Here is a 72,089-nt window from a genome sequence, read left to right as displayed (position 1 = left end):
GGTGCCGGAGGCAGCAATAGACACATGGAGACAAGTCGGCTGGAGGACGATAAATTGAATCGGGACAAAATTTGAGTGTTCCATCGTCATTAGGAGGCCCTGACCGTTACAATTAACTATCAGTTTTGCGTCCGATTCGATAATCTAGACTCACAGGAGAACGACCATAAGGTGCCCGAGGCAGCAATAGCCCCTTGGAGAGAAGTCGGCTGGAGGACGATGTATTGAATCTCGACGCAATTTGAGTGTTCCATCGTCATTAGGAGGCCCTGAGCGTTACAATTAACTATCAGTTTTGCGTCCGATTCGATAATCTAGACTCACAGGATAACGACCATAAGGTGCCCGAGGCAGCAATAGACCCTTGGAGAGAAGTCGGCTGGAGGACGATGTATTGAGTCTCGACGCAATTTGAGTGTTCCATCGTCATTAGGAGGCCCTGAAAGTTACAATTAACTATCAGTTTTGCGTCCGATTCGATAATCTAGACTCACAGGATAACGACCATAAGGTGCCCGAGGAAGCAATAGACCCATGGAGACAAGTCGGCTGGAGGACGATGTATTGAATCGAGACGCATTTTGAGTGTTCCATCGTCATTAGGAGGCCCTGAAAGTTACAATTAACTATCAGTTTTGCGTCCGATTCGATAATCTAGACTCACAGGAGAACGACCATAAGGTGCCCGGGGCAGCAATAGACCCTTGGAGAGAAGTCGGCTGGAGGACGATGTATTGAATCTCGACGCAATTTGAGTGTTCCATCGTCATTAGGAGGCCCTGAACGTTACAATTAACTATCAGTTTTGCGTCCGATTCGATAATCTAGACTCACAGGATAACGACCATAAGGTGCCCGAGGCAGCAATAGACCCATGGAGACAAGTCGGCTGGAGGACGATGTATTGAATCGGGACGCAATTTGAGTGTTCCATCGTCATTAGGAGGCCCTGAACGTTACAATTAACTATCAGTTTTGCGTGCGATTCGATAATCTAGACTCACAGGAGAACGACCATAAGGTACCCGAGGCAGCAATAGACCCTTGGAGAGAAGTCGGCTGGAGGACGGTGTATTGAATCTCGACGCAATTTGAGTGTTCCATCGTCATTTGGGGGCCCTGAACGTTACAATTTACTATCAGTTTTGCGTCCGATTCGATAATCTAGACTCACAGGATAACGACCATAAGGTGCCCGAGGCAGCAAAAGACCCATGGAGACAAGTCGGCTGGAGGACGATGTATTGAATCGGGACGCAATTTGAGTGTTCCATCGTCATTAGGAGGCCCTGAACGTTACAATTAACTATCAGTTTTGCGCTCGATTCGATAATGTAGACTCACAGGAGAACGACCATAAGGTGCCCGAGGCAGCAATAGACCCTTGGAGAGAAGTCGGCTGGAGGACGATGTATTGAGTCTCGACGCATTTTGAGTGTTCCATCGTCATTAGGAGGCCCTGAAAGTTACAATTAACTATCAGATTTGCGTCCCATTCGATAATCTAGACTCACAGGAGAACGACCATAAGATGCCCGAGGCAGCAATAGACCCTTGGAGAGAAGTCGGCTGGAGGACGATGTATTGAGTCTCGACGCAATTTGAGTGTTCCAACGTCATTAGGAGGCCCTGAAAGTTACAATTAACAATCAGTTTTGCGTCCGATTCGATAATCTAGACTCACAGGAGAACGACCATAAGGTGCCCGAGGCAGCAATAGACCCATGGAGACAAGTCGGCTGGAGGACGATGTATTGAACCGGGACGCAATTTGAGTGTTCCATCGTCATTAGGAGGCCCTGAAAGTTACAATTGACTATCTGTTTTGCGTCCGATTCGATAATCTAGACTCACAGGAGGACGACCATAAGGTGCCCGAGGCAGCAATAGACCCTTGGAGACAAGTCGGCTGGAGGACGATGTATTGAGTCTCGACGCAATTTGAGTGTTCCATCGTCATTAGGAGGCCCTGAACGTTACAATTAACTATCAGTTTTGCGTCCGGTTTCGATAATCTAGACTCACAGGATAACGACCATAAGGTGCCCAAGGCAGCAATAGACCCATGGAGACAAGTCGGCTGGAGGACGATGTATTGAATCGGGACGCAATTTGAGTGTTCCATCGTCATTAGGAGGCCCTGAACGTTACAATTAACTATCAGTTTTGCGTCAGATTCGATAATCTAGACTCACAGGATAACGACCATAAGGTGCCCGAGGCAGCAATAGACCCATGGAGACAAGTCGGCTGGAGGACGATGTATTGAATCGGGACGCAATTTGAGTGTTCCATCGTCATTAGGAGGCCCTGAGAGTTACAATTAACTATCAGTTTTGCGTCCGATTCGATAATCTAGACTCACAGGAGAACGACCATAAGGTGCCCGAGGCAGCAATAGACCCTTGGAGAGAAGTCGGCTGGAGGACGATGTATTGAATCTCGACGCAATTTGAGTGTTCCATCGTCATTAGGAGGCCCTGAACGTTACAATTTACTATCAGTTTTGCGTCCGATTCGATAATCTAGACTCACAGGATAACGACCATAAGGTGCCCGAGGCAGCAATAGACCCATGGAGACAAGTCGGCTGGAGGACGATGTATTGAATCGGGACGCAATTTGAGTGTTCCATCGTCATTAGGAGGCCCTGAACGTTACAATTAACTATCAGTTTTGCGCTCGATTCGATAATGTAGACTCACAGGAGAACGACCATAAGGTGCCCGAGGCAGCAATAGACCCATGGAGACAAGTCGGCTGGAGGACGATGTATTGAATCGGGACGCAATTTGAGTGTTCCATCGTCATTAGGAGGCCCTGAAAGTTACAATTGACTATCTGTTTTGCGTCCGATTCGATAATCTAGACTCACAGGAGAACGACCATAAGGTGCCCGAGGCAGCAATAGACACTTGGAGAGAAGTCGGCTGGAGGACGATGTATTGAGTCTCGACGCAATTTGAGTGTTCCATCGTCATTAGGAGGCCCTGAACGTTACAATTAACTATCAGTTTTGCGTCCGATTCGATAATCTAGACTCACAGGATAACGACCATAAGGTGCCCAAGGCAGCAATAGACCCATGGAGACAAGTCGGCTGGAGGACGATGTATTGAATCGGGACGCAATTTGAGTGTTCCATCGTCATTAGGAGGCCCTGAACGTTACAATTAACTATCAGTTTTGCGTCCGATTCGATAATCTAGACTCACAGGATAACGACCATAAGGTGCCCGAGGCAGCAATAGACCCATGGAGAGAAGTCGGCTGGAGGACGATGTCTTGAATCGGGACGCAATTTGAGTGTTCCATCGTCATTAGGAGGCCCTGAGAGTTACAATTAACTATCAGTTTTGCGTACGATTCGATAATCTAGACTCACAGGAGAACGACCATAAGGTGCCCGAGGCAGCAATAGACCCTTGGAGAGAAGTCGGCTGGAGGACGATGTATTGAATCGGGACGCAATTTGAGTGTTCCATCGTCATTAGGAGGCCCTGAACGTTACAATTTACTATCAGTTTTGCGTCCGATTCGATAATCTAGACTCACAGGATAACGACCATAAGGTGCCCGAGGCAGCAATAGACCCATGGAGACAAGTCGGCTGGAGGACGATGTATTGAATCGGGACGCAATTTGAGTGTTCCATCGTCATTAGGAGGCCCTGATCGTTACAATTAACTATCAGTTTTGCGCTCGATTCGATAATGTAGACTCACAGGAGAACGACCATAAGGTGCCCGAGGCAGCAATAGACCCATGGAGACAAGTCGGCTGGAGGACGATGTATTGAATCGGGACGCAATTTGAGTGTTCCATCGTCATTAGGAGGCCCTGAAAGTTACAATTGACTATCTGTTTTGCGTCCGATTCGATAATCTAGACTCACAGGAGAACGACCATAAGGTGCCCGAGGCAGCAATAGACCCTTGGAGAGAAGTCGGCTGGAGGACGATGTATTGAGTCTCGACGCAATTTGAGTGTTCCATCGTCATTAGGAGCCCCTGAACGTTACAATTAACTATCAGTTTTGCGTCCGATTCGATAATCTAGACTCACAGGATAACGACCATAAGGTGCCCAAGGCAGCAATAGACCCATGGAGACAAGTCGGCTGGAGGACGATGTATTGAATCGGGACGCAATTTGAGTGTTCCATCGTCATTAGGAGGCCCTTAAAGTTACAATTAACTATCAGTTTTGCGTCCGATTCGATAATCTAGACTCACAGGAGAACGACCATAAGGTGCCCGAGGCAGCAATAGACCCTTGGAGAGAAGTCGGCTGGAGGACGATGTATTGAGTCTCGACGCATTTTGAGTGTTCCATCGTCATTAGGAGGCCCTGGACGTTACAATTAACTATCAGATTTGCGTACCATTCGATAATCTAGACTCACAGGAGAACGACCATAAGATGCCCGAGGCAGCAATAGACCCTTGGAGAGAAATCGGCTGGAGGACGATGTATTGAGTCTCGACGCAATTTGAGTGTTCCAACGTCATTAGGAGGCCCTGAAAGTTACAATTAACAATCAGTTTTGCGTCCGATTCGATAATCTAGACTCACAGGATAACGACCATAAGGTGCCCGAGGCAGCAATAGACCCTTGGAGAGAAGTCGGCTGGAGGACGATGTATTGAATCGGGACGCAATTTGAGTGTTCCATCGTCATTAGGAGGCCCTGAACGTTACAATTTACTATCAGTTTTGCGTCCGATTCGATAATCTAGACTCACAGGATAACGACCATAAGGTGTCCGAGGCAGCAATAGACCCATGGAGACAAGTCGGCTGGAGGACGATGTATTGAATCGGGACGCAATTTGAGTGTTCCATCGTCATTAGGAGGCCCTGAACGTTACAATTAACTATCAGTTTTGCGCTCGATTCGATAATGTAGACTCACAGGAGAACGACCATAAGGTGCCCGAGGCAGCAATAGACCCATGGAGACAAGTCGGCTGGAGGACGATGTATTGAATCGGGACGCAATTTGAGTGTTCCATCGTCATTAGGAGGCCCTGAAAGTTACAATTAACTATCAGTTTTGCGTCCGATTCGATAATCTAGACTCACTGGAGAACGACCATAAGGTTCCCGAGGCAGCAATGGACCCTTGGAGAGAAGTCGGCTGGAGGACGATGTATTGAGTCTCGACGCAATTTGAGTGTTCCATCGTCATTAGGAGGCCCTGAACGTTACAATTAACTATCAGTTTTGCGTCCGATTCGATAATCTAGACTCACAGGATAACGACCATAAGGTGCCCGAGGCAGCAATAGACCCATGGAGACAAGTCGGCTGGATGACGATGTATTGAATCGGGACGCAATTTGAGTGTTCCATCGTCATTAGGAGGCCCTGAGAGTTACAATTAACTATCAGTTTTGCGTCCGATTCGATAATCTAGACTCACAGGAGAACGACCATAAGGTGCCCGAGGCAGCAATAGACCCTTGGAGAGAAGTCGGCTGGAGGACGATGTATTGAATCTCGACGCAATTTGAGTGTTCCATCGTCATTAGGAGGCCCTGAACGTTACAATTTACTATCAGTTTTGCGTCCGATTCGATAATCTAGACTCACAGGATAACGACCATAAGGTGCCCGAGGCAGCAATAGACCCATGGAGACAAGTCGGCTGGAGGACGATGTATTGAATCGGGACGCAATTTGAGTGTTCCATCGTCATTAGGAGGCCCTGAACGTTACAATTAACTATCAGTTTTGCGCTGGATTCGATAATGTAGACTCACAGGAGAACGACCATAAGGTGCCCGAGGCAGCAATAGACCCATGGAGACAAGTCGGCTGGAGGACGATGTATTGAATCGGGACGCAATTTGAGTGTTCCATCGTCATTAGGAGGCCCTGAACGTTACAATTAACTATCTGTTTTGCGTCCGATTCGATAATCTAGACTCACAGGAGAACGACCATAAGGTGCCCGAGGCAGCAATAGACCCTTGGAGAGAAGTCGGCTGGAGGACGATGTATTGAGTCTCGACGCAATTTGAGTGTTCCATCGTCATTAGGAGGCCCTGAACGTTACAATTAACTATCAGTTTTGCGTCCGATTCGATAATCTAGACTCACAGGATAACGACCATAAGGTGCCCAAGGCAGCAATAGACCCATGGAGACAAGTCGGCTGGAGGACGATGTATTGAATCGGGACGCAATTTGAGTGTTCCATCGTCATTAGGAGGCCCTGAACGTTACAATTAACTATCAGTTTTGCGTTCGATTCGATAATCTAGACTCACAGGATAACGACCATAAGGTGCCCGAGGCAGCAATAGACCCATGGAGACAAGTCGGCTGGAGGACGATGTATTGAGTCTCGACGCAATTTCAGTGTTCCATCGTCATTAGGAGGCCCTGAACGTTACAATTAACTATCAGGTTTGCGTCCGATTCGATAATCTAGACTCGCTGGAGAACGACAATAAGGTGCCGGAGGCACCAATAGACACATGGAGACAAGTCGGCTGGAGGACGATAAATTGAATCGGGACAAAATTTGAGTGTTCCATCGTCATTAGGAGGCCCTGAAAGTTACAATTAACTATCAGTTTTGCGTCCGATTCGATAATCTAGACTCACAGGAGAACGACCATAAGGCGCCCGAGGCAGCAATAGACCCTTGGAGAGAAGTCGGCTGGAGGACGATGTATTGAGTCTCGAAGCAATTTGAGTGTTCCATCGTCATTAGGAGGCCCTGGACGTTACAATTAACTATCAGATTTGCGTACCATTCGATAATCTAGACTCACAGGAGAACGACCATAAGATGCCCGAGGCAGCAATAGACCCTTGGAGAGAAATCGGCTGGAGGACGATGTATTGAGTCTCGACGCAATTTGAGTGTTCCAACGTCATTAGGAGGCCCTGAAAGTTACAATTAACAATCAGTTTTGCGTCCGATTCGATAATCTAGACTCACAGGATAACGACCATAAGGTGCCCGAGGCAGCAATAGACCCTTGGAGAGAAGTCGGCTGGAGGACGATGTATTGAATCTCGACGCAATTTGAGTGTTCCATCGTCATTAGGAGGCCCTGAACGTTACAATTTACTATCAGTTTTGCGTCCGATTCGATAATCTAGACTCACAGGATAACGACCATAAGGTGTCCGAGGCAGCAATAGACCCATGGAGACAAGTCGGCTGGAGGACGATGTATTGAAACGGGACGCAACTTGAGTGTTCCATCGTCATTAGGAGGCCCTGAACGTTACAATTAACTATCAGTTTTGCGCTCGATTCGATAATGTAGACTCACAGGAGAACGACCATAAGGTGCCCGAGGCAGCAATAGACCCATGGAGACAAGTCGGCTGGAGGACGATGTATTGAATCGGGACGCAATTTGAGTGTTCCATCGTCATTAGGAGGCCCTGAAAGTTACAATTAACTATCAGTTTTGCGTCCGATTCGATAATCTAGACTCACTGGAGAACGACCATAAGGTGCCCGAGGCAGCAATAGACCCATGGAGACAAGTCGGCTGGATGACGATGTATTGAATCGGGACGCAATTTGAGTGTTCCATCGTCATTAGGAGGCCCTGAGAGTTACAATTAACTATCAGTTTTGCGTCCGATTCGATAATCTAGACTCACAGGAGAACGACCATAAGGTGCCCGAGGCAGCAATAGATTCTTGGAGAGAAGTCGGCTGGAGGACGATTTATTGAGTCTCGACGCAATTTCAGTGTTCCATCGTCATTAGGAGGCCCTGAACGTTACAATTAACTATCAGGTTTGCGTCCGATTCGATAATCTAGACTCGCTGGAGAACGACAATAAGGTGCCGGAGGCACCAATAGACACATGGAGACAAGTCGGCTGGAGGACGATAAATTGAATCGGGACAAAATTTGAGTGTTCCATCGTCATTAGGAGGCCCTGAAAGTTACAATTAACTATCAGTTTTGCGTCCGATTCGATAATCTAGACTCACAGGAGAACGACCATAAGGCGCCCGAGGCAGCAATAGACCCTTGGAGAGAAGTCGGGTGGAGGACGATGTATTGAGTCTCGAAGCAATTTGAGTGTTCCATCGTCATTAGGAGGCCCTGAAAGTTAAAATTAACTATCAGTTTTGCGTCCGATTCGATAATCTAGACTCACAGGAGAACGACCATAAAGTGCCCGAGGCAGCAATAGACCCATGGAGACAAGACGGCTGGAGAACGATTTATTGAATCGGGACGCAATTTGAGCTTTCCATCGTCATTAGGAGGCCCTGAACGTTACAATTAACTATCAGTTTTGCGTCCGATTCGATAATCTAGACTCACAGGAGAACGATCATAAGGTGCCCGAGGCAGCAATAGACCAATGGAGACAAGTCGGCTGGAGGACGATGTATTGAATCGGGACGCAATTTGAGTGTTCCATCGTCATTAGGAGGCCCTGAACGTTACAATTAACTATCAGTTTGGCGTCCGATTCGATAATCTAGACTCACAGGATAACGACCATAAGGTGCCCGAGGCAGCAATAGACCCATGGAGACAAGTCGGCTGGATGGCGATGTATTGAATCGGGACGCAATTTGAGTGTTCCATCGTCATTAGGAGGCCCTGAAAGTTACAATTAACTATCAGTTTTGCGTCCGATTCGATAATCTAGACTCACAGGAGAACGACCATAAGGTGCCCGAGGCAGCAATAGACCCATGGAGACAAGTCGGCTGGAGGACGATGTATTGAATCGGTACGCAATTTGAGTAATCCATCGTCATTAGGAGGCCCTGAACGTTACAATTAACTATCAGTTTTGCGTCCGATTCGATAATCTAGACTCACAGGAGAACGACCATAAGGTGCCCGAGGCAGAATTTGACCCACGGAGACAAGTCTCCTGGAGGACGATGCATTGAATCGGGACGCAATTTTAGTGTTCCATCGTCTTTAGGAGTCCCTGAACGTTACAATTAACTATCAGGTTTGCGCCCGATTCGATAATCTAGACTCACAGGAGAACGACAATAAGGTGCCCGAGGCAGCAATACACCCATGGAGACAAGTCGGCTGGAGGACGATAAATTGAATCGGGACAAAATTTGAGTGTCCCATCGTCATTAGGAGGCCCTGAACGTTACAATTAACTATCATTTTTGCGTCCGATTCGATAATATAGACACACAGGAGATCGACCATAAGGTGCCCGAGGCAGCAATAGACCCATGGAGGCAATTCGGCTGGAGGACGATGTATTGAATCGGGACGCAATTTGAGTGTTCCATCGTCATTAGGAGGCCCTGAATGTTTCAATTAACTATCAGTTTTGCGTCCGATTCGATACCCTAGACTCACAGGAGAACGACAATAAGGTGCCCGAGGCAGCAATAGACCCATGGAGACAAGTCGGCTGGAGGACGATGTATTGAATCGGGACGCAATTTGAGTGTTCCATCGTCATTAGTAGGCCCTGAACGTTACAATTAACTATCAGTTTTTCTACCGATTCGATACTCTAAACTCACAGGAGAACGACCATAAGGTGCCCCAGGCAGCAATAGACCCATGGAGACAAGTCGGCTTGAGGACGATGTATTGAATCGGGACGCAATTTGAGTGTTCCATCGTCATTAGGAGGCCCTGAACGTTACAATTAACTATCAGTTTTGCGTCCGATTCGATACCCTAGACTCACAGGAGAACGACAATAAGGTGCCCGAGGCAGCAATAGACCCATGGAGACAAGTCGGCTGGAGGACGATGTATTGAATCGGGACGCAATTTGAGCTTTCCATCGTCATTAGTAGGCTCTGAACGTTACAATTAACTATCAGTTTTGCTACCGATTCGATAATCTAAACTCACAGGAGAACGACCATAAGGTGCCCGAGGCAGCAATAGACCCATGGAGACAAGTCGGCTGGAGGACGATGTATTGAATCGGGACGCAATTTGAGTGTTCCATCGTCATTAGGAGGCCCTGAACGTTACAATTAACTATCAGTTTTGCGTCCGATTCGATACCCTAGACTCACAGGAGAACGACAATAAGGTGCCCGAGGCAGCAATAGACCCTTGGAGAGAAGTCGGCTGGAGGACGATGTATTGAATCTCGACGCAATTTGAGTGTTCCATCGTCATTAGGAGGCCCTGAAAGTTACAATTAACTATCAGTTTTGCGTCCGATTCGATAATCTAGACTCACAGGAGAACGACCATAAGGTGCCCGAGGCAGCAATAGACCCATGGAGACAAGTCGGCTGGAGGACGATGTATTGAATCGGTACGCAATTTGAGTAATCCATCGTCATTAGGAGGCCCTGAACGTTACAATTAACTATCAGTTTTGCGTCCGATTCGATAATCTAGACTCACAGGAGAACGACCATAAGGTGCCCGAGGCAGAATTTGACCCACGGAGACAAGTCGGCTGGAGGACGATGCATTGAATCGGGACGCAATTTTAGTGTTCCATCGTCTTTAGGAGTCCCTGAACGTTACAATTAACTATCAGGTTTGCGCCCGATTCGATAATCTAGACTCACAGGAGAACGACAATAAGGTGCCCGAGGCAGCAATACACCCATGGAGACAAGTCGGCTGGAGGACGATAAATTGAATCGGGACAAAATTTGAGTGTCCCATCGTCATTAGGAGGCCCTGAACGTTACAATTAACTATCATTTTTGCGTCCGATTCGATAATATAGACACACAGGAGATCGACCATAAGGTGCCCGAGGCAACAATAGACCCATGGAGACAATTCGGCTGGAGGACGATGTATTGAATCGGGACGCAATTTGAGTGTTCCATCGTCATTAGGAGGCCCTGAATGTTACAATTAACCATCAGTTTTGCGTCCGATTCGAAACCCTAGACTCACAGGAGAACGACAATAAGGTGCCCGAGGCAGCAATAGACCCATGGAGACAAGTCGGCTGGAGGACGATGTATTGAATCGGGGCGCAATTTGAGTGTTCCATCGTCATTAGTAGGCCCTGAACGTTACAATTAACTATCAGTTTTGCGACCGATTCGATAATCTAGACTCACAGGAGAACGACCATAAGGTGCCCGAGGCAGCAATAGACCCATGGAGACAAGTCGGCTGGAGGACGATGTATTGAATCGGGATGCAATTTGAGTGTTCCATCGTCATTAGGAGGCCCTGAACGTTACAATTAACTATCAGTTTTGCGTCCGATTCGATACCCTAGACTCACAGGAGAACGACCATAAGGTGCCCGAGGCAGCAATAGACCCATGGAGACAAGTCGGCTGGAGGACGATGTATTGAATCGGGACGCAATTTGAGTGTTCCATCGTCATTAGTAGGCCCTGAACGTTACAGTTAACTATCAGTTTTGCTACCGATTCGATAATCTAAACTCACAGGAGAACGACCATAAGGTGCCCCAGGCAGCAATAGACCCATGGAGACAAGTCGGCTTGAGGACGATGTATTGAATCGGGACGCAATTTGAGTGTTCCATCGTCATTAGGAGGCCCTGAACGTTACAATTAACTATCAGTTTTGCGTCCGATTCGATACCCTAGACTCACAGGAGAACGACAATAAGGTGCCCGAGGCAGCAATAGACCCATGGAGACAAGTCGGCTGGAGGACGATGTATTGAATCGGGACGCAATTTGAGTGTTCCATCGTCATTAGTAGGCTCTGAACGTTACAATTAACTATCAGTTTTGCTACCGATTCGATAATCTAAACTCACAGGAGAACGACCATAAGGTGCCCGAGGCAGCAATAGACCCATGGAGACAAGTCGGCTGGAGGACGATGTATTGAATCGGGACGCAATTTGAGTGTTCCATCGTCATTAGGAGGCCCTGAACGTTACAATTAACTATCAGTTTTGCGTCCGATTCGATACCCTAGACTCACAGGAGAACGACAATAAGGTGCCCGAGGCAGCAATAGACCCTTGGAGAGAAGTCGGCTGGAGGACGATGTATTGAATCTCGACGCAATTTGAGTGTTCCATCGTCATTAGGAGGCCCTGAAAGTTACAATTAACTATCAGTTTTGCGTCCGATTCGATAATCTAGACTCACAGGAGAACGACCATAAGGTGCCCGAGGCAGCAATAGACCCATGGAGACAAGTCGGCTGGAGGACGATGTATTGAATCGGGACGCAATTTGAGTGTTCCATCGTCATTAGGAGGCCCTGAACGTTACAATTAACTATCAGTTTTGCGCTGGATTCGATAATGTAGACTCACAGGAGAACGACCATAAGGTGCCCGAGGCAGCAATAGACCCATGGAGACAAGTCGGCTGGAGGACGATGTATTGAATCTCGACGCAATTTGAGTGTTCCATCGTCATTAGGAGGCCCTGAAAGTTACAATTAACTATCTGTTTTGCGTCCGATTCGATAATCTAGACTCACAGGAGAACGACCATAAGGTGCCCGAGGCAGCAATAGACCCTTGGAGAGAAGTCGGCTGGAGGACGATGTATTGAGTCTCGACGCAATTTGAGTGTTCCATCGTCATTAGGAGGCCCTGAACGTTACAATTAACTATCAGTTTTGCGTCCGATTCGATAATCTAGACTCACAGGATAACGACCATAAGGTGCCCAAGGCAGCAATAGACCCATGGAGACAAGTCGGCTGGAGGACGATGTATTGAATCGGGACGCAATTTGAGTGTTCCATCGTCATTAGGAGGCCCTGAACGTTACAATTAACTATCAGTTTTGCTACCGATTCGATAATCTAAACTCACAGGAGAATGACCATAAGGTGCCCCAGGCAGCAATAGACCCATGGAGACAAGTCGGCTGGAGGACGATGTATTGACTCGGGACGCAATTTGAGTATTCCATCGTTATTAGGAGGCCCTGAACGTTACAATTAACTATCAGTTTTGCGTCCGATTCGATAATCTAGACTCACAGGAGAACTACCATCAAGTGCCCGAGGCAGCAATAGACCCATGGAGACAAGTCGGCTGGAGAACGATGTATTGAATCGGGACGCAATTTGAGCTTTCCATCGTCATTAGGAGGCCCTGAACGTTACAATTAACTATCAGTTTTGCGTTCGATTCGATAATCTAGACTCACAGGATAACGACCATAAGGTGCCCGAGGCAGCAATAGACCCATGGAGACAAGTCGGCTGGAGGACGATTTATTGAGTCTCGACGCAATTTGAGTGTTCCATCCTCATTAGGAGGCCCTGAACGTTACAATTAACTATCAGGTTTGCGTCCGATTCGATAATCTAGACTCGCAGGAGAACGACAATAAGGTGCCGGAGGCAGCAATAGACACATGGAGACAAGTCGGCTGGAGGACGATAAATTGAATCGGGACAAAAGTTGAGTGTTCCATCGTCATTAGGAGGCCCTGAAAGTTACAATTAACTATCAGTTTTCCGTCCGATTCGATAATCTAGACTCACAGGAGAACGACCATAAGGCGCCCGAGGCAGCAATAGACCCTTGGAGAGAAGTCGGCTGGAGGACGATGTATTGAGTCTCGAAGCAATTTGAGTGTTCCATCGTCATTAGGAGGCCCTGAAAGTTAAATTAACTATCAGTTTTGCGTCCGATTCGATAATCTAGACTCACAGGAGAACGACCATAAAGTGCCCGAGGCAGCAATATACCCATGGAGACAAGTCGGCTGGAGAACGATTTATTGAATCGGGACGCAATTTGAGCTTTCCATCGTCATTAGGAGGCCCTGAACGTTACAATTAACTATCAGTTTTGCGTCCGATTCGATAATCTAGACTCACAGGAGAACGATCATAAGGTGCCGAGGCAGCAATAGACCCATGGAGACAAGTCGGCTGGAGAACGATTTATTGAATCTCGACGCAATTTGAGTGTTCCATCGTCATTAGGAGGCCCTGAAAGTTACAATTAACTATCAGTTTTGCGTCCGATTCGATAATCTAGACTCACAGGAGAACGACCATAAGGTGCCCGAGGCAGCAATAGACCCATGGAGACAAGTCGGCTGGAGGACGATGTATTGAATCGGGACGCAATTTGAGTGTTCCATCGTCATTAGGAGGCCCTGAACGTTACAATTAACTATCAGTTTTGCGCTCGATTCGATAATCTAGACTCACAGGAGAACGACCATAAGGTGCCCGAGGCAGCAATAGACCCATGGAGACAAGTCGGCTGGAGGACGATGTATTGAATCGGGACGCAATTTGAGTGTTCCATCGTCATTAGGAGGCCCTGAAAGTTACAATTAACTATCAGTTTTGCGTCCGATTCGATAATCTAGACTCACTGGAGAACGACCATAAGGTTCCCGAGGCAGCAATGGACCCTTGGAGAGAAGTCGGCTGGAGGACGATGTATTGAGTCTCGACGCAATTTGAGTGTTCCATCGTCATTAGGAGGCCCCGAACGTTACAATTAACTATCAGTTTTGCGTCCGATTCGATAATCTAGACTCACAGGATAACGACCATAAGGTGCCCGAGGCAGCAATAGACCCATGGAGACAAGTCGGCTGGATGACGATGTATTGAATCGGGACGCAATTTGAGTGTTCCATCGTCATTAGGAGGCCCTGAGAGTTACAATTAACTATCAGTTTTGCGTCCGATTCGATAATCTAGACTCACAGGAGAACGACCATAAGGTGCCCGAGGCAGCAATAGACCCTTGGAGAGAAGTCGGCTGGAGGACGATGTATTGAATCTCGACGCAATTTGAGTGTTCCATCGTCATTAGGAGGCCCTGAACGTTACAATTTACTATCAGTTTTGCGTCCGATTCGATAATCTAGACTCACAGGATAACGACCATAAGGTGCCCGAGGCAGCAATAGACCCATGGAGACAAGTCGGCTGGAGGACGATGTATTGAATCGGGACTCAATTTGAGTGTTCCATCGTCATTAGGAGGCCCTGAACGTTACAATTAACTATCAGTTTTGCGCTGGATTCGATAATGTAGACTCACAGGAGAACGACCATAAGGTGCCCGAGGCAGCAATAGACCCATGCAGACAAGTCGGCTGGAGGACGATGTATTGAATCGGGACGCAATTTGAGTGTTCCATCGTCATTAGGAGGCCCTGAACGTTACAATTAACTATCAGTTTTGCGTTCGATTCGATAATCTAGACTCACAGGATAACGACCATAAGGTGCCCGAGGCAGCAATAGACCCATGGAGACAAGTCGGCTGGAGGCCGATTTATTGAGTCTCGACGCAATTTCAGTGTTCCATCGTCATTAGGAGGCCCTGAACGTTACAATTAACTATCAGGTTTGCGTCCGATTCGATAATCTAGACTCGCTGGAGAACGACAATAAGGTGCCGGAGGCACCAATAGACACATGGAGACAAGTCGGCTGGAGGACGATAAATTGAATCGGGACAAAATTTGAGTGTTCCATCGTCATTAGGAGGCCCTGAAAGTTACAATTAACTATCAGTTTTGCGTCCGAGTCGATAATCTAGACTCACAGGAGAACGACCATAAGGCGCCCGAGGCAGCAATAGACCCTTGGAGAGAAGTCGGCTGGAGGACGATGTATTGAGTCTCGAAGCAATTTGAGTGTTCCATCGTCATTAGGAGGCCCTGAAAGTTAAAATTAACTATCAGTTTTGCGTCCGATTCGATAATCTAGACTCACAGGAGAACGACCATCAAGTGCCCGAGGCAGCAATAGACCCATGGAGACAAGACGGCTGGAGAACGATTTATTGAATCGGGACGCAATTTGAGCTTTCCATCGTCATTAGGAGGCCCTGAACGTTACAATTAACTATCAGTTTTGCGTCCGATTCGATAATCTAGACTCACAGGAGAACGATCATAAGGTGCCCGAGGCAGCAATAGACCCATGGAGACAAGTCGGCTGGAGGACGATGTATTGAATCGGGACGCAATTTGAGTGTTCCATCGTCATTAGGAGGCCCTGAACGTTACAATTAACTATCAGTTTTGCGTCCGATTCGATAATCTAGACTCACAGGATAACGACCATAAGGTGCCCGAGGCAGCAATAGACCCATGGAGACAAGTCGGCTGGATGACGATGTATTGAATCGGGACGCAATTTGAGTGTTGCATCGTCATTAGGAGGCCCTGAAAGTTACAATTAACTATCAGTTTTGCGTCCGATTCGATAATCTAGACTCACAGGAGAACGATCATAAGGTGCCCGAGGCAGCAATAGACCCATGGAGACAAGTCGGCTGGAGGACGATGTATTGAATCGGTACGCAATTTGAGTAATCCATCGTCATTAGGAGGCCCTGAACGTTACAATTAACTATCAGTTTTGCGTCCGATTCGATAATCTAGACTCACAGGAGAACGACCATAAGGTGCCCGAGGCAGAATTTGACCCACGGAGACAAGTCTCCTGGAGGACGATGCATTGAATCGGGACGCAATTTTAGTGTTCCATCGTCTTTAGGAGTCCCTGAACGTTACAATTAACTATCAGTTTTGCTACCGATTCGATACTCTAAACTCACAGGAGAACGACCATAAGGTGCCCCAGGCAGCAATAGACCCATGGAGACAAGTCGGCTTGAGGACGATGTATTGAATCGGGACGCAATTTGAGTGTTCCATCGTCATTAGGAGGCCCTGAACGTTACAATTAACTATCAGTTTTGCGTCCGATTCGATACCCTAGACTCACAGGAGAACGACAATAAGGTGCCCGAGGCAGCAATAGACCCATGGAGACAAGTCGGCTGGAGGACGATGTATTGAATCGGGACGCAATTTGAGTGTTCCATCGTCATTAGTAGGCTCTGAACGTTACAATTAACTATCAGTTTTGCTACCGATTCGATAATCTAAACTCACAGGAGAACGACCATAAGGTGCCCGAGGCAGCAATAGACCCATGGAGACAAGTCGGCTGGAGGACGATGTATTGAATCGGGACGCAATTTGAGTGTTCCATCGTCATTAGGAGGCCCTGAACGTTACAATTAACTATCAGTTTTGCGTCCGATTCGATACCCTAGACTCACAGGAGAACGACAATAAGGTGCCCGAGGCAGCAATAGACCCTTGGAGAGAAGTCGGCTGGAGGACGATGTATTGAATCTCGACGCAATTTGAGTGTTCCATCGTCATTAGGAGGCCCTGAAAGTTACAATTAACTATCAGTTTTGCGTCCGATTCGATAATCTAGACTCACAGGAGAACGACCATAAGGTGCCCGAGGCAGCAATAGACCCATGGAGACAAGTCGGCTGGAGGACGATGTATTGAATCGGTACGCAATTTGAGTAATCCATCGTCATTAGGAGGCCCTGAACGTTACAATTAACTATCAGTTTTGCGTCCGATTCGATAATCTAGACTCACAGGAGAACGACCATAAGGTGCCCGAGGCAGAATTTGACCCACGGAGACAAGTCGGCTGGAGGACGATGCATTGAATCGGGACGCAATTTTAGTGTTCCATCGTCTTTAGGAGTCCCTGAACGTTACAATTAACTATCAGGTTTGCGCCCGATTCGATAATCTAGACTCACAGGAGAACGACAATAAGGTGCCCGAGGCAGCAATACACCCATGGAGACAAGTCGGCTGGTGGACGATAAATTGAATCGGGACAAAATTTGAGTGTCCCATCGTCATTAGGAGGCCCTGAACGTTACAATTAACTATCATTTTTGCGTCCGATTCGATAATATAGACACACAGGAGATCGACCATAAGGTGCCCGAGGCAACAATAGACCCATGGAGACAATTCGGCTGGAGGACGATGTATTGAATCGGGACGCAATTTGAGTGTTCCATCGTCATTAGGAGGCCCTGAATGTTACAATTAACTATCAGTTTTGCGTCCGATTCGATACCCTAGACTCACAGGAGAACGACAATAAGGTGCCCGAGGCAGCAATAGACCCATGGAGACAAGTCGGCTGGAGGACGATGTATTGAATCGGGGCGAAATTTGAGTGTTCCATCGTCATTAGTAGGCCCTGAACGTTACAATTAACTATCAGTTTTGCGACCGATTCGATAATCTAGACTCACAGGAGAACGACCATAAGGTGCCCGAGGCAGCAATAGACCCATGGAGACAAGTCGGCTGGAGGACGATGTATTGAATCGGGATGCAATTTGAGTGTTCCATCGTCATTAGGAGGCCCTGAACGTTACAATTAACTATCAGTTTTGCGTCCGATTCGATACCCTAGACTCACAGGAGAACGACCATAAGGTGCCCGAGGCAGCAATAGACCCATGGAGACAAGTCGGCTGGAGGACGATGTATTGAATCGGGACGCAATTTGAGTGTTCCATCGTCATTAGTAGGCCCTGAACGTTACAATTAACTATCAGTTTATCTACCGATTCGATAATCTAAACTCACAGGAGAACGACCATAAGGTGCCCGAGGCAGCAATAGACCCATGGAGACAAGTCGGCTGGAGGACGATGTATTGAATCGGGACGCAATTTGAGTGTTCCATCGTCATTAGGAGGCCCTGAACGTTACAATTAACTATCAGTTTTGCGTCCGATTCGATACCCTAGACTCACAGGAGAACGACAATAAGGTGCCCGAGGCAGCAATAGACCCTTGGAGAGAAGTCGGCTGGAGGACGATGTATTGAATCTCGACGCAATTTGAGTGTTCCATCGTCATTAGGAGGCCCTGAAAGTTACAATTAACTATCAGTTTTGCGTCCGATTCGATAATCTAGACTCACAGGAGAACGACCATAAGGTGCCCGAGGCAGCAATAGACCCATGGAGACAAGTCGGCTGGAGGACGATGTATTGAATCGGGACGCAATTTGAGTGTTCCATCGTCATTAGGAGGCCCTGAACGTTACAATTAACTATCAGTTTTGCGCTGGATTCGATAATGTAGACTCACAGGAGAACGACCATAAGGTGCCCGAGGCAGCAATAGACCCATGGAGACAAGTCGGCTGGAGGACGATGTATTGAATCTCGACGCAATTTGAGTGTTCCATCGACATTAGGAGGCCCTGAAAGTTACAATTAACTATCTGTTTTGCGTCCGATTCGATAATCTAGACTCACAGGAGAACGACCATAAGGTGCCCGAGGCAGCAATAGACCCTTGGAGAGAAGTCGGCTGGAGGACGATGTATTGAGTCTCGACGCAATTTGAGTGTTCCATCGTCATTAGGAGGCCCTGAACGTTACAATTAACTATCAGTTTTGCGTCCGATTCGATAATCTAGACTCACAGGATAACGACCATAAGGTGCCCAAGGCAGCAATAGACCCATGGAGACAAGTCGGCTGGAGGACGATGTATTGAATCGGGACGCAATTTGAGTGTTCCATCGTCATTAGGAGGCCCTGAACGTTACAATTAACTATCAGTTTTGCTACCGATTCGATAATCTAAACTCACAGGAGAACGACCATAAGGTGCCCCAGGCAGCAATAGACCCATGGAGACAAGTCGGCTGGAGGACGATGTATTGACTCGGGACGCAATTTGAGTATTCCATCGTTATTAGGAGGCCCTGAACGTTACGATTAACTATCAGTTTTGCGTCCGATTCGATAATCTAGACTCACAGGAGAACTACCATCAAGTGCCCGAGGCAGCAATAGACCCATGGAGACAAGTCGGCTGGAGAACGATGTATTGAATCGGGACGCAATTTGAGCTTTCCATCGTCATTAGGAGGCCCTGAACGTTACAATTAACTATCAGTTTTGCGTTCGATTCGATAATCTAGACTCACAGGATAACGACCATAAGGTGCCCGAGGCAGCAATAGACCCATGGAGACAAGTCGGCTGGAGGACGATTTATTGAGTCTCGACGCAATTTGAGTGTTCCATCCTCATTAGGAGGCCCTGAACGTTACAATTAACAATCAGGTTTGCGTCCGATTCGATAATCTAGACTCGCAGGAGAACGACAATAAGGTGCCGGAGGCAGCAATAGACACATGGAGACAAGTCGGCTGGAGGACGATAAATTGAATCGGGACAAAAGTTGAGTGTTCCATCGTCATTAGGAGGCCCTGAAATATACAATTAACTATCAGTTTTGCGTCCGATTCGATAATCTAGACTCACAGGAGAACGACCATAAGGCGCCCGAGGCAGCAATAGACCCTTGGAGAGAAGTCGGCTGGAGGACGATGTATTGAGTCTCGAAGCAATTTGAGTGTTCCATCGTCATTAGGAGGCCCTGAAAGTTAAAATTAACTATCAGTTTTGCGTCCGATTCGATAATCTAGACTCACAGGAGAACGACCATAAGGTGCCCGAGGCAGCAATAGACCCATGGAGACAAGTCGGCTGGAGGACGATGTATTGAATCGGTACGCAATTTGAGTAATCCATCGTCATTAGGAGGCCCTGAACGTTACAATTAACTATCAGTTTTGCGTCCGATTCGATAATCTAGACTGACAGGAGAACGACCATAAGGTGCCCGAGGCAGAATTTGACCCACGGAGACAAGTCGGCTGGAGGACGATGCATTGAATCGGGACGCAATTTTAGTGTTCCATCGTCTTTAGGAGTCCCTGAACGTTACAATTAACTATCAGGTTTGCGCCCGATTCGATAATCTAGACTCACAGGAGAACGACCATAAGGTGCCCGAGGCAGAATTTTACCCACGGAGACAAGTCCGCTGGAGGACGATGCATTGAATCGGGACGCAATTTTAGTGTTCCATCGTCTTTAGGAGTCCCTGAACGTTACAATTAACTATCAGGTTTGCGCCCGATTCGATAATCTAGACTCACAGGAGAACGACAATAAGGTGCCCGAGGCAGCAATACACCCATGGAGACAAGTCGGCTGGAGGACGATAAATTGAATCGGGACAAAATTTGAGTGTCCCATCGTCATTAGGAGGCCCTGAACGTTACAATTAACTATCATTTTTGCGTCCGATTCGATAATATAGACACACAGGAGATCGACCATAAGGTGCCCGAGGCAACAATAGACCCATGGAGACAATTCGGCTGGAGGACGATGTATTGAATCGGGACGCAATTTGAGTGTTCCATCGTCATTAGGAGGCCCTGAATGTTACAATTAACTATCAGTTTTGCGTCCGATTCGATACCCTAGACTCACAGGAGAACGACAATAAGGTGCCCGAGGCAGCAATAGACCCATGGAGACAAGTCGGCTGGAGGACGATGTATTGAATCGGGGCGCAATTTGAGTGTTCCATCGTCATTAGTAGGCCCTGAACGTTACAATTAACTATCAGTTTTGCGACCGATTCGATAATCTAGACTCACAGGAGAACGACCATAAGGTGCCCGAGGCAGCAATAGACCCATGGAGACAAGTCGGCTGGAGGACGATGTATTGAATCGGGACGCAATTTGAGTGTTCCATCGTCATTAGGAGGCCCTGAACGTTACAATTAACTATCAGTTTTGCGTCCGATTCAAAACCCTAGACTCACAGGAGAACGACCATAAGGTGCCCGAGGCAGCAATAGACCCATGGAGACAAGTCGGCTGGAGGACGATGTATTGAATCGGGACGCAATTTGAGTGTTCCATCGTCATTAGTAGGCTCTGAACGTTACAATTAACTATCAGTTTTGCTACCGATTCGATAATCTAAACTCACAGGAGAACGACCATAAGGTGCCCGAGGCAGCAATAGACCCATGGAGACAAGTCGGCTGGAGGACGATGTATTGAATCGGGACGCAATTTGAGTGTTCCATCGTCATTAGGAGGCCCTGAACGTTACAATTAACTATCAGTTTTGCGTCCGATTCGATACCCTAGACTCACAGGAGAACGATAATAAGGTGCCCGAGGCAGCAATAGACCCTTGGAGAGAAGTCGGCTGGAGGACGATGTATTGATTCTCGACGCAATTTGAGTGTTCCATCGTCATTAGGAGGCCCTGAAAGTTACAATTAACTATCAGTTTTGCGTCCGATTCGATAATCTAGACTCACAGGAGAACGACCATAAGGTGCCCGAGGCAGCAATAGACCCATGGAGACAAGTCGGCTGGAGGACGATGTATTGAATCGGGACGCAATTTGAGTGTTCCATCGTCATTAGGAGGCCCTGAAAGTTACAATTAACTATCAGTTTTGCGTCCGATTCGATAATCTAGACTCACTGGAGAACGACCATAAGGTGCCCGAGGCAGCAATAGACCCATGGAGACAAGTCGGCTGGAGGACGATGTATTGAATCTCGACGCAATTTGAGTGTTCCATCGTCATTAGGAGGCCCTGAAAGTTACAATTAACTATCTGTTTTGCGTCCGATTCGAAAATCTAGACTCACAGGAGAAGGACCATAAGGTGCCCGAGGCAGCAATAGACCCTTGGAGAGAAGTCGGCTGGAGGACGATGTATTGAGTCTCGACGCAATTTGAGTGTTCCATCGTCATTAGGAGGCCCTGAACGTTACAATTAACTATCAGTTTTGCGTCCGATTCGATAATCTAGACTCACAGGATAACGACCATAAGGTGCCCAAGGCAGCAATAGACCCATGGAGACAAGTCGGCTGGAGGACGATGTATTGAATCGGGACGCAATTTGAGTGTTCCATCGTCATTAGGAGGCCCTGAACGTTACAATTAACTATCAGTTTTGCTACCGATTCGATAATCTAAACTCACAGGAGAACGACCATAAGGTGCCCCAGGCAGCAATAGACCCATGGAGACAAGTCGGCTGGAGGACGATGTATTGACTCGGGACGCAATTTGAGTATTCCATCGTTATTAGGAGGCCCTGAACGTTACAATTAACTATCAGTTTTGCGTCCGATTCGATAATCTAGACTCACAGGAGAACTACCATCAAGTGCCCGAGGCAGCAATAGACCCATGGAGACAAGTCGGCTGGAGAACGATGTATTGACTCGGGACGCAATTTGAGTATTCCATCGTTATTAGGAGGCCCTGAACGTTACGATTAACTATCAGTTTTGCGTCCGATTCGATAATCTAGACTCACAGGAGAACTACCATCAAGTGCCCGAGGCAGCAATAGACCCATGGAGACAAGTCGGCTGGAGAACGATGTATTGAATCGGGACGCAATTTGAGCTTTCCATCGTCATTAGGAGGCCCTGAACGTTACAATTAACTATCAGGTTTGCGTCCGATTCGATAATCTAGACTCGCAGGAGAACGACAATAAGGTGCCGGAGGCAGCAATAGACACATGGAGACAAGTCGGCTGGAGGACGATAAATTGAATCGGGACAAAAGTTGAGTGTTCCATCGTCATTAGGAGGCCCTGGAAGTTACAATTAACTATCAGTTTTGCGTCCGATTCGATAATCTAGACTCACAGGAGAACGACCATAAGGCGCCCGAGGCAGCAATAGACCCTTGGAGAGAAGTCGGCTGGAGGACGATGTATTGAGTCTCGAAGCAATTTGAGTGTTCCATCGTCATTAGGAGGCCCTGAAAGTTAAAATTAACTATCAGTTTTGCGTCCGATTCGATAATCTAGACTAACAGGAGAACGACCATAAAGTGCCCGAGGCAGCAATAGACCCATGGAGACAAGTAGGCTGGAGAACGATTTATTGAATCGGGACGCAATTTGAGCTTTCCATCGTCATTAGGAGGCCCTGAACGTTACAATTAACTATCAGTTTTGCGTCCGATTCGATAATCTAGACTCACAGGAGAACGTTCATAAGGTGCCCGAGGCAGCAATAGACCCATGGAGACAAGTCGGCTGGAGGACGATGTATTGAATCGGGACGCAATTTGAGTGTTCCATCGTCATTAGGAGGCCCTGAACGTTACAATTAACTATCAGTTTTGCGTCCGATTCGATAATCTAGACTCACAGGATAACGACCATAAGGTGCCCGAGGCAGCAATAGACCCATGGAGACAAGTCGGCTGGATGACGATGTATTGAATCGGGACGCAATTTGAGTGTTCCATCGTCATTAGGAGGCCCTGAAAGTTACAATTAACTATCAGTTTTGCGTCCGATTCGATAATCTAAACTCACAGGAGAACGACCAGACGGTGCCCGAGGCAGCAGTAGACCCATGGAGACAAGTCGGCTGGAGGGCGATGTATTGAATCGGGACGCAATTTGAGTAATCCATCGTCATTAGGAGGCCCTGAACGTTACAATTAACTATCAGTTTTGCGTCCGATTCGATAATCTAGACTCACAGGAGAACGACCATAAGGTGCCCGAGGCAGAATTTGACCCACGGAGACAAGTCGGCTGGAGGACGATGCATTGAATCGGGACGCAATTTTAGTGTTCCATCGTCTTTAGGAGTCCCTGAACGTTACAATTAACTATCAGGTTTGCGCCCGATTCGATAATCTAGACTCACAGGAGAACGACAATAAGGTGCCCGAGGCAGCAATACACCCATGGAGACAAGTCGGCTGGAGGACGATAAATTGAATCGGGACAAAATTTGAGTGTCCCATCGTCATTAGGAGGCCCTGAACGTTACAATTAACTATCATTTTTGCGTCCGATTCGATAATATAGACTCACAGGAGATCGACCATAAGGTGCCCGAGGCAGCAATAGACCCATGGAGACAATTCGGCTGGAGGACGATGTATTGAATCGGGACGCAATTTGAGTGTTCCATCGTCATTAGGAGGAACTGAACGTTACAATTAACTATCAGTTTTGCGTCCGATTCGATACCCTAGACTCACAGGAGAACGAAAATAAGGTGCCCGAGGCAGCAATAGACCCATGGAGACAAGTCGGCTGGAGGATGATGTATTGAATCGGGACGCAATTTGAGTGTTCCATCGTCATTAGTAGGCCCTGAACGTTACAATTAACTATCAGTTTTGCTACCGATTCGATACTCTAAACTCACAGGAGAACGACCATAAGGTGCCCCAGGCAGCAATAGACCCATGGAGACAAGTCGGCTTGAGGACGATGTATTGAATCGGGACGCAATTTAAGTGTTCCATCGTCTTTAGGAGGCCCTGAACGTTACAATTAACTATCAGGTTTGCGTCTGATTCGATAATCTAGACTCACAGGGGAACGACAATAAGGTGCCGGAGGCAGCAATAGACACATGGAGACAAGTCGGCTGGAAGACGATAAATTGAAACGGGACAAAATTTGAGTGTTCCATCGTCATTAGGAGGCCCTGAACGTTACAATTAACTATCCGTTTTGCGTGCGATTCGATAATCTAGTCTCACAGGAGAACGACCATAAGGTGCCCGAGGCAGCAATTGACCCATGGAGACAAGTCGGCTTGAGGACGATAAATTGAATCGGGACAAAATTTGAGTGTTCCATCGTCATTAGGAGGCCCTGAACGTTACAATTACTTATCAGGTTTGCGTCCGATTCGATAATCTAGACTCACAGGAGAGCGACCATAAGGTGCCCGTGGCAGCAATTGACCCATGGAGACAAGTCGGCTGGAGGACGATGTATTGAATCGGGACGCAATTTGAGTGTTCCATCGTCATTAGGAGGCCCTGAACGTTACAATTAACTATCAGATTTGCGTCCGATTCGATAATATAGACTCACAGGAGAACGACCATAAGGTGCCGGAGGCAGCAATAGACCCTTGGAGACAATTCGGCTGGAGGACGATGTATTGAATCGGGACGCAATTTGAGTGTTCCATCGTCATTAGGAGGCTCTGAACGTTACAATTAACTATTAGTTTTGCGTCCGATTCGATACCCTAGACTCACAGGAGAACGAAAATAAGGTGCCTGAGGCAGCAATAGACCCATGGAGACAAGTCGGCTGGAGGACGATGTATTGAATCTCGACGCAATTTGAGTGTTCCATCGTCATTAGGAGGCCCTGAACGTTACAAGTAACTATCAGTTTTGCGTCTGATTCGATAATCTAGACTCACAGGATAACGACCATAAGGTGCCCGAGGCAGCAATAGACCCTTGAAGGGAAGTCGGCTGGAGGAAGATGTATTGAGTCTCGACGCAATTTGAGTGATCCATCGTCATTAGGAGGCCCTGAACGTTACAATTAAGTATCAGTTTTGCGTCCGATTCGATAATCTAGACTCAGAGGAGAACGACCATAAGGTGCCTGAGGCAGGAATAGACCCATGGAGACAAGTCGGCTAGAGGACGATGTATTGAACCGGGACGCAATTTGAGTGTTCCATCGTCTTTAGGAGGCCCTGAACGTTACAATTAACTATCAGGTTTGCGTCCGATTCGATAATCTAGACTCACAGGAGAACGACAATAAGGTGCCGGAGGCAGCAATAGACACATGGAGACAAGTCGGCTGGAGGACGATAAATTGAATCGGGACAAAATTTGAGTGTTCCATCGTCATTAGGAGGCCCTGAACGTTACAATTAACTATCAGTTTTGCGTCCGAATCGATAATCTAGACTCACAGGAGAACGACCATAAGGTGCCCGAGGCAGCAATAGACCCTTGCGGAGAAGTCAGCTGGAGGACGATGTATTGAATCTCGACGCATTTTGAGTGTTCCATCGTCATTAGGAGGCCCTGAACGTTACAATTAACTATCAGGTTTGCGTCCTATTCGATAATATAGACTCACAGGAGAACGACCATAAGGTGCCCGTGGCAGCAATAGACCCATGGAGACAAGTCGGCTGGAGGACGATGTATTGAATCGGGACGCAATTTGAGTGTTCCATCGTCATTAGGAGGCCCTGAACGTTACAATTAACTATCAGTTTTGCGTCCTATTCGATAATATAGACTCACAGGAGAACGACCATAAGGTGCCCGTGGCAGCAATAGACCCATGGAGACAAGTCGGCTGGAGGACGATGTATTGAATCGGGACGCATTTTGAGTGTTCCATCGTCATTAGGAGGCCCTGAACGTTACAATTAACTATCAGTTTTGCGTCCTATTCGATAATATAAACTCACAGGAGAACGACCATAAGGTGCCCGTGGCAGCAATAGACCCATGGAGACAAGTCGGCTGGAGGACGATGTATTGAATCGGGACGCATTTTGAGTGTTCCATCGTCATTAGGAGGCCCTGAACGTTACAATTAACTATCAGTTTTGCGTCCTATTCGATAATATAGACTCACAGGATAACGACCATAAGGTGCCCGTGGCAGCAATAGACCCATGGATACAAGTCAGCTGGAGGACGATGTATTGAATCGGGACGCAATTTGAGTGTTCCATCGTCATTAGGAGGCCCTGAACGTTACAATTAACTATCAGTTTTGCGTCCTATTCGATAATATAGACTCACAGGAGAACGACCATAAGGTGCCCGTGGCAGCAATAGACCCATGGAGACAAGTCGGCTCGAGGACGATGTATTGAATCGGGACGCATTTTGAGTGTTCCATCGTCATTAGGCGGCCCTGAACGTTACAATTAACTATCAGGTTTGCGTCCTATTCGATAATATAGACTCACAGGAGAACGACCATAAGGTGCCCGTGGCAGCAATAGACCCATGGAGACAAGTCGGCTGGAGGACGATGTATTGAATCGGGACGCAATTTGAGTGTTCCATCGTCATTAGGAGGCCCTGAACGTTACAATTAACTATCAGTTTTGCGTCCGATTCGATAATATAGACTCACAGGAGATCGACCATAAGGTGCCCAAGGCAGCAATATACCCATGGAGACAATTCGGCTGGAGGACGATTTATTGAATCGGGACGCAATTTGAGTGTTCCATCGTCATTAGGAGGCCCTGAACGTTACAATTAACTATCAGTTTTGCGTCCTATTCGATAATATAGACTCACAGGAGAACGAACATAAGGTGCCCGTGGCAGCAATAGACCCATGGACACAAGTCAGCTGGAGGACGAAGTATTGAATCGGGACGCATTTTGAGTGTTCCATCGTCATTAGGAGGCCCTGAACGTTACAATTAACTATCAGGTTTGCGTCCTATTCGATAATATAGACTCACAGGAGAACGACCATAAGGTGCCCGTGGCAGCAATAGACCCATGGAGACAAGTCGGCTGGAGGACGATGTATTGAATCGGGACGCAATTTGAGTGTTCCATCGTCATTAGGAGGCCCTGAACGTTACAATTAACTATCAGTTTTGCGTCCGATTCGATAATATAGACTCACAGGAGATCGACCATAAGGTGCCCAAGGCAGCAATATACCCATGGAGACAATTCGGCTGGAGGACGATTTATTGAATCGGGACGCAATTTGAGTGTTCCATCGTCATTAGGAGGCCCTGAACGTTACAATTAACTATCAGTTTTGCGTCCTATTCGATAATATAGACTCACAGGAGAACGACCATAAGGTGCCCGTGGCAGCAATAGACCCATGGAGACAAGTCAGCTGGAGGACGATGTATTGAATCGGGACGCATTTTGAGTGTTCCATCGTCATTAGGAGGCCCTGAACGTTACAATTAACTATCAGTTTTGCGTCCTATTCGATAATATAGACTCACAGGAGAACGACCATAAGGTGCCCGTGGCAGCAATAGACCCATGGAGACAAGTCGGCTGGAGGACGATGTATTGAATCGGGACGCAATTTGAGTGTTCCATCGTCACTATGAGGCTCTGAACGTTACAATTAACTATTAGTTTTGCGTCCGATTCGATAATCTAGACTCACAGGAGAACGACAATAAGTTGCCCGAGGCAGCAATAGACCCATGGAGACAAGTCGGCTGGAGGACGATGTATTGAATCGGGACGCAATTTGAGTGTTCCGTCGTCATTAGGAGGCCCTGGACGTTACAATTAACTATCAGTTTTGCGCCCGATTCGATAATGTAGACTCTCAGGAGAACGACCATAAGGTGCCCGAGGCAGCAATAGACCCATGGAGACAAGTCGGCTGGAGGACGATGTATTGAATCGCGACTCAATTTGAGTGTTCCATCGTCATTAGGAGGCCCTGAAAGTCACAATTAACTATCTTTTTTGCGTCCGATTCGATAATCTAGACTCACAGGAGAACGACCATAAGGTGCCCGAGGCAGCAATAGACCCTTGGAGAGAAGTCGGCTGGAGGACGATGTATTGAGTCTCCACGCAATTTGAGTGTTCCATCGTCATTAGGAGGCCCTGAACGTTACAATTAACTATCAGTTTTGTGTCCGATTCGATAATCTAGACTAACAGGATAACGACCATAAGGTGCCCGAGGCAGCAATAGACCCATGGAGACAAGTCGGCTGGTGGACGATGTATTGAATCGGGACGCAATTTGAGTGTTCCATCGTCATTAGGAGGCCCTGAAAGTTACAATTAACTATCAGTTTTGCGTCCGATTCGATAATCTAGACTCACAGGAGAACGACAATAAGGTGCCCGAGGCAGCAATACACCCATGGAGACAAGTCGGCTTGAGGACGATGTATTGAATCGGGACGCAATTTGAGTGTTCCGTCGACATTAGGAGGCCCTGGACGTTACAATTAACTATCAGTTTTGCGCCCGATTCGATAATGTAGACTCACAGGAGAACGACCATAAGGTGCCCGAGGCAGCAATAGACCCATGGAGACAAGTCGGCTGGAGGACGATAAATTGAATCGGGACTCAATTTGAGTGTTCCATCGTCGTTAGGAGGCCCTGAAAGTCACAATTAACTATCTTTTTTACGTCCGATTCGATAATCTAGACTAACAGGATAACGACCATAAGGTGCCCGAGGCAGCAATAGACCCATGGAGACAAGTCGGCTGGAGGACGATGTATTGAATCGGGACGCTATTTAAGTGTTCCATCGTCTTTAGGAGGCCCTGAACGTTACAATTAACTATCAGGTTTGCGTCCGATTCGATAATCTAGACTCACAGGGGAACGACAATAAGGTGCCGGAGGCAGCAATAGACACATGGAGACAAGTCGGCTGGAGGACGATAAATTGAATCGGGACAAAATTTGAGTGTTCCATCGTCATTAGGAGGCCCAGAACGTTACAATTAACTATCAGTTTTGCGTCCGATTCGATAATCTAGACTCACAGGAGAACGACCATAAGGTGCCCGAGGCAGCATTAGACCCTTGGAGAGAAGTCGGCTGGAGGACGATGTATTGAATCTCGACGCAATTTGAGTGTTCCATCGTCATTAGGTGGCCCTGAACGTTACAATTAACTATCAGGTTTGCGTCCTATTCGATAACCTAGACTCACAGGAGAACGACCATAAGGTGCCCGTGGCAGCAATTGACCCATGGAGACAAGTCGGCTGGAGGACGATGTATTGAATCGGGACGCAATTTGAGTGTTCCATCGTCATTAGGAGGCCCTGAACGTTACAATTAACTATCAGTTTTGCGTCCGATTCGATAATATAGACTCACAGGAGAACGAGCATAAGGTGCCGGAGGCAGCAATAGACCCATGGAGACAATTCGGCTGGAGGACGATGTATTGAATCGGGACGCAATTTGAGTGTTCCATCGTCATTAGGAGGCTCTGAACGTTACAATTAACTATTAGTTTTGCGTCCGATTCGATACCCTAGACTCACAGGAGAACGACAATAAGGTGCCCGAGGCAGCAATAGACCCATGGAGAAAAGTCGGCTGGAGGACGATGTATTGAATCTCGACGCAATTTGAGTGTTCCATCGTCATTAGGAGGCCCTGAACGTTACAAGTAACTATCAGTTTTGCGTCTGATTCGATAATCTAGACTCACAGGATAACGACCATAAGGTTCCCCGAGGCAGCAATAGACCCTTGAAGAGAAGTCGGCTGGAGTACGATGTATTGAGTCTCGACGCAATTTGAGTGATCCATCGTCATTAGGAGGCCCTGAACGTTACAATTAAGTATCAGTTTTGCGTCCGATTCGATAATCTAGACTCACAGGATAACAACCATAAGGTGCCCGAGGCAGCAATAGACCCATGGAGACAAGTTGGCTGGAGGACGATGTATTGAATCGGGACGCAATTTGAGTGTTCCACATTCATTAGGAGGCCCTGAAAGTTACAATTAACTATCAGTTTTGCGTCCGATTCGATAATCTAGACTCACAGGAGAACGACCATAAGGTGCCTGAGGCAGCAATAGACCCATGGAGACAAGTCTGCTGGAGGACGATGTATTGAATCGGGACGCAATTTGAGTGTTCCATCGTCTTTAGGAGGCCCTGAACGTTACAATTAACTATCAGGTTTGCGTCCCATTCGATAATCTAGACTCACAGGAGAACGACAATAAGGTGCCGGAGGCAGCAATAGACACATGGAGACAAGTCGGCTGGAGGACGATAAATTGAATCGGGACAAAATTTGAGTGTTCCATCATCATTAGGAGGCCCTGAACGTTACAATTAACTATCAGTTTTGCGTCCGATTCGATAATCTAGACTCACAGGAGAACGACCATAAGGTGCCCGAGGCAGCAATAGACCCTTGGAGAGAAGTCAGCTGGAGGACGATGTATTGAATCTCGACGCATTTTGAGTGATCCATCGTCATTAGGAGGCCCTGAACGTTACAATTAACTATCAGGTTTGCGTCCTATTCGATAATATAGACTCACAGGAGAACGACCATAAGGTGCCCGTGGCAGCAATAGACCCATGGAGACAAGTCGGCTGGAGGACGATGTATTGAATCGGGACGCAATTTGAGTGTTCCATCGTCATTAGGAGGCCCTGAACGTTTCAATTAACTAACAGTTTTGCGTCCGATTCGATAATATAGACTCACAGGAGATCGACCATAAGGTGCCCAAGGCAGCAATAGACCCATGGAGACAATTCGGCTGGAGGACGATGTATTGAATCGGGACGCAATTTGAGTGTTCCATCGTCACTATGAGGCTCTGAACGGTACAATTAACTATTAGTTTTGCGTCCGATTCGATAATCTAGACTCACAGGAGAACGACAATAAGGTGCCCGAGGCAGCAATAGACCCATGGAGACAAGTCGGCTGGAGGGCGATGTATTGAATCGGGACGCAATTTGAGTGTTCCGTCGTCATTAGGAGGCCCTGGACGTTACAATTAACTATCAGTTTTGCGCCCGATTCGATTATGTAGACTCACAGGAGAACGACCATAAGGTGCCCGAGGCAGCAATAGACCCATGGAGAAAAGTCGGCTGGAGGACGATGTATTAAATCGGGACTCAATTTGAGTGTTCCATCGTCATTAGGAGGCCCTGAAAGTCACAATTAACTATCTTTTTTGCGTCCGATTCGATAATCTAGACTCACAGGAGAACGACCATAAGGTGCCCGAGGCAGCAATAGACCCTTGGAGAGAAGTCGGCTGGAGGACGATGTATTGAGTCTCGACGCAATTTGAGTGTTCCATCGTCATTAGGAGGCCCTGAACGTTACAATTAACTATCAGGTTTGCGTCCCATTCGATAATCTAGACTCACAGGAGAACGACAATAAGGTGCCGGAGGCAGCAATAGACACATGGAGACAAGTCGGCTGGAGGACGATAAATTGAATCGGGACAAAATTTGAGTGTTCCATCGTCATTAGGAGGCCCTGAACGTTACAATTAACTATCAGTTTTGCGTCCGATTCGATAATCTAGACTCACAGGAGAACGACCATAAGGTGCCCGTGGCAGCAATTGACCCATGGAGACAAGTCGGCTGGAGGACGATGTATTGAATCGGGACGCAATTTGAGTGTTCCATCGTCATTAGGAGGCCCTGAACGTTACAATTAACTATCAGTTTTGCGTCCTATTCGATAATATAGACTCACAGGAGAACGACCATAAGGTGCCGGAGGCAGCAATAGACCCATGGAGACAAGTTGGCTGGAGGACGATGTATTGAATCGGGACGCAATTTGAGTGTTCCACAGTCATTAGGAGGCCGTGAAAGTTACAATTAACTATCAGTTTTGCGTCCGATTCGATAATCTAGACTCACAGGAGAACGACCATAAGGTGCCTGAGGCAGCAATAGACCCATGGAGACAAGTCGGCTGGAGGACGATGTATTGAATCGGGACGCAATTTGAGTGTTCCATCGTCTTTAGGAGGCCCTGAACGTTACAATTAACTATCAGGTTTGCGTCCCATTCGATAATCTAGACTCACAGGAGAACGACAATAAGGTGCCGGAGGCAGCAATAGACACATGGAGACAAGTCGGCTGGAGGACGATAAATTGAATCGGGACAAAATTTGAGTGTTCCATCGTCATTAGGAGGCCCTGAACGTTACAATTAACTATCAGTTTTGCGTCCGATTCGATAATCTAGACTCACAGGAGAACGACCATAAGGTGCCCGAGGCAGCAATAGACCCTTGGAGAGAAGTCAGCTGGAGGACGATGTATTGAATCTCGACGCATTTTGAGTGCTCCATCGTCATTAGGAGGCCCTGAACGTTACAATTAACTATCAGGTTTGCGTCCTATTCAATAATATAGACTCACAGGAGAACGACCATAAGGTGCCCGTGGCAGCAATAGACCCATGGAGACAAGTCGGCTGGAGGACGATGTATTGAATCGGGACGCAATTTGAGTGTTCCATTGTCATTAGGAGGCCCTGAACGTTACAATTAACTAACAGTTTTGCGTCCGATTCGATAATATAGACTCACAGGAGATCGACCATAAGGTGCCCAAGGCAGCAATAGACCCATGGAGACAATTCGGCTGGAGGACGATGTATTGAATCGGGACGCAATTTGAGTGTTCCATCGTCACTATGAGGCTCTGAACGTTACAATTAACTATTAGTTTTGCGTCCGATTCGATAATCTAGACTCACAGGAGAACGACAATAAGGTGCCCGAGGCAGCAATAGACCCATGGAGACAAGTCGGCTGGAGGGCGATGTATTGAATCGGGACGCAATTTGAGTGTTCCGTCGTCATTAGGAGGCCCTGGACGTTACAATTAACTATCAGTTTTGCGCCCGATTCGATTATGTAGACTCACAGGAGAACGACCATAAGGTGCCCGAGGCAGCAATAGACCCATGGAGAAAAGTCGGCTGGAGGACGATGTATTGAATCGGGACTCAATTTGAGTGTTCCATCGTCATTAGGAGGCCCTGAAAGTCACAATTAACTATCTTTTTTGCGTCCGATTCGATAATCTAGACTCACAGGAGAACGACCATAAGGTGCCCGAGGCAGCAATAGACCCTTGGAGAGATGTCGGCTGGAGGACGATGTATTGAGTCTCGACGCAATTTGAGTGTTCCATCGTCATTAGGAGGCCCTGAACGTTACAATTAACTATCAGTTTTGTGTCCGATTCGATAATCTAGACTAACAGGATAACGACCATAAGGTGCCCGAGGCAGCAATAGACCCATGGAGACAAGTCGGCTGGTGGACGATGTATTGAATCGGGACCCAATTTGAGTGTTCCATCGTCATTAGGAGGCCCTGAAAGTTACAATTAACTATCAGTTTTGCGTCCGATTCGATAATCTAGACTCACAGGAGAACGACCATAAGGTGCCCGAGGCAGCAATAGACCCATGGAGACAAGTCGGCTGGAGGACGATGTATTGAATCGGGACGCAATTTGAGTGTTCCATCGTCATTAGGAGGCCCTGAACGTTGCAATTAACTATCAGTTTTACGTCCGATTCGATAATCTAGACTCACAGGAGAACGACCATAAGGTGCCCAAGGCAGCAATAGACCCATGGAGACAATTCGGCTGGAGGACGATGTATTGAATCGGGACGCAATTTGAGTGTTCCATCGTCACTATGAGGCTCTGAACGTTACAATTAACTATTAGTTTTGCGCCCGATTCGATAATCTAGACTCACAGGAGAACGACAATAAGGTGCCCGAGGCAGCAATAGACCCATGGAGACAAGTCGGCTGGAGGGCGATGTATTGAATCGGGACGCAATTTGAGTGTTCCGTCGTCATTAGGAGGCCCTGGACGTTACAATTAACTATCAGTTTTGCGCCCGATTCGATTATGTAGACTCACAGGAGAACGACCATAAGGTGCCCGAGGCAGCAATAGACCCATGGAGAAAAGTCGGCTGGAGGACGATGTATTGAATCGGGACTCAATTTGAGTGTTCCATCGTCATTAGGAGGCCCTGAAAGTCACAATTAACTATCTTTTTTGCGTCCGATTCGATAATCTAGACTCACAGGAGAACGACCATAAGGTGCCCCAGGCAGCAATATAACCTTGGAGAGAAGTCGGCTGGAGGACGATGTATTGAGTCTCGACGCAATTTGAGTGTTCCATCGTCATTAGGAGGCCCTGAACGTTACAATTAACTATCAGGTTTGCGTCCCATTCGATAATCTAGCCTCACAGGAGAACGACAATAAGGTGCCGGAGGCAGCAATAGACACATGGAGACAAGTCGGCTGGAGGACGATAAATTGAATCGGGACAAAATTTGAGTGTTCCATCGTCATTAGGAGGCCCTGAACGTTACAATTAACTATCAGTTTTGCGTCCGATTCCATAATCTAGACTCACAGGAGAACGACCATAAGGTGCCCGTGGCAGCAATTGACCCATGGAGACAAGTCGGCTGGAGGACGATGTATTGAATCGGGACGCAATTTGAGTGTTCCATCGTCATTAGGAGGCCCTGAACGTTACAATTAACTATCAGTTTTGCGTCTGATTCGATAATATAGACTCACAGGAGAACGACCATAAGGTGCCGGAGGCAGCAATAGACCCATGGAGACAATTCGGCTGGAGGACGATGTATTGAATCGGGACGCAATTTGAGTGTTCCATCGTCATTAGGAGGCTCTGAACGTTACAATTAACTATTAGTTTTGCGTCCGATTCGATACCCTAGACTCACAGGAGAACGACAATAAGGTGCCTGAGGCAGCAATAGACCCATGGAGACAAGTCGGCTGGAGGACGATGTATTGAATCTCGACGCAATTTGAGTGTTCCATCGTAATTAGGAGGCCCTGAACGTTACAAGTAACTATCAGTTTTGCGTCTGATTCGATAATCTAGACTCACAGGATAACGACCATAAGGTGCCCGAGGCAGCAATAGACCCTTGAAGAGAAGTCGGCTGGAGTACGATGTATTGAGTCTCGACGCAATTTGAGTGATCCATCGTCATTAGGAGGCCCTGAACGTTACAATTAAGTATCAGTTTTGCGTCCGATTCGATAATCTAGACTCACAGGATAACAACCATAAGGTGCCCGAGGCAGCAATAGACCCATGGAGACAAGTTGGCTGGAGGACGATGTATTGAATCGGGACGCAATTTGAGTGTTCCACAGTCATTAGGAGGCCCTGAAAGTTACAATTAACTATCAGTTTTGCGTCCGATTCGATAATCTAGACTCACAGGAGAACGACCATAAGGTGCCCGAGGCAGCAATAGACCCTTGGAGAGAAGTCAGCTGGAGGACGATGTATTGAATCTCGACGCATTTGGAGTGTTCCATCGTCATTAGGACGCCCTGAACGTTACAATTAACTATCAGTTTTGCGTCCGATTCGATAATCTAGACTCACAGGAGAACGACCATAAGGTGCCCGTGGCAGCAATTGACCCATGGAGACAAGTCTACTGGAGGACGATGTATTGAACCGGGACTCAATTTGAGTGTTCCATCGTCATTAGGAGGCCCTGAAAGTCACAATTAACTATCTTTTTTGCGTCCGATTCGATAATCTAGACTCACAGGAGAACGACCATAAGGTGCCCGAGGCAGCAATAGACCCTTGGAGAGAAGTCGGCTGGAGGACGATGTATTGAGTCTCGACACAATTTGAGTGTTCCATCGTCATTAGGAGGCCCTGAACGTTACAATTAACTATCAGTTTTGTGTCCGATTCGATAATCTAGACTAACAGGATAACGACCATAAGGTGCCCGAGGCAGCAATAGACCCATGGAGACAAGTCGGCTGGTGGACGATGTATTGAATCGGGACCCAATTTGAGTGTTCCATCGTCATTAGGAGGCCCTGAAAGTTACAATTAACTATCAGTTTTGCGTCCGATTCGATAATCTAGACTCACAGGAGAACGACCATAAGGTGCCCGTGGCAGCAATTGACCCATGGAGACAAGTCGGCTGGAGGACGATGTATTGAATCGGGACGCAATTTGAGTGTTCCATCGTCATTAGGAGGCCCTGAACGTTACAATTAACTATCAGTTTTGCGTCCGATTCGATAATATAGACTCACAGGAGAACGACCATAAGGTGCCGGAGGCAGCAATAGACCCATGGAGACAATTCGGCTGGAGGACGATGTATTGAATCGGGACGCAATTTGAGTGTTCCATCGTCATTAGGAGGCTCTGAACGTTACAATTAACTATTAGTTTTGCGTCCGATTCGATACCCTAGACTCACAGGAGAACGACAATAAGGTGCCCGAGGCAGCAATAGACCCATGGAGACAAGTCGGCTGGAGGACGATGTATTGAATCTCGACGCAATTTGAGTGTTCCATCGTCATTAGGAGGCCCTGAACGTTACAAGTAACTATCAGTTTTGCGTCTGATTCGATAATCTAGACTCACAGGATAACGACCATAAGGTGCCCGAGGCAGGAATAGACCCTTGAAGAGAAGTCGGCTGGAGTACGATGTATTGAGTCTCGACGCAATTTGAGTGATCCATCGTCATTAGGAGGCCCTGAAGGTTACAATTAAGTATCAGTTTAGCGTCCGATTCGATAATCTAGACTCACAGGAGAACGACCATAAGGTGCCCGAGGCAGCAATAGACCCTTGGAGAGAAGTCGGCTGGAGGACGATGTATTGAGTCTCGACGCAATTTGAGTGTTCCATCGTCATTAGGAGGTCCTGAACGTTACAATTAACTATCAGGTTTGCGTCCCATTCGATAATCTAGACTTACAGGAGAACGACCATAAGGTGCCCGAGGCAGCAATAGACCCATGGAGACAAGTCGGCTGGAGGACGATGTATTGAATCGGGACGCAATTTGAGTGTTCCATCGTCATTAGGAGGCCCTGAACGTTGCAATTAACTATCAGTTTTGCGTCCGATTCGATAATCTAGACTCACAGGAGATCGACCATAAGGTGCCCAAGGCAGCAATAGACCCATGGAGACAATTCGGCTGGAGGACGATGTATTGAATCGGGACGCAATTTGAGTGTTCCATCGTCACTATGAGGCTCTGAACGTTACAATTAACTATTAGTTTTGCGTCCGATTCGATAATCTAGACTCACAGGAGAACGACAATAAGGTGCCCGAGGCAGCAATAGACCCATGGAGACAAGTCGGCTGGAGGGCGATGTATTGAATCGGGACGCAATTTGAGTGTTCCGTCGTCATTAGGAGGCCCTGGACGTTACAATTAACTATCAGTTTTGCGCCCGATTCGATTATGTAGACTCACAGGAGAACGACCATAAGGTGCCCGAGGCAGCAATAGACCCATGGAGAAAAGTCGGCTGGAGGACGATGTATTGAATCGGGACTCAATTTGAGTGTTCCATCGTCATTAGGAGGCCCTGAAAGTCACAATTAACTATCTTTTTTGCGTCCGATTCGATAATCTAGACTCACAGGAGAACGACCATAAGGTGCCCGAGGCAGCAATAGACCCTTGGAGAGAAGTCGGCTGGAGGACGATGTATTGAGTCTCGACGCAATTTGAGTGTTCCATCGTCATTAGGAGGCCCTGAACGTTACAATTAACTATCAGGTTTGCGTCCCATTCGATAATCTAGACTCACAGGAGAACGACAATAAGGTGCCGGAGGCAGCAATAGACACATGGAGACAAGTCGGCTGGAGGACGATAAATTGAATCGGAACAAAATTTGAGTGTTCCATCGTCATTAAGAGGCCCTGAACGTTACAATTAACTATCAGTTTTGCGTCCGATTCCATAATCTAGACTCACAGGAGAACGACCATAAGGTGCCCGTGGCAGCAATTGACCCATGGAGACAAGTCGGCTGGAGGACGATGTATTGAATCGGGACGCAATTTGAGTGTTCCATCGTCATTAGGAGGCCCTGAACGTTACAATTAACTATCAGTTTTGCGTCCGATTCGATAATATAGACTCACAGGAGAACGACCATAAGGTGCCGGAGGCAGCAATAGACCTATGGAGACAATTCGGCTGGAGGACGATGTATTGAATCGGGACGCAATTTGAGTGTTCCATCGTCATTAGGAGGCTCTGAACGTTACAATTAACTATTAGTTTTGCGTCCGATTCGATACCCTAGACTCACAGGAGAACGACAATAAGGTGCCTGAGGCAGCAATAGACCCATGGAGACAAGTCGGCTGGAGGACGATGTATTGAATCTCGACGCAATTTGAGTGTTCCATCGTCATTAGGAGGCCCTGAACGTTACAAGTAACTATCAGTTTTGCGTCTGATTCGATAATCTAGACTCACAGGATAACGACCATAAGGTGCCCGAGGCAGCAATAGACCCTTGAAGAGAAGTCGGCTGGAGTACGATGTATTGAGTCTCGACGCAATTTGAGTGATCCATCGTCATTAGGAGGCCCTGAACGTTACAATTAAGTATCATTTTTGCGTCCGATTCGATAATCTAGACTCACAGGATAACAACCAGAAGGTGCCCGAGGCAGCAATAGACCCATGGAGACAAGTTGGCTGGAGGACGATGTATTGAATCGGGACGCAATTTGAGTGTTCCACAGTCATTAGGAGGCCCTGAAAGTTACAATTAACTATCAGTTTTGCGTCCGATTCGATAATCTAGACTCACAGGAGAACGACCATAAGGTGCCTGAGGCAGCAATAGACCCATGGAGACAAGTCGGCTGGAGGACGATGTATTGAATCGGGACGCAATTTGAGTGTTCCATCGTCTTTAGGAGGCCCTGAACGTTACAATTAACTATCAGGTTTGCGTCCCATTCGATAATCTAGACTCACAGGAGAACGACAATAAGGTGCCGGAGGCAGCAATAGACACATGGAGACAAGTCGGCTGGAGGACGATAAATTGAATCGGGACAAAATTTGAGTGTTCCATCGTCATTAGGAGGCCCTGAACGTTACAATTAACTATCAGTTTTGCGTATGATTCGATAATCTAGACTCACAGGAGAACGACCATAAGGTGCCCGAGGCAGCAATAGACCCTTGGAGAGAAGTCAGCTGGAGGACGATGTATTGAATCTCGACGCATTTTGAGTGTTCCATCGTCATTAGGAGGCCCTGAACGTTACAATTAACTATCAGGTTTGCGTCCTATTCGATAATATAGACTGACAGGAGAACGACCATAAGGTGCCCGTGGCAGCAATAGACCCATGGAGACAAGTCGGCTGGAGGACGATGTATTGAATCGGGACGCAATTTGAGTGTTCCATCGTCATTAGGAGGCCCTGAACGTTACAATTAACTAACAGTTTTGCGTCCGATTCGATAATATAGACTCACAGGAGATCGACCATAAGGTGCCCAAGGCAGCAATAGACCCATGGAGACAATTCGGCTGGAGGACGATGTATTGAATCGGGACGCAATTTGAGTGTTCCATCGTCACTACGAGGCTCTGAACGTTACAATTAACTATTAGTTTTGCGTCCGATTCGATAATCTAGACTCACAGGAGAACGACAATAAGGTGCCCGAGGCAGCAATAGACCCATGGAGACAAGTCGGCTGGAGGGCGATGTATTGAATCGGGACGCAATTTGAGTGTTCCATCGTCATTAGGAGGCCCTGGACGTTACAATTAACTATCAGTTTTGCGCCCGATTCGATTATGTAGACTCACAGGAGAACGACCATAAGGTGCCCGAGGCAGCAATAGACCCATGGAGAAAAGTCGGCTGGAGGACGATGTATTGAATCGGGACTCAATTTGAGTGTTCCATCGTCATTAGGAGGCCCTGAAAGTCACAATTAACTATCTTTTTTGCGTCCGATTCGATAGTCTAGACTCACAGGAGAACGACCATAAGGTGCCCGAGGCAGCAATAGACCCTTGGAGAGAAGTCGGCTGGAGGACGATGTATTGAGTCTCGACGCAATTTGAGTGTTCCATCGTCATTAGGAGGCCCTGAACGTTACAATTAACTATCAGTTTTGTGTCCGATTCGATAATCTAGACTAACAGGATAACGTCCATAAGGTGCCCGAGGCAGCAATAGACCCATGGAGACAAGTCGGCTGGTGGACGATGTATTGAATCGGGACCCAATTTGAGTGTTCCATCGTCATTAGGAGGCCCTGAAAGTTGCAATTAACTATCAGTTTTGCGTCCGATTCGATAATCTAGACTCACAGGAGAACGACCATAAGGTGCCCGAGGCAGCAATAGACCCATGGAGACAAGTCGGCTGGAGGACGATGTATTGAATCGGGACGTAATTTGAGTGTTCCATCGTCATTAGGAGGCCCTGAACGTTGCAATTAACTATCAGTTTTGCGTCCGATTCGATAATCTAGACTCACAGGAGAACGACCATAAGGTGCCCGAGGCAGCAATAGACCCTTGGCGAGAACTCGGCTGGTGGACGATGTATTGAGTCTCGACGCAATTTTAGTGTTCCATCGTCTTTAGGAGGCCCTGAACGTTACAATTAACTATCAGGTTTGCGTCCGATTCGATAATCTAGACTCACAGGAGAACGACAATAAGGTGCCCGAGGCAGCAATACACCCTTGGAGACAAGTCGGCTGGTGGACGATGTGTTGAATCGGGACAAAATTTGAGTGTTCCATCGTCATTAGGAGGCCCTGAACGTTACAATTAACTATCAGTTTTGCGTCCGATTCGATAATCTAGACTCACAGGAGAACGACCATAAGGTGCCCGAGGCAGCAATAGACCCTTGGCGAGAACTCGTCTGGTGGACGATGTATTGAGTCTCGACGCAATTTGAGTGTTCCATCGTCATTAGGAGGCCCTGAACGTTACAATTAACTATCAGTTTTGCGTCCGATTCGATAATCTAGACTCACAGGAGAACGACCATAATGTGCCCGAGGCAGCAATTGACCCATGGAGACAAGTCGGCTGGAGTACGATGTATTGAATCGGGACGCAATTTTAGTGTTCCATCGTCTTTAGGAGTCCCTGAACGTTACAATTAACTATCAGGTTTGCGTCCGATTCGATAATCTAGACTCACAGGAGAACGACCATAAGGTGTCCTAGGCAGCAATAGACCCTTGGAGACATTTCGGCTGGAGGACGATGTATTGAATCGGGACGCAATTTGAGTGTTCCATCGTCATTAGGAGGCCCTGAACGTTACAATTAACTATCAGTTTTGCGTCCGATTCGATACCCTAGACTCACAGGAGAACGACAATAAGGTGCCCGAGGCAGCAATAGACCCATGGAAACAAGTCGGCTGGAGGACGATGTATTGAATCGGGACGCAATTTGAGTGTTCCATCGTCATTAGGAGGCCCTGAACGTTCAATTAACTATCAGTTTCGCGTCCGATTCGATAATCTAGACTCACAGGAGAACGACCATAAGGTGCCTGAGGCAGCAATAGACCCATGGAGACAAGTCGTCTGGGCGACGATGTATTGAATCGGGACGCAATTTGAGTGTTCCATCGTCCTTAGGAGGCCCTGAACGTTACAATTAACTATCAGGTTTGCGTCCGATTCGATAATCTAGACTCACAGGAGAACGACCATAAGGTGCCCGAGGCAGCAATAGACCCATGGAGACAAGTCGGCTGGAGGACGATGTATTGAATCGGGACACAATTTGAGTGTTCCATCGTCATTAGGAGGCCCCGAACGTTACAATTAACTATCAGTTTTGTGTCCGATTCGATAATCTAGACTCACAGGAGAACGACCATAAGGTGCCCGAGGCAGCAATAGACCCTTGGAGAGAAGTCGGCTGGAGGACGATGTATTGAATCGGGACGCAATTTGAGTGTTCCACAGTCATTAGGAGGCCCTGAAAGTTACAATTAACTATCAGTTTTGCGTCCGATTCGATAATCTAGACTCACAGGAGAACGACCATAAGGTGCCTGAGGCAGCAATAGACCCATGGAGACAAGTCGGCTGGAGGACGATGTATTGAATCGGGACGCAATTTGAGTGTTCCATCGTCTTTAGGAGGCCCTGAACGTTACAATTAACTATCAGGTTTGCGTCCGATTCGATAATATAGACTCACAGGAGAACGACCATAAGGTGCCCGTGGCAGCAATAGACACATGGAGACAAGTCGGCTGGAGGACGATGTATTGAGTCGGGACGCAATTTGAGTGTTCCATCGTCATTAGGAGGCCCTGAACGTTACAATTAACTATCAGTTTTGCGTCCGATTCGATAATATAGACTCACAGGAGATCGACCATAAGGTGCCCAAGGCAGCAATAGACCAATGGAGACAATTCGGCTGGAGGACGATGTATTGAATCGGGACGCAATTTGAGTGTTCCATCGTCACTATGAGGCTCTGAACGTTACAATTAACTATTAGTTTTGCGTCCGATTCGATAATCTAGACTCACAGGAGAACGACAATAAGGTGCCCGAGGCAGCAATAGACCCATGGAGACAAGTCGTCTGGGCGACGATGTATTGAATCGGGACGCAATTTGAGTGTTCCATCGTCCTTAGGAGGCCCTGAACGTTACAATTAACTATCAGGTTTGCGTCCGATTCGATAATCTAGACTCACAGGAGAACGACCATAAGGTGCCCGAGGCAGCAATAGACCCATGGAGACAAGTCGGCTGGAGGACGATGTATTGAATCGGGACACAATTTGAGTGTTCCATCGTCATTAGGAGGCCCCGAACGTTACAATTAACTATCAGTTTTGTGTCCGATTCGATAATCTAGACTCACAGGAGAACGACCATAAGGTGCCCGAGGCAGCAATAGACCCTTGGAGAGAAGTCGGCTGGAGGACGATGTATTGAATCGGGACGCAATTTGAGTGTTCCACAGTCATTAGGAGGCCCTGAAAGTTACAATTAACTATCAGTTTTGCGTCCGATTCGATAATCTAGACTCACAGGAGAACGACCATAAGGTGCCTGAGGCAGCAATAGACCCATGGAGACAAGTCGGCTGGAGGACGATGTATTGAATCGGGACGCAATTTGAGTGTTCCATCGTCTTTAGGAGGCCCTGAACGTTACAATTAACTATCAGGTTTGCGTCCGATTCGATAATATAGACTCACAGGAGAACGACCATAAGGTGCCCGTGGCAGCAATAGACACATGGAGACAAGTCGGCTGGAGGACGATGTATTGAGTCGGGACGCAATTTGAGTGTTCCATCGTCATTAGGAGGCCCTGAACGTTACAATTAACTATCAGTTTTGCGTCCGATTCGATAATATAGACTCACAGGAGATCGACCATAAGGTGCCCAAGGCAGCAATAGACCAATGGAGACAATTCGGCTGGAGGACGATGTATTGAATCGGGACGCAATTTGAGTGTTCCGTCGTCATTAGGAGGCCCTGAAAGTTACAATTAACTATCAGTTTTGCGTCCGATTCGATAATCTAGACTCACAGGAGAACGACCATAAGGTGCCCGAGGCAGCAATAGACCCTTGGCGAGAACTCGGCTGGTGGACGATGTATTGAGTCTCGACGCAATTTGAGTGTTCCATCGTCATTAGTTGGCTCTGAACGTTACAATTAACTATCAGTTTTGCGTCCGATTCGATAATCTAGACTCACAGGAGAACGACCATAAGGTGCCCGAGGCAGCAATTGACCCATGGAGACAAGTCGGCTGGAGTACGATGTATTGAATCGGGACGCAATTTTAGTGTTCCATCGTCTTTAGGAGTCCCTGAACGTTACAATCAACTATCAGGTTTGCGTCCGATTCGATAATCTAGACTCACAGGAGAACGACAATAAGGTGCCCGAGGCAGCAATACACCCTTGGAGACAAGTCGGCTGGTGGACGATGTGTTGAATCGGGACAAAATTTGAGCGTTCCATCGTCATTAGGAGGCCCTGAACGTTACAATTAACTATCAGTTTTGCGTCCGATTCGATAATCTAGACTCACAGGAGAACGACCATAAGGTACCCGAGGCAGCAATAGACCCTTGGCGAGAACTCGGCTGGTGGACGATGTATTGAGTCTCGACGCAATTTGAGTGTTCCATCGTCATTAGGAGGCCCTGAACGTTACAATTAACTATCAGTTTTGCGTCCGATTCGATAATCTAGACTCACAGGAGAAAGACCATAAGGTGCCCGAGGCAGCAATTGACCCATGGAGACAAGTCGGCTGGAGTACGATGTATTGAATCGGGACGCAATTTTAGTGTTCCATCGTCTTTAGGAGTCCCTGAACGTTACAATTAACTATCAGGTTTGCGTCCGATTCGATAATCTAGACTCACAGGAGAACGACCATAAGGTGTCCTAGGCAGCAATAGACCCTTGGAGACATTTCGGCTGGAAGACGATGTATTGAATCGGGACGCAATTTGAGTGTTCCATCGTCATTAGGAGGCCCTGAAAGTTACAATTGGCTATCAGTTTTGCGTCCGATTCGATACCCTAGACTCACAGGAGAACGACAATAAGGTGCCCGAGGCAGCAATAGACCCATGGAAACAAGTCGGCTGGAGGACGATGTATTGAATCGGGACGCAATTTGAGTGTTCCATCGTCATTAGGAGGTCCTGAACGTTACAATTAACTATCAGTTTTTTGAGTCCGATTCGATAATCTAGACTCACAGGAGAACGACCATAAGGTGCCCGAGGCAGCAATAGACCCATGGAGACAAGTCGTCTGGGCGACGATGTATTGAATCGGGACGCAATTTGAGTGTTCCATCGTCCTTAGGAGGCCCTGAACGTTACAATTAACTATCAGGTTTGCGTCCGATTCGATAATCTAGACTCACAGGAGAACGACCATAAGGTGCCCGAGGCGGCAATAGACCCTTGGAGAGAAGTCGGCTGGAGGACGATGTATTGAATCTCGACGCAATTTGAGTGTTCCATCGTCATTAGGAGGCCCTGAACGTTACAATTAACTATCAGGTTTGCGTCCTATTCGATAATCTAGACTCACAGGAGAACGACCATAAGGTGCCCGTGGCAGCAATAGACCCATGGAGACAAGTCGGCTGGAGGACGATGTATTGAACCGGGACGAAATTTGAGTGTTCCATCGTCATTAGGAGGCCCTGAACGTTACAATTATCAGTATTGCGTCCGATTCGATAATCTAGACTCACAGGATAACGACCATAAGGTGCCCGAGGCAGCAATAGACCCATGGAGACAATTCGGCTGGAGGACGATGTATTGAATCGGGACGCAATTTGAGTGTTCCATCGTCATTAGGAGGCTCTGAACGTTACAATTAACTATTAGTTTTGCGTCCGATTCGTTACCCTAGACTCACAAGAGAACGACAATAAGGTGCCCGAGGCAGCAATAGAACCATGGAGACAAGTCGGCTGGAGGACGATGTATTGAATCGGGACGCAATTTGTGAGTTCCGTCGTCATTAGGAGGCCTTGGACGTTACAATTAACTATCAGTTTTGCGCCCGATTCGATAATGTAGACTCACAGGAGAACGACCATAAGGTGCCCGAGGCAGCAATAGACCCTTGGAGTGAAGTCGGCTGGAGGACGATGTATTGAGTCTCGACGCAATTTGAGTATTCCATCGTCATTAGGAGGCCCTGAACGTTACAATTAACTATCTGTTTTGCGACCGATTCGATAATCTAGACTCACAGGAGAACGACCATAAACTGCCCGAGGCAGCAATAGACATATGGAGACAAGTCGGCTGGAGGACGATGTATTGAATCGGGACGCAATTTGAGTGTTCCATCGTCATTAGGAGGCCCTGAACGTTACAATTAACTATCAGGTTTGCGTCCGATTCGATACCCTAGACTCACAGGAGAACGACAATAAGGTGCCCGAGGCAGCAATAGAACAATGGAAACAATTCGGCTGGAGGACGATGTATTGAATCGGGACGCAATTTGAGTGTTCCATCGTCATTAGGAGGCCCTGAAAGTAACAATTAACTATCAGTTTTGCGTCCGATTCGATAATCTAGACTCACAGGAGAACGGCCATAAGGTGCCCGAGGCAGCAATAGACCCTTGGAGAGAAGTCGGCTGGATGACGATGTATTGAGTCTCGACGCAATTTGAGTGTTCCATCGTCATTAGGAGACCCTGAAAGTTACAATTAACTATCAGTTTTGCGTCCTATTCGATAATCTAGACTCACAGTAGAACGACCATAAGGTGCCCGAGGCAGCAATAGACCCATGTAGACAAGTCGGCTGGAGGACGATGTATTGCGTCTCGACGCAATTTGAGTGTTCCTTCGTCATTAGGAGGCCCTGAACGTTACAATTAACTATCAGTTTTGCGTCCGATTCGATAATCTAGACTCACAGGAGAACGACCATAAGGTGCCCGAGGCAGCAATAGACCCATGGAGACAAGTCGGCTGGAGGACGATGTATTGAATCGGGACGCAATTTTAGTGTTCCATCGTCTTTAGGAGTCCCTGAACGTTACAATTAACTATCAGGTTTGCGTCCGATTCGATAATCTAGACTCACAGGAGAACGACAATAAGGTGCCCGAGGCAGCAATTGACCCATGGAGACAAGTCGGCTGGAGGACGATAAATTGAATCGGGACAAAATTTGAGTGTTCCATCGTCATTAGGAGGCCCTGAACGTTACAATTAACTATCAGTTTTGCGTCCGATTCGATAATCTAGACTCACAGGAGAACGACCATAAGGTGTCCGAGGCAGCAATAGACCCTTGGAGAGAAGTCGGTTGGAGGACGATGTATTGAGTCTCGACGCAATTTGAGTGTTCTATCGTCATTAGGAGGCCCTGAACGTTACAATTAACTATCAGTTTTGCGACCGATTCGATAATCTAGACTCACAGGAGAACGACCATAAGGTGCCCGAGGCAGCAATAGACCCATGGAGACAAGTCGGCTGGAGGACGATGTATTGAATCGGGACGCAATTTTAGTGTTCCATCGTCATTAGGAGGCCCTGACCGTTACAATTAACTATCAGTTTTGCGTCCGATTCGATAATCTAGACTCACAGGAGAACGATCATAAGGTGCCCGGGGCAGCAATAGACCCTTGGAGAGAACTCGGCTGGAGGACGATGTATTAAGTCTCGACGCAATTTGAGGGTTCCATCGTCATTAGCAGGCCCTGAACGTTACAATTAACTATCAGTTTTGCGTCCGAATCGATAATCTAGACTCACAGGAGAACGACCATAAGGTGCCCGAGGCAGCAATTGACCCATGGAGACAAGTCGGCTGGAGTACGATGAATTGAATCGGGACGCAATTTTAGTGTTCCATCGTCTTTAGGAGTCCCTGAACGTTACAATTAACTATCAGGTTTGTGTCCGATTCGATAATCTAGACTCACAGGAGAACGACCATAAGGTGTCCGAGGCCGCAATAGACCCTTGGAGACATTTCGGCTGGAGGACGCTGTATTGAATCGGGACGCAATTTGAGTGTTCCATCGTCATTAGGAGGCCCTCAACGTTACAATAAACTATCAGTTTTGCGTCCGATTCGATAATCTAGACTCACAGGAGAACGTCCATAAGGTGCCCGAGGCAGCAATTGACCCATGGAGACAAGTCGGCTGGAGGACGATGTATTGAATCGGGACGCAATTTGAGTGTTCCATCGTCATTAGGAGGCCCTGAAAGTAACAATTAACTATCAGTTTTGCGTCCGATTCGATAATCTAGACTCACAGGAGAACGACCATAAGGTGCCCGAGGCAGCAATAGACCCTTGGAGAGAAGTCGGCTGGATGACGACGTATTGAGTCTCGACGCAATTTGAGTGTTCCATCGTCATTAGGAGGCCCTGAAAGTTACAATTAACTATCAGTTTTCCGTCCGATTCGATAATCTAGACTCACAGGAGAACGACAATAAGGTGCCCGAGGCAGCCATACACCCATGGAGACAAGTCGGCTGGAGGACGATAAATTGAATCGGGACAAAATTTGAGTGTTCCATCGTCATTAGGAGGCCCTGAACGTTACAATTAACTATCAGTTTTGCGTCCGATTCGATAATCTAGACTCACAGGAGAACGACCATAAGGTGTCCGAGGCAGCAATAGACCCTTGGAGAGAAGTCGGCTGGATGACGATGTATTGAGTCTCGACGCAATTTGAGTGTTCCATCGTCATTAGGAGACCCTGAAAGTTACAATTAACTATCAGTTTTGCGTCCTATTCGATAATCTAGACTCACAGTACAACGACCATAAGGTGCCCGAGGCAGCAATAGACCCATGTAGACAAGTCGGCTGGAGGACGATGTATTGAGTCTCGACGCAATTTGAGTGTTCCATCGTCATTAGGAGGCCCTGAACGTTACAATTAACTATCAGTTTTGCGTCCGATTCGATAATCTAGACTCACAGGAGAACGACCATAAGGTGCCCGAGGCAGCAATAGACCCATGGAGACAAGTCGGCTGGAGGACGATGTATTGAATCGGGACGCAATTTTAGTGTTCCATCGTCTTTAGGAGTCCCTGAACGTTACAATTAACTATCAGGTTTGCGTCCGATTCGGTAATCTAGACTCACAGGAGAACGACAATAAGGTGCCCGAGGCAGCCATACACCCATGGAGACAAGTCGGCTGGAGGACGATAAATTGAATCGGGACAAAATTTGAGTGTTCCATCGTCATTAGGAGGCCCTGAACGTTACAATTAACTATCAGTTTTGCGTCCGATTCGATAATCTAGACTCACAGGAGAACGACCATAAGGTGTCCGAGGCAGCAATAGACCCTTGGAGAGAAGTCGGTTGGAGGACGATGTATTGAGTCTCGACGCAATTTGAGTGTACCATCGTCATTAGGAGGCCCTGAACGTTACAATTAACTATCAGTTTTGCGACCGATTCGATAATCTAGACTCACAGGAGAACGACCATAAGGTGCCCGAGGCAGCAATAGACCCATGGAGACAAGTCGGCTGGAGGACGATGTATTGAATCGGGACGAAATTTTAGTGTTCCATCGTCATTAGGAGGCCCTGACCGTTACAATTAACTATCAGTTTTGCGTCCGATTCGATAATCTAGACTCACAGGAGAACGACCATAAGGTGCCCGGGGCAGCAATAGACCCTTGGAGAGAACTCGGCTGGAGGACGATGTATTGAGTCTCGACGCAATTTGAGTGTTCCATCGTCATTAGCAGGCCCTGAACGTTACAATTAACTATCAGTTTTGCGTCCGAATCGATAATCTAGACTCACAGGAGAACGACCATAAGGTGCCCGAGGCAGCAATTGACCCATGGAGACAAGTCGGCTGGAGTACGATGTATTGAATCGGGACGCAATTTTAGTGTTCCATCGTCTTTAGGAGTCCCTGAACGTTACAATTAACTATCAGGTTTGTGTCCGATTCGATAATCTAGACTCACAGGAGAACGACCATAAGGTGTCCGAGGCCGCAATAGACCCTTGGAGACATTTCGGCTGGAGGACGATGTATTGAATCGGGACGCAATTTGAGTGTTCCATCGTCATTAGGAGGCCCTCAACGTTACAATTAACTATCAGTTTTGCGTCCGATTCGATAATCTAGACTCACAGGAGACCGACCATAAGGTGCCCGAGGCAGCAATTGACCCATGGAGACAAGTCGGCTGGAGGACGATGTATTGAATCGGGACGCAATTTGAGTGTTCCATCGTCATTAGGAGGCCCTGAAAGTAACAATTAACTATCAGTTTTGCGTCCGATTCGATAATCTAGACTCACAGGAGAACGACCATAAGGTGCCCGAGGCAGCAATAGACCCTTGGAGAGAAGTCAGCTGGATGACGACGTATTGAGTCTCGACGCAATTTGAGTGTTCCATCGTCATTAGGAGGCCCTGAAAGTTACAATTAACTATCAGTTTTGCGTCCGATTCGATAATCTAGACTCACAGGAGAACGACCATAAGGTGCCCGAGAAAGCAATAGACCCTTGGAGAGAAGTCGGCTGGAGGACGATGTATTGAGTCTCGACGTAATTAGAGTGTTCCACCGTCATTAGGAGGCCCTGAACGTTACAATTAACTATCAGTTTTGCATCCGATTCGATAATCTAGACTCACAGGATAACGACCGTAAGGTCCCCGAGGCAGCAATAGACCCTTGGAGACAAGTCGGCTGGAGGACGATGTATTGAATCGGGACGCAATTTGAGTGTTCCGTCGTCATTATGAGGCCCTAAAAGTACAATTAACTATCAGTTTTGCGTCCGATTCGATAATCTAGACTCACAGGAGAACGACCATAAGGTGCCCGAGGCGGCAATAGACCCATGGAGAGAAGTCGGCTGGAGGACGATGTATTGAATCGGGACGCAATTTGAGTGTTCCATCGTCATTAGGAGGCCCTGAACGTTACAATTAACTATCAGTTTTGCGTCCGATTCGATAATCTAGACTCACAGGAGAACGACCATAAGGTGCCCGAGGCAGCAATTGACCCATGGAGACGAGTCGGCTGGAGGACGATGTATTGAATCGGGACGCAATTTTAGTGTTCCATCGTCATTAGGAGGCCCAGAACGTTACAATTAACTATCAGATTTGCGTCCGATTCGATAATCTAGGCTCACAGGAGAACGACAAGAAGGTGCCCGAGGCAGCAATACACCCATGGAGACAAGTCGGCTGGAGGACGATAAATTCAATCGGGACAAAATTTGAGTGTTCCATCGTCATTAGGAGGCCCTGAACGTTACAATTAAGTATCAGTTTTGCGTCCGATTCGATAATCTAGACTCACAGGATAACGACCATAAGGTGCCCGAGGCAGCAATAGACCCATGGAGACAAGTCGGCTGGTGGACGAGGTATTGAATCGGGACGCAATTTGAGTGTTCCATCGTCATTAGGAGGCCCTGAACGTTACAATTAACTACCAGTTTTGCGACCGATTCGATAATCTAGACTCACAGGAGAACGACCATAAGGTGCCCGATGCAGCAATAGACCCATGGAGACAAGTCGGCTGGAGGACGATGTATTGAATCGGGACAAAATTTGAGTGTTCCATCGTCATTAGGAGGCCCTGAAAGTTACAATTAACTATCAGTTTTGCATCCGATTCGATAATCTAGACTCACAGGAGAACGACCATAAGGTGCCCGAGGCAGCAATAGACCCTTGGAGAGAAGTCGGCTGGAGGACGATGTATTGAGTCTCGACGCAATTTGAGTGTTCCATCGTCATTAGGAGGCCCTGAACGTTACAATTAACTATCAGTTTTGCGTCCGATTCGATAATCTAGACTCACAGGATAACGACCATAAGGTGCCCGAGGCAGCAATAGACCCATGGAGACAAGTCGGCTGGAGGACGATGTATTGAATCGGGACGCAATTTGAGTGTTCCATCGTCATTAGGAGGCCGTGAAAGTTACAATTAACTATCAGTTTTGCGTCCGATTGGATAATCTAGACTCACAGGAGAACGACCATAAGGTGCCCGAGGCAGCATTTGACCCATGGAGACAAGTCGGCTGGAGAACGATGTATTGAATCGGGACGCAATTTTAGTGTTCCATCGTGTTTTGGAGTCCCAGAACGTTACAATTAACTATCAGGTTTGCGTCCGATTCGATAATCTAGACTCACAGGAGAACGACAATAAGGTGTCCGAGGCAGCAATAGACCCTTGGAGACATTTCGGCTGGAGGACGATGAATTGAATCGGGACGCAATTTGAGTGTTCCATCGTCATTAGGAGGCCCTGAAAGTTACAATTAACTATCAGTTTTGCGTCCGATTCGATACCCTAGACTCACAGGAGAACGACAATAAGGTGCCCGAGGCAGCAATAGAACAATGGAAACTTGTCGGCTGGAGGACGATGTATTGAATCGGGACGCAATTTGAGTGTTCCATCGTCATTAGGAGGCCCTGAAAGTAACAATTAACTATCAGTTTTGCGTCCGATTCGATAATCTAGACTCACAGGATAACGACCATAACGTGCCCGAGGAAGCAATAGACCCATGGAGACAAGTCGGCTGGAGGACGCTGTATTGAATCGGTACGCAATTTGAGTGTTCCATCGTCATTAGGAGGCCCTGAAACTTACAATTAACTATCAGTTTTGCGTCCGATTCGATATTCTAAACTCACAGGAGAACGAACATAAGGTGCCCGAGGCAGCAATAGACCCTTGGAGAGAAGTCGGCTGGAGGACGATGTATTTAGTCTCGACGCAATTTGAGTGTTCCATCGTCATTAGGAGGCCCTGAAAGTTACAATTAACTATCAGTTTTGCGTCCGATTCGATAATCTAGACTCACAGGAAAACGACCATAAGGTGCCCGAGGCAGCAATAGACCCTTGGAGAGAAGTCGGCTGGAGCACGATGTATTGAGTCTCGACGCAATTTGAGTGTTCCATCGTCATTAGGAGGCCCTGAACGTTACAATTAACTGTCAGTTTTGCGTCCGATTCGATAATCTAGACTCACAGGAGAACGACCATAAGGTGCCCGAGGCAGCAATTGACCCATGGAGACAATTCGGCTGGTGGACGATGTATTGAATCGGGACGCAAATTGAGTGTTCCATCGTCTTTAAGAGGCCCTGAACGTTACAATTAACTATCAGGTTTGCGTCCGATTCGATAATCTAGACTCACAGGAGAACGACAATAAGTTGCCCGAGGCAGCAATACACCCATGGAGACAAGTCGGCTGGAGGACGATGTATTGAATCGGGACAAAATTTGAGTGTTCCATCGTCATTAGGAGGCCCTGAACGTTACAATTAACTATCAGTTTTGCGTCCGATTCGATAATCTAGACTCACAGGAGAACGACCATAAGGTGCCCGAGGCAGCAATAGACCCTTGGAGAGAAGTCGGCTGGAGGACGATGTATTAAGTCTCGACGCAATTTGAGTGTTCCATCGTCATTAGGAGGCCCTGAACGTTACAATTAACTATCAGTTTTGCGTCCGATTCGATAATCTAGACTCACAGGAGAACGACCATAAGGTGCCCGAGGCAGCAATAGACCCATGGAGACAAGTCGGCTGGAGGACGATGTATTGAAACGGGACGCAATTTGAGTGTTCCATCGTCATTAGGAGGCCGTGAAAGTTACAATTAACTATCAGTTTTGCGTCCGATTCGATAATCTAGACTCACAGGAGAACGACCATAAGGTGCCCGAGGCAGCAATTGACCCATGGAGACAAGTCGGCTGGAGTACGATGTATTGAATCGGGACGCAATTTTAGTGTTCCATCGTCTTTAGGAGTCCCTGAACGTTACAATTAACTATCAGGTTTGTGTCCGATTCGATAATCTAGACTCACAGGAGAACGACAATAAGGTGTCCGAGGCAGCAATAGACCCTTGGAGACATTTCGGCTGGAGGACGACGTATTGAATCGGGACGCAATTTGAGTGTTCCATCGTCATTAGGAGGCCCTGAAAGTTACAATTAACTATCAGTTTTGCGTCCGATTCGATATCGTAGACTCACAGGAGAACGACAATAAGGTGCCCGAGGCAGCAATAGAACAATGGAAACAAGTCGGCTGGAGGACGATGTATTGAATCGGGACGCAATTTGAGTGTTCCATCGTCATTAGGAGGCCCTGAAAGTAACAATTAACTATCAGTTTTGCGTCCGATTCGATAATCTAGACTCACAGGAGAACGGCCATAAGGAGCCCGAGGCAGCAATAGACCCTTGGAGAGAAGTCGGCTGGATGACGATGTATTGAGTCTCGACGCAATTTGAGTGTTCCATCGTCATTAGGAGACCCTGAAAGTTACAATTAACTATCAGTTTTGCGTCCGATTCGATAATCTAGACTCACAGGAGATCGACCATAAGGTGCCCGAGGCAGCAATAGACCCATGGAGACAAGTCGGCTGGAGGACGATGTATTGAGTCTCGACGCAATTTGAGTGTTCCATCGTCATTAGGAGGCCCTGAACGTTACAATTAACTATCAGTTTTGCGTCCGATTCGATAATCTAGACTCACAGGATAACGACCATAAGGTGCCCGAGGCAGCAATAGACCCATGGAGACAGGTCGGCTGGAGGACGATGTATTGAATCGGGACGCAATTTGAGTGTTCCATCGTCATTAGGAGGCCCTGAAAGTTACAATTAACTATCAGTTTTGCGTCCGATTCGATAATCTAAACTTACAGGAGGACGACCATAAGGTGCCCGAGGCAGCAATAGACCCTTGGAGAGAAGTCGGCTGGAGGACGATGTATTGAGTCTCGACGCAATTTGAGTGTTCCATCGTCATTAGGAGGCCCTGAACGTTACAATTAACTATCAGTTTTGCGACCGATTCGATAATCTAGACTCACAGGAGAACGACCATAAGGTGCGCGAGGCAGCAATTGACACATAGAGACAAGTCGGCTGGAGTACGATGTATTGAATCGGGACGCAATTTTAGTGTTCCATCGTCTTTAGGAGTTCCTGAACGTTACAATTAACTATTAGGTTTGTGTCCGATTCGATAATCTAGACTCACAGGAGAACGACCATAAGGTGTCCGAGGCAGTAATAGACCCTTGGAGACATTTCGGCTGGAGGACGATGTATTGAATCGGGACGCAATTTGAGTGTTCCATCGTCATTAGGAGGCCCTGAACGTTACAATTAACTATCAGGTTTGCGTCCGATTCGATACCCTAGACTCACAGGAGAACGACAATAAGGTGCCCGAGGCAGCAATAGAACAATGGAAACAAGTCGGCTGGAGGACGATGTATTGAATCGGGACGCAATTTGAGTGTTCCATCGTCATTAGGAGGCCCTGAAAGTAACAATTAACTATCAGTTTTGCGTCCGATTCGATAATCTAGACTCACAGGAGAACGGCCATAAGGTACCCGAGGCAGCAATAGACCCTTGGAGAGAAGTCGGCTGGATGACGATGTATTGAGTCTCGACGCAATTTGAGTGTTCCATCGTCATTAGGAGACCCTGAAAGTTACAATTAACTATCAGTTTTGCGTCCTATTCGATAATCTAGACTCACAGTAGAACGACCATAAGGTGCCCGAGGCAGCAATAGACCCATGGAGACAAGTCGGCTGGAGGACGATGTATTGAGTCTCGACGCAATTTGAGTGTTCCATCGTCATTAGGAGGCCCTGAACGTTACAATTAACTATCAGTTTTGCGTCCTATTCGATAATCTAGACTCACAGGATAACGACCATAAGGTGCCCGAGGCAGCAATAGACCCATGGAGACAAGTCGGCTGGAGGACGATGTATTGAATCGGGACGCAATTTGAGTGTTCCATCGTCATTAGGAGGCCCTGAAAGTTACAATTAACTATCAGTTTTGCGTCCGATTCGATAATCTAGACTCACAGGAGAACGACCATAAGGTGCCCGAGGCAGCAATAGACCCTTGGAGAGAAGTCGGCTGGAGGACGATGTATTGAGTCTCGACGCAATTCGAGTGTTCCATCGTCATTAGGAGGCCCTGAACGTTACAATTAACTGTCAGTTTTGCGTCCGATTCGATAATCTAGACTCACAGGAGAACGAACATACGTTGCCCGAGGCAGCAATTGACCCATGGAGACAAGTCGGCTGGTGGACGATGTATTGTATCGGGACGCAATTTTAGTGTTCCATCGTCTTTAGGAGTCCCTGAACGTTACAATTAACTATCAGGTTTGCGTCCGATTCGATAATCTAGACTCACAGGAGAACGAGAATAAGGTGCCCGAGGCAGCAATACACCCATGGAGACAAGTCGGCTGGAGGACGATAAATTGAATCGGGACAAAATTTGAGTGTTCCATCGTCATTAGGAGGCCCTGAACGTTACAATTAACTATCAGTTTTGCGTCCGATTCGATAATCTAGACTCACAGGAGAACGACCATAATGTGCCCGAGGCGGCAATAGACCCTTGGAGAGAAGTCGGCTGGAGGACGATGTATTGAATCTCGACGCAATTTGAGTGTTCCATCGTCATTAGGAGGCCCTGAACGTTACAATTAACTATCAGTTTTGCGTCCGATTCGATAATCTAGACTCACAGGATAACGACCATAAGGTGCCCGAGGCAGCAATAGACCCATGGAGACAAGTCGGCTGGAGGACGATGTATTGAATCGGGACGCAATTTGAGTGTTCCATCGTCATTAGGAGGCCCTGAAGGTTACAATTAACTATCAGTTTTGCGACCGATTGGATAATCTAGACTCACAGGAGAACGACCATAAGGTGCCCGAGGCAGCAATAGACCCATGGAGACAAGTCGGCTGGAGGACGATGTATTGAATCGGGACGCTATTTGAATGTTCCATCGTCATTAGGAGGCCCTGAAAGTTACAATTAACTATCAGTTTTGCGTCCGATTTGATAATCTAAACTCACCGGAGAACGACAATAAGGTGCCCGAGGCAGCAATACACCCTTGGAGAGAAGACGGCTGGAGGACGATGTATTGAGTCTCGACGCAATTTGAGTGTTCCATCGTCATTAAGAGGCCCTGAAAGTTACAATTAACTATCAGTTTTGCGTCGGATCGATAATCTAGACTCACGGGAGAACGACCATAAGGTGCCCGAGGCAGCAATAGACCCTTGGAGAGAAGTCGGCTGGAGCACGATGTATTGAGTCTCGCGCAATTTGAGTGTTCCATCGTCATTAGGAGGCCCTGAACGTTACAATTAACTATCAGTTTTGCGTCCGATTCCATAATCTAGACTCACAGGATAACGACCATAAGGTGCCCGAGGCAGCAATAGACCCATGGAGAGAAGTCGGCTGGAGGACGATGTATTGAATCGGGACGCAATTTGAGTGTTCCATCGTCATTAGAAGGCCCTGAACGTCACAATTAACTATCAGTTTTGCGTCCGATTCGATAATCTAGACTCACAGGAGAACGACCATAAGGTGCCCGAGGCAGCAATTGACCCATGGAGACAAGTCGGCTGGAGGACGATGTATTGAATCGGGACGCAATTTGAGTGTTCCATCGTCATTAGGAGGCCCTGAAAGTTACAATTAACTATCAGTTTTGCGTCCGATTCGATAATCTAGACTCACAGGAGAACGACAATAAGGTGCCCGAATCAGCAATAGACCCTTGGAGAGAAGTCGGCTGCAGGACGATGTATTTAGTCTCGACGCAATTTGAGTGTTCCATCGTCATTAGGAGGCCCTGAAAGTTACAATTAACTATCAGTTTTGCGTCCGATTCGATAATCTAGACTCACAGGAGAACCACCATAAGGTGCCCGAGGCAGCAATAGACCCATTGAGAGAAGTCGGCTGGAGGACGATGTATTGAATCGGGACGCAATTTGAGTGTTCCATCGTCATTAGGAGGCCCTGAACGTTACAATTAACTATCAGTTTTGCGTCCGATTCCATAATCTAGACTCACAGGAGAACGACCATAAGGTGCCCGAGGCAGCAATTGACCCTTGGAGACAAGTCGGCTGGAGAACGATGTATTGAATCGGGACGCAATTTTAGTGTTCCATCGTCTTTAGGAGTCCCTGAACGTTACAATTAACTATCAGGTTTGCGTCCGATTCGATAATCTAGACTCACAGGAGAACGACAATAAGGTGCCCGAGGCAGCAATACACCCATGGAGACAAGTCGGCTGGAGGACGATAAATTGAATCGGGACAAAATTTGAGTGTTCCATCGTCATTAGGAGACCCTGAACGTTACAATTAACTATCAGTTTTGCATCCGATTCGATAATCTAGACTCACAGGTGAACGACCATAATGTGCCCGAGGCGGCAATAGGCCCTTGGAGAGAAAACGGCTGGAGGACGATGTATTGAATCACGACGCAATTTGAGTGTTCCATCATCATTAGGAGGCCCTGAACGTTACAATTAACTATCAGTTTTGCGTCCGATTAGATAATCTAGACTCACAGGATAACGACCATAAGGTGCCCGAGGCAGCAATAGACCCATGGAGACAAGTCGGCTGGAGGACGATGTATTGAATCGGGACGCAATTTGAGTGTTCCATCGTCATTAGGAGGCCCCGAACGTTACAATTAACTATCAGTTTTGCGACCGATTCGATAATCTAGACTCATAGGAGAACGACCATAAGGTGCCCGAGGCAGCATTAGACCCATGGAGACAAGTCGGCTGGAGGACGATGTATTGAATCGGGACACAATTTGAGTGTTCCATCGTCATTACGAGGCCCAGAAAGTTACAATTAACTATCAGTTTTGCGTCCGATTCGATAATCTAGACTCACAGGAGAACGACCGTAAGGTGCCCGAGGCAGCAGTAGACCCTTGGAGAGAAGTCGGCTGGAGGACGATGTATTGAGTCTCGACGCAATTTGAGTGTTCCTTCGTCATTAGGAGGCCCTGAAAGTTACAATTAACTATCAGTTTTGCGTCCGATTCGATAATCTAGACTCACAGGAGAACGACCATAAGGTGCCCGAGGCAGCAATAGACCCTTGGAGAGAAGCCGGCTGAAGGACGATGTATTGAGTCTCGACGCAAATTGAGTGTTCCATCGTCATTAGGAGGCCCTGAACGTTACAATTAACTATCAGTTTTGCGTCCGATTCGATAATCTAGACTCACAGGATAACGACCATAAGGTGCCCGAGGCAGCAATAGACCCATGGAGACAAGTCGGCTGGAGGACGATGTATTGAATCGGGACGCAATTTGAGTGTTCCATCGTCATTAGGAGGCCGTGAAAGTTACAATTAACTATCAGTTTTGCGTCCGATTCGATAATCTAGACTCACAGGATAACGACAATAAGGTGCCCGAGGCAGCAATAGACCCATGGAGACAAGTCGGCTGGAGGACGATGTATTGAATCGGGATGCAATTTGAGTGTTCCATCGTCATTAGGAGGCCCTGAACGTTACAATTAACTATCAGTTTTGCGACCGATTCGATAATCTAGACTGACAGGAGAACGACAATAAGGTGCCCGAGGCAGCAATAGACCCATGGAGACAAGTCGGCTGGAGGACGATGTATTGAATCGGGACGCAATTTGAGTGTTCCATCGTCATTAGGAGGCCCTGAACGTTACAATTAACTATCAGTTTTGCGACCGATTCGATAATCTAGACTCACAGGAGAACGACCATAAGGTGCCGGAGGCAGCAATAGACCCATGGAGACAAGTCGGCTGGAGGACGATGTATTGAATCGGGACGCAATTTGAGTGTTCCATCGTCATTAGGAGGCCCTGAAAGTTACAATTAACTATCAGTTTTGCGTCCGATTCGATAATCTAGACTCACAGGAGAACCACCATAAGGTGCCCGAGGCAGCAATAGACCCTTGGAAAGAACTCGGCTGGAGGACGATGTATTGAGTCTCGACGCAATTTGAGTGTTCCATCGTCATTAGGAGGCCCTGAACGTTACAATTAACTATCAGTTTTGCGTCCGATTCGGTAATCTAGACTCACAGGATAACGACCATAAGGTGCCCGAGGCAGCAATAGACCCATGGAGACAAGTCGGCTGGAGGACGATGTATTGAACCGGGACGCAATTTGAGTGTTCCATCGTCATTAGGAGGCCCTGAAAGTTACAATTAACTATCAGTTTTGCGTCCGATTCGATAATCTAAACTTACAGGAGGACGACCATAAGGTGCCCGAGGCAGCAATAGACCCTTGGAGAGAAGTCGGCTGGAGGACGATGTATTGAGTCTCGACGCAATTTGAGTGTTCCATCGTCATTAGGAGGCCCTGAACGTTACAATTAACTATCAGTTTTGCGACCGATTCGATAATCTAGACTCACAGGAGAACGACCATAAGGTGCGCGAGGCAGCAATTGACACATAGAGACAAGTCGGCTGGAGTACGATGTATTGAATCGGGACGCAATTTTAGTGTTCCATCGTCTTTAGGAGTTCCTGAACGTTACAATTAACTATTAGGTTTGTGTCCGATTCGATAATCTAGACTCACAGGAGAACGACCATAAGGTGTCCGAGGCAGTAATAGACCCTTGGAGACATTTCGGCTGGAGGACGATGTATTGAATCGGGACGCAATTTGAGTGTTCCATCGTCATTAGGAGGCCCTGAACGTTACAATTAACTATCAGGTTTGCGTCCGATTCGATACCCTAGACTCACAGGAGAACGACAATAAGGTGCCCGAGGCAGCAATAGAACAATGGAAACAAGTCGGCTGGAGGACGATGTATTGAATCGGGACGCAATTTGAGTGTTCCATCGTCATTAGGAGGCCCTGAAAGTAACAATTAACTATCAGTTTTGCGTCCGATTCGATAATCTAGACTCACAGGAGAACGGCCATAAGGTACCCGAGGCAGCAGTAGACCCTTGGAGAGAAGTCGGCTGGATGACGATGTATTGAGTCTCGACGCAATTTGAGTGTTCCATCGTCATTAGGAGACCCTGAAAGTTACAATTAACTATCAGTTTTGCGTCCTATTCGATAATCTAGACTCACAGTAGAACGACCATAAGGTGCCCGAGGCAGCAATAGACCCATGGAGACAAGTCGGCTGGAGGACGATGTATTGAGTCTCGACGCAATTTGAGTGTTCCATCGTCATTAGGAGGCCCTGAACGTTACAATAAACTATCAGTTTTGCGTCCGATTCGATAATCTAGACTCACAGGATAACGACCATAAGGTGCCCGAGGCAGCAATAGACCCATGGAGACAAGTCGGCTGGAGGACGATGTATTGAATCGGGACGCAATTTGAGTGTTCCATCGTCATTAGGAGGCCCTGAAAGTTACAATTAACTATCAGTTTTGCGTCCGATTCGATAATCTAGACTCACAGGAGAACGACCATAAGGTGCCCGAGGCAGCAATAGACCCTTGGAGAGAAGTCGGCTGGAGGACGATGTATTGAGTCTCGACGCAATTTGAGTGTTCCATCGTCATTAGGAGGCCCTGAACGTTACAATTAACTGTCAGTTTTGCGTCCGATTCGATAATCTAGACTCACAGGAGAACGAACATACGTTGCCCGAGGCAGCAATTGACCCATGGAGACAAGTCGGCTGGTGAACGATGTATTGAATCGGGACGCAATTTTAGTGTTCCATCGTCTTTAGGAGTCCCTGAACGTTACAATTAACTATCAGGTTTGCGTCCGATTCGATAATCTAGACTCACAGGAGAACGAGAATAAGGTGCCCGAGGCAGCAATACACCCATGGAGACAAGTCGGCTGGAGGACGATAAATTGAATCGGGACAAAATTTGAGTGTTCCATCGTCATTAGGAGGCCCTGAACGTTACAATTAACTATCAGTTTTGCGTCCGATTCGATAATCTAGACTCACAGGAGAACGACCATAATGTGCCCGAGGCGGCAATAGACCCTTGGAGAGAAGTCGGCTGGAGGACGATGTATTGAATCTCGACGCAATTTGAGTGTTCCATCGTCATTAGGAGGCCCTGAACGTTACAATTAACTATCAGTTTTGCGTCCGATTCGATAATCTAGACTCACAGGATAACGACCATAAGGTGCCCGAGGCAGCAATAGACCCATGGAGACAAGTCGGCTGGAGGACGATGTATTGAATCGGGACGCAATTTGAGTGTTCCATCGTCATTAGGAGGCCCTGAAGGTTACAATTAACTATCAGTTTTGCGACCGATTGGATAATCTAGACTCACAGGAGAACGACCATAAGGTGCCCGAGGCAGCAATAGACCCATGGAGACAAGTCGGCTGGAGGACGATGTATTGAATCGGGACGCTATTTGAATGTTCCATCGTCATTAGGAGGCCCTGAAAGTTACAATTAACTATCAGTTTTGCGTCCGATTTGATAATCTAAACTCACCGGAGAACGACAATAAGGTGCCCGAGGCAGCAATACACCCTTGGAGAGAAGACGGCTGGAGGACGATGTATTGAGTCTCGACGCAATTTGAGTGTTCCATCGTCATTAAGAGGCCCTGAAAGTTACAATTAACTATCAGTTTTGCGTCGGATCGATAATCTAGACTCACAGGAGAACGACCATAAGGTGCCCGAGGCAGCAATAGACCCTTGGAGAGAAGTCGGCTGGAGCACGATGTATTGAGTCTCGACGCAATTTGAGTGTTCCATCGTCATTAGGAGGCCCTGAACGTTACAATTAACTATCAGTTTTGCGTCCGATTCCATAATCTAGACTCACAGGATAACGACCATAAGGTGCCCGAGGCAGCAATAGACCCATGGAGACAAGTCGGCTGGAGGACGATGTATTGAATCGGGACGCAATTTGAATGTTCCATCGTCATTAGGAGGCCATGAAAGTTACAATTAACTATCAGTTTTGCGTCCGATTCGATAATCTAGACTCACAGGAGAACGACCACAAGGTGCCCGAGGCAGCAATAGACCCATGGAGAGAAGTCGGCTGGAGGACGATGTATTGAATCGGGATGCAATTTGAGTGTTCCATCGTCATTAGAAGTCCCTGAACGTCACAATTAACTATCAGTTTTGCGTCCGATTCGATAATCTAGACTCACAGGAGAACGACCATAAGGTGCCCGAGGCAGCAATTGACCCATGGAGACAAGTCGGCTGGAGGACGATGTATTGAATCGGGACGCAATTTGAGTGTTCCATCGTCATTAGGAGGCCCTGAAAGTTACAATTAACTATCAGTTTTGCGTCCGATTCGATAATCTAGACTCACAGGAGAACGACAATAAGGTGCCCGAATCAGCAATAGACCCTTGGAGAGAAGTCGGCTGCAGGACGATGTATTTAGTCTCGACGCAATTTGAGTGTTCCATCGTCATTAGGAGGCCCTGAAAGTTACAATTAACTATCAGTTTTGCGTCCGATTCGATAATCTAGACTCACAGGAGAACCATCATAAGGTGCCCGAGGCAGCAATAGACCCATTGAGAGAAGTCGGCTGGAGGACGATGTATTGAATCGGGACGCAATTTGAGTGTTCCATCGTCATTAGGAGGCCCTGAACGTTACAATTAACTATCAGTTTTGCGTCCGATTCCATAATCTAGACTCACAGGAGAACGACCATAAGGTGCCCGAGGCAGCAATTGACCCTTGGAGACAAGTCGGCTGGAGTACGATGTATTGAATCGGGACGCAATTTTAGTGTTCCATCGTCTTTAGGAGTCCCTGAACGTTACAATTAACTATCAGGTTTGCGTCCGATTCGATAATCTAGACTCACAGGAGAACGACAATAAGGTTCCCGAGGCAGCAATACACCCATGGAGACAAGTCGGCTGGAGGACGATAAATTGAATCGGGACAAAATTTGAGTGTTCCATCGTCATTAGGAGACCCTGAACGTTACAATTAACTATCAGTTTTGCATCCGATTCGATAATCTAGACTCACAGGAGAACGACCATAATGTGCCCGAGGCGGCAATAGGCCCTTGGAGAGAAAACGGCTGGAGGACGATGTATTGAATCACGACGCAATTTGAGTGTTCCATCATCATTAGGAGGCCCTGAACGTTACAATTAACTATCAGTTTTGCGTCCGATTAGATAATCTAGACTCACAGGATAACGACCATAAGGTGCCCGAGGCAGCAATAGACCCATGTAGACAAGTTGGCTGGAGGACGATGTATTGCGTCTCGACGCAATTTGAGTGTTCCTTCGTCATTAGGAGGCCCTGAACGTTACAATTAACTATCAGTTTTGCGTCCGATTCGATAATCTAGACTCACAGGAGAACGACCATAAGGTGCCCGAGGCAGCAATAGACCCATGGAGACAAGTCGGCTGGAGGACGATGTATTGAATCGGGACACAATTTGAGTGTTCCATCGTCATTACGAGGCCCAGAAAGTTACAATTAACTATCAGTTTTGCGTCCGATTCGATAATCTAGACTCACAGGAGAACGACCGTAAGGTGCCCGAGGCAGCAGTAGACCCTTGGAGAGAAGTCGGCTGGAGGACGATGTATTGAGTCTCGACGCAATTTGAGTGTTCCTTCGTCATTAGGAGGCCCTGAAAGTTACAATTAACTATCAGTTTTGCGTCCGATTCGATAATCTAGACTCACAGGAGAACGACCATAAGGTGCCAGAGGCAGCAATAGACCCTTGGAGAGAAGCCGGCTGAAGGACGATGTATTGAGTCTCGACGCAAATTGAGTGTTCCATCGTCATTAGGAGGCCCTGAACGTTACAATTAACTATCAGTTTTGCGTCCGATTCGATAATCTAGACTCACAGGATAACGACCATAAGGTGCCCGAGGCAGCAATAGACCCATGGAGACAAGTCGGCTGGAGGACGATGTATTGAATCGGGACGCAATTTGAGTGTTCCATCGTCATTAGGAGGCCGTGAAAGTTACAATTAACCATCAGTTTTGCGTCCGATTCGATAATCTAGACTCACAGGATAACGACAATAAGGTGCCCGAGGCAGCAATAGACCCATGGAGACAAGTCGGCTGGAGGACGATGTATTGAATCGGGATGCAATTTGAGTGTTCCATCGTCATTAGGAGGCCCTGAACGTTACAATTAACTATCAGTTTTGCGACCGATTCGATAATCTAGACTGACAGGAGAACGACAATAAGGTGCCCGAGGCAGCAATAGACCCATGGAGACAAGTCGGCTGGAGGACGATGTATTGAATCGGGACGCAATTTGAGTGTTCCATCGTCATTAGGAGGCCCTGAACGTTACAATTAACTATCAGTTTTGCGACCGATTCGATAATCTAGACTCACAGGAGAACGACCATAAGGTGCCGGAGGCAGCAATAGACCCATGGAGACAAGTCGGCTGGAGGACGATGTATTGAATCGGGACGCAATTTGAGTGTTCCATCGTCATTAGGAGGCCCTGAAAGTTACAATTAACTATCAGTTTTGCGTCCGATTCGATAATCTAGACTCACAGGAGAACCACCATAAGGTGCCCGAGGCAGCAATAGACCCTTGGAAAGAACTCGGCTGGAGGACGATGTATTGAGTCTCGACGCAATTTGAGTGTTCCATCGTCATTAGGAGGCCCTGAACGTTACAATTAACTATCAGTTTTGCGTCCGATTCGGTAATCTAGACTCACAGGATAACGACCATAAGGTGCCCGAGGCAGCAATAGACCCATGGAGACAAGTCGGCTGGAGGACGATGTATTGAACCGGGACGCAATTTGAGTGTTCCATCGTCATTAGGAGGCCCTGAAAGTTACAATTAACTATCAGTTATGCGTCCGATTCGATAATCTAGACTCAGAGGAGAACGACCATAAGGTGCCCGAGGCAGCAATAGACCCATGGAGAGAAGTCGGCTGGAGGACGATGTATTGAATCGGGACGCAATTTGAGTGTTCCATCGTCATTAAGAGGCCCTGAACGTTACAATTAACTATCAGTTTTGCGTCCGATTCGATAATCTAGACTCACAGGAGAACGACCATAAGGTGCCCGAGGCAGCAATTGACCCATGGAGACAAGTCGGCTGGAGTACGATGTATTGAATCGTGACGCAATTTTAGTGTTCCATCGTCTTTAGGAGTCCCTGAACGTTACAATTAACTATCAGGTTTGCGTCCGATTCGATAATCTAGACTCACAGGAGAACGACAATAAGGTGCCCGAGGCAGCAATACACCCATGGAGACAAGTCGGCTGGAGGACGATGTATTGAATCGGGACGCAATTTGAGTGTTCCATCGTCATTAGGAGGCCCTGAACGTTACAATTAACTATCAGTTTTGCGTCCGATTCGGTAATCTAGACTCACAGGATAACGACCATAAGGTGCCCGAGGCAGCAATAGACCCATGGAGACAATTCGGCTGGAGGACGATGTATTGAATCGGGACGCAATTTGAGTGTTCCATCGTCATTAGGAGGCCCTGAAAGTTACAATTAACTATCAGTTATGCGTCCGATTCGATAATCTAGACCCAGAGGAGAACGACCATAAGGTGCCCGAGGCAGCAATAGACCCATGCAGAGAAGTCGGCTGGAGGACGATGTATTGAATCGGGACGCAATTTGAGTGTTCCATCGTCATTAGGAGGCCCTGAACGTTACAATTAACTATCAGTTTTGCGTCCGATTCGATAATCTAGACTCACAGGAGAACGACCATAAGGTGCCCGAGGCAGCAATTGACCCATGGAGACAAGTCGGCTGGAGTACGATGTATTGAATCGGGACGCAATTTTAGTGTTCCATCGTCTTTAGGAGTCCCTGAAAGTTACAATTAACTATCAGGTTTGCGTCCGATTCGATAATCTAGACTCACAGGAGAACGACAATAAGGTGCCCGAGGCAGCAATACACCCATGGAGACAAGTCGGCTGGAGGACGATAAATTGAATCGGGACAAAATTTTAGTGTTCCATCGTCATTAGGAGGCCCTGAACGTTACAATTAACTATCAGTTTTGCGTCCGATTCGATAATCTAGACTCACAGGAGAACGACCATAATGTGCCCGAGGCGGCAATAGACCCTTGGAGAGAAGTCGGCTGGAGGACGATGTATTGAATCGGGACGCAATTTGAGTGTTCCATCGTCATTAGGAGGCCCTGAAAGTAACAATTAACTATCAGTTTTGCGTCCGATTCGATAATCTAGACTCACAGGATAACGACCATAACGTGCCCGAGGAAGCAATAGACCCATGGAGACAAGTCGGCTGGAGGACGCTGTATTGAATCGGTACGCAATTTGAGTGTTCCATCGTCATTAGGAGGCCCTGAAACTTACAATTAACTATCAGTTTTGCGTCCGATTCGATATTCTAAACTCACAGGAGAACGAACATAAGGTGCCCGAGGCAGCAATAGACCCTTGGAGAGAAGTCGGCTGGAGAACGATGTATTTAGTCTCGACGCAATTTGAGTGTTCCATCGTCATTAGGAGGCCCTGAAAGTTACAATTAACTATCAGTTTTGCGTCCGATTCGATAATCTAGACTCACAGGAAAACGACCATAAGGTGCCCGAGGCAGCAATAGACCCTTGGAGAGAAGTCGGCTGGAGCACGATGTATTGAGTCTCGACGCAATTTTAGTGTTCCATCGTCATTAGGAGGCCCTGAACGTTACAATTAACTGTCAGTTTTGCGTCCGATTCGATAATCTAGACTCACAGGAGAACGACCATAAGGTGCCCGAGGCAGCAATTGACCCATGGAGACAAGTCGGCTGGTGGACGATGTATTGAATCGGGACGCAATTTGAGTGTTCCATCGTCTTTAAGAGGCCCTGAACGTTACAATTAACTATCAGGTTTGCGTCCGATTCGATAATCTAGACTCACAGGAGAACGACAATAAGTTGCCCGAGGCAGCAATACACCCATGGAGACAAGTCGGCTGGAGGACAATGTATTGAATCGGGACAAAATTTGAGTGTTCCATCGTCATTAGGAGGCCCTGAACGTTACAATTAACTATCAGTTTTGCGTCCGATTCGATAATCTAGACTCACAGGAGAACGACCATAAGGTGCCCGAGGCAGCAATAGACCCTTGGAGAGAAGTCGGCTGGAGGACGATGTATTAAGTCTCGACGCAATTTGAGTGTTCCATCGTCATTAGGAGGCCCTGAACGTTACAATTAACTATCAGTTTTGCGTCCGATTCGATAATCTAGACTCACAGGAGAACGACCATAAGGTGCCCGAGGCAGCAATAGACCCATGGAGACAAGTCGGCTGGAGGACGATGTATTGAAACGGGACGCAATTTGAGTGTTCCATCGTCATTAGGAGGCCGTGAAAGTTACAATTAACTATCAGTTTTGCGTCCGATTCGATAATCTAGACTCACAGGAGAACGACCATAAGGTGCCCGAGGCAGCAATTGACCCATGGAGACAAGTCGGCTGGAGTACGATGTATTGAATCGGGACGCAATTTTAGTGTTCCATCGTCTTTAGGAGTCCCTGAACGTTACAATTAACTATCAGGTTTGTGTCCGATTCGATAATCTAGACTCACAGGAGAACGACAATAAGGTGTCCGAGGCAGCAATAGACCCTTGGAGACATTTCGGCTGGAGGACGATGTATTGAATCGGGACGCAATTTGAGTGTTCCATCGTCATTAGGAGGCCCTGAAAGTTACAATTAACTATCAGTTTTGCGTCCGATTCGATATCGTAGACTCACAGGAGAACGACAATAAGGTGCCCGAGGCAGCAATAGAACAATGGAAACAAGTCGGCTGGAGGACGATGTATTGAATCGGGACGCAATTTGAGTGTTCCATCGTCATTAGGAGGCCCTGAAAGTAACAATTAACTATCAGTTTTGCGTCCGATTCGATAATCTAGACTCACAGGAGAACGGCCATAAGGAGCCCGAGGCAGCAATAGACCCTTGGAGAGAAGTCGGCTGGATGACGATGTATTGAGTCTCGACGCAATTTGAGTGTTCCATCGTCATTAGGAGACCCTGAAAGTTACAATTAACTATCAGTTTTGCGTCCGATTCGATAATCTAGACTCACAGGAGATCGACCATAAGGTGCCCGAGGCAGCAATAGACCCATGGAGACAAGTCGGCTGGAGGACGATGTATTGAGTCTCGACGCAATTTGAGTGTTCCATCGTCATTAGGAGGCCCTGAACGTTACAATTAACTATCAGTTTTGCGTCCGATTCGATAATCTAGACTCACAGGATAACGACCATAAGGTGCCCGAGGCAGCAATAGACCCATGGAGACAAGTCGGCTGGAGGACGATGTATTGAATCGGGACGCAATTTGAGTGTTCCATCGTCATTAGGAGGCCCTGAAAGTTACAATTAACTATCAGTTTTGCGTCCGATTCGATAATCTAAACTCACAGGAGGACGACCATAAGGTGCCCGAGGCAGCAATAGACCCTTGGAGAGAAGTCGGCTGGAGGACGATGTATTGAGTCTCGACGCAATTTGAGTGTTCCATCGTCATTAGGAGGCCCTGAACGTTACAATTAACTATCAGTTTTGCGACCGATTCGATAATCTAGACTCACAGGAGAACGACCATAAGGTGCGCGAGGCAGCAATTGACACATAGAGACAAGTCGGCTGGAGTACGATGTATTGAATCGGGACGCAATTTTAGTGTTCCATCGTCTTTAGGAGTTCCTGAACGTTACAATTAACTATTAGGTTTGTGTCCGATTCGATAATCTAGACTCACAGGAGAACGACCATAAGGTGTCCGAGGCAGCAATAGACCCTTGGAGACATTTCGGCTGGAGGACGATGTATTGAATCGGGACGCAATTTGAGTGTTCCATCGTCATTAGGAGGCCCTGAACGTTACAATTAACTATCAGGTTTGCGTCCGATTCGATACCCTAGACTCACAGGAGAACGACAATAAGGTGCCCGAGGCAGCAATAGAACAATGGAAACAAGTCGGCTGGAGGACGATGTATTGAATCGGGACGCAATTTGAGTGTTCCATCGTCATTAGGAGGCCCTGAAAGTAACAATTAACTATCAGTTTTGCGTCCGATTCGATAATCTAGACTCACAGGAGAACGGCCATAAGGTGCCCGAGGCAGCAATAGACCCTTGGAGAGAAGTCGGCTGGATGACGATGTATTGAGTCTCGACGCAATTTGAGTGTTCCATCGTCATTAGGAGACCCTGAAAGTTACAATTAACTATCAGTTTTGCGTCCTATTCGATAATCTAGACTCACAGTAGAACGACCATAAGGTGCCCGAGGCAGCAATAGACCCATGGAGACAAGTCGGCTGGAGGACGATGTATTGAGTCTCGACGCAATTTGAGTGTTCCATCGTCATTAGGAGGCCCTGAACGTTACAATTAACTATCAGTTTTGCGTCCGATTCGATAATCTAGACTCACAGGATAACGACCATAAGGTGCCCGAGGCAGCAATAGACCCATGGAGACAAGTCGGCTGGAGGACGATGTATTGAATCGGGACGCAATTTGAGTGTTCCATCGTCATTAGGAGGCCCTGAAAGTTACAATTAACTATCAGTTTTGCGTCCGATTCGATAATCTAGACTCACAGGAGAACGAACATACGTTGCCCGAGGCAGCAATTGACCCATGGAGACAAGTCGGCTGGTGGACGATGTATTGAATCGGGACGCAATTTTAGTGTTCCATCGTCATTAGGAGGCCCTGAACGTTACAATTAACTATCAGGTTTGCGTCCGATTCGATAATCTAGACTCACAGGAGAACGAGAATAAGGTGCCCGAGGCAGCAATACACCCATGGAGACAAGTCGGCTGGAGGACGATAAATTGAATCGGGACAAAATTTGAGTGTTCCATCGTCATTAGGAGGCCCTGAACGTTACAATTAACTATCAGTTTTGCGTCCGATTCGATAATCTAGACTCACAGGAGAACGACCATAATGTGCCCGAGGCGGCAATAGACCCTTGGAGAGAAGTCGGCTGGAGGACGATGTATTGAATCTCGACGCAATTTGAGTGTTCCATCGTCATTAGGAGGCCCTGAACGTTACAATTAACTATCAGTTTTGCGTCCGATTCGATAATCTAGACTCACAGGATAACGACCATAAGGTGCCCGAGGCAGCAATAGACCCATGGAGACAAGTCGGCTGGAGGACGATGTATTGAATCGGGACGCAATTTGAGTGTTCCATCGTCATTAGGAGGCCCTGAACGTTACAATTAACTATCAGTTTTGCGACCGATTGGATAATCTAGACTCACAGGAGAACGACCATAAGGTGCCCGAGGCAGCAATAGACCCATGGAGACAAGTCGGCTGGAGGACGATGTATTGAATCGGGACGCTATTTGAATGTTCCATCGTCATTAGGAGGCCCTGAAAGTTACAATTAACTATCAGTTTTGCGTCCGATTTGATAATCTAAACTCACCGGAGAACGACAATAAGGTGCCCGAGGCAGCAATACACCCTTGGAGAGAAGACGGCTGGAGGACGATGTATTGAGTCTCGACGCAATTTGAGTGTTCCATCGTCATTAAGAGGCCCTGAACGTTACAATTAACTATCAGTTTTGCGTCGGATCGATAATCTAGACTCACAGGAGAACGACCATAAGGTGCCCGAGGCAGCAATAGACCCTTGGAGAGAAGTCGGCTGGAGCACGATGTATTGAGTCTCGACGCAATTTGAGTGTTCCATCGTCATTAGGAGGCCCTGAACGTTACAATTAACTATCAGTTTTGCGTCCGATTCCATAATCTAGACTCACAGGATAACGACCATAAGGTGCCCGAGGCAGCAA

Source organism: Schistocerca cancellata, chromosome 9 (genome assembly GCF_023864275.1).
Source record: "Schistocerca cancellata isolate TAMUIC-IGC-003103 chromosome 9, iqSchCanc2.1, whole genome shotgun sequence".
In the NCBI taxonomy this organism is placed as follows: domain Eukaryota; kingdom Metazoa; phylum Arthropoda; class Insecta; order Orthoptera; family Acrididae; genus Schistocerca; species Schistocerca cancellata.
The sequence above is the reverse complement of the archived record's forward strand: the minus strand, read 5'-3'. Positions refer to the sequence as shown.